The following is a 72,089-nucleotide window of genomic DNA, read 5'->3' as shown; positions in this document are numbered from 1 at the left end:
GTACTCATGGTCCTGCCAACTCATTTTTTTCTATGTCTCCCAATATACGGAAGACTCTATCCTCTGCCTCTGCTGGTAGCACCATAGTTCACCCTGTTTGCCACTGAATCCTGTTTTAACCTACCTGTCTCTTAGCCATCTTTCCTGTCTTAATTTAAATGGCCTGTGCTCTAAGCAAATTCCCTGGCTCATGCTGGGTGAATGAAGCACTTTGTGTTTCCTCTTTCAGATCACTTGCTACTCCTTCAGATAATTTTTTTCTTTAAAAACTGCTCCCTGACCTCACCACCACCCCCGCCTCCACCCATTGTAACCTCTGCGAGTTTAAGACATATTTTAGAAGTAAACACAGAGTTTATTTCAGTGCCTCATATATAGAATAGTGTCTGGCACAAGGATGAAGAACAATAAATATCTGTTGCAACGAGCATACTTGTCAGCCTCTCAAGGCTCCACAGAATGACAGTATACAACTGCAAAACGTCAGCCAGGAAGATGTGAAGGAGATTCATTAAGGAAATACAAAATCTCGATATATGTCTGGAAGAAAGCAAGCAAATAAAAGTGTGTCCTCTGATGAAATAAACAGGAGGAAATTGCATCCCAGAATATGCTGTGAGGGGCTGCATCTGAGATGAGAGTACAGGTCTATTGGAACCCAGGAGAAGATCCCACCTCAGAGTCAGCTGATATAACAGAGGAATATAGAGGGTGGGATTAGCTGAACATACAAGGAATTAGTGGATAAGTCCCATTTCATTCTCAGAGCAGCAAGCAAAGCAGCGTTTACGCCCAGGCCAAAAAGCAAATATCTTTTCTATAAATTATATTTTTTAAACATGAGGAAAGCCCTGGCTTTTAGGTTTGGTATTGGTACCCCGGGTTTATACATGGGGCCCACACCTGAAAGCTAACATCCCATCCTTTCACCCTAAATAGAACCTGAAGGTGGACTTAATTCACCAAGGAGCACGAGGTTCCTCATTAACATTTCCTCGTACTTGAGTGTCCGTCCTATCAGGAAACAGAGAGCAGAGGAATTCCAGAACAACCTAGAAAAATCAATCTGGTTCTTCAGCTTTCAATATAAATGGACAATTAGGATTTGTAAGTGCGGGGACAGATTGAAAAAGGAAGTCAAAATAAACAGAAAAAATGGTCTCAGGAGAATCAAAATAATTCAGGGAACAAAAGAAAACGTTTTAAAATTCCTTAATGGATTTTCTTATAGAGATACAAGAAAAACTTGCATTTGTGAAGCAAGATTGAGAAGTTATAAAACAAGGAATGAAAAGAAAACAAGAAAAATCTCTTGGAAATTAAAATATATTAATATAACTGCTAAAATAAACAACTCAATAGAAAGTCTATGATGTAAATTGCAGAAAATGTCTCAAAATATATCACAAAAGACAAGATGAGAAACATGAGAGAAAAAATATGATGTAGAGGTTCAATCTAAAAGGTTCAATACCTAACAATAAATCCATAAAAAAGAATTAGAGAGGAAGAAATTATAAAAATTCATATAAAAACATGAAACGTAGTACTAAAAGAGCCCACTCACAAAGTGCCATATGGCTAAATTAATAAAATATCTAGACCTAGATACAGCCTTGTGAAATTTTAGAATGTTAAGGGAAAAAAAAGATCCTAAAAGTTTCCAGAGAAAGAAAATATACCACATACAAAGGAACAAAAATAAAACTAGTGTAACCAGGTCAAAATTTGCATAGTAAAAATCAAATGTAGAAAAAAAAGAGGAGCTTTGGATTCCCCTTGATGTAGACTGGATGGAGGACTCTAAAATCGGAAGACATACACATGCACTTAAAGGTCAAACTGCTTTAAATGAGTCATTTTGTGGGGAACATTAAGTAATTTTAGTTACAAATATCCTGTCAGGCTCTCTCTCAGTTCCCAAGAGTTTTTTCCACTCACCTGTTTTCTTCCTAATATATTATCTGAGGATGACTGGAATTACTGTGGGTCTCACACCAATAACCCCCTCCCACTGTGGAGCAGCCCTGGGTGTACTAGTTCAAGAAAACATGAGAAAATCTATACGATTCCCCTACCGGCTTATGGAAATCTATTGATTCAAAGATAGAATCAGAGATGAGCATGTAAAACTTTAGACACATAAAATTCAGAGGAAAATTCTCCAGAGATTCCTTATGAAAAGTAGTGTTGCCTTCAGGAGAGAAAAAAAAAGGTGGTCACTCCCTTTCTCTGGTCATTAGGCTACATGGATAGGAGGCCCAGTGTCTATAGCCATCTAGCTACTAACAGGGGGATGCAGTTAGTACACAAAGAACAGAACCAAGAGCATCATGTTCAGTGAAAGAGACAAGACACCACCCTGAAGCCCACCCTACCTGTAGACTTTAAGTAGTTTGTCAATAAATTTCTTTATTATTGTAAGGCAATTTAAGTTGAGTGTTTTCTAATTAGCAGCTGAGCTGTTGCAGGATTCTCAGCAGAGGAAGTGGGGGAAAGGTCTCCGTTCCATATGCTGCACTCTGGATCCTCTGGTCTCTACTGAGATATTTCTTCCCCCAGGCCATGAGCCTTCTTGCCTTGGTGTCTGTTAAGGCAGAGTTAGACTGGTCAGTCATTAAGGGCCCTATACTGGAGCTCCCATTCAAATTCATGGTCTCTCATTCTCTTCAGCCCCCTTATTATCACTCCAGGCTTTTTCAAAACAAGTAAAATCTCTCGACACTTCTTTACCTGTCTTCCCAAAGTGCGCCAAAATTTCTTTATACTGAACCAACTACATGGGGTCCCTGGATAACTTGGAGTAATACCTCAGGTCCTTCTACCTAGACATTTTTATTACTGAGGCTACTCTACTGTTTCCATGCGCTGTTGGAAAAAAGTATTGAGATAATTCAATATATAAAAATTCAATGCACAAACATGTTATCAAGACGATTTCTCTCCTCCTCTCCCCTTCTCTTTCATTTTATTTTTGCTCCAAATGGATCTATACTTCTAATGAGGATATAACTCTAAACACAGTATTTTTCATTATAGGTTATCCTTAACCTCTAAACTCTAAGATAGGCAAACCTTGCTCTGGTTATGTAAATAAAAACTTTTGGAATTTAGGAAGTAATTTGTTTTTCTCTTCAGCAAGTTCAGGCTTTCAAGATAATTTTCTTATCATGGATTGAAAAAGTGTAATTCAAGACCACAAACTGAGCAGAGATAATTATTTTCTAGACTGACTTGCCCTCCCATTGAATTGGATGCCACTGATCATGAAGGAATGGTACAAAAAGGAATAGGGATTATCCAAGTAGAAATACATTAGTTTAATAACTCAGAAATATTATTAAGTTGTATCAGCATCAATTTTCTCATTAGCAACACTGGATGCTAAACAACAATCAAGAAACAGTTTAATTTATAAAGGTTCAAATGATTTGAACCTAGAATTTTGTACCCAACAATTTGGTAATCAACTGGAAGACAGAAAAAAATTCATATATTAAACATTAAAAAGTTTATGATGGAGAGGAGCTTCAAGATGGCAGAAGAGTAGGACATGGAGATCACCTTCCTCCCCACAAATACATCAGAAATACATCTACATGTGGAACAACTCCTACAGAACACCCACTGAACGCTGGCAAAGGACCTGAGAACTCCCAAAAGGCAAGAAATTCCCCACGTACCTGGGTAGGACAAAAGAAAAAACAGGGACAAAAGAAAAAAGAAAAATCAGAGACAAAAGAATAGGGGTGGGACCTGCACCAGTGGGAGTGAGCTGTGAAGGAGGAAAGGTTTCCACACACTAGAAGCCCCTTCGCGGGCGGAGACTGCGGGTGGCCGAGGGGGAAGCTTCGGAGCCGCGGAGGAGAGCACAGCAACAGGGGTGCGGAGGGCAAAGCGGAGGATTCCCGCACAGAGGATCGGTGCTGACCAGAACTCACCAGCCCGAGAGGCTTGTCTGCTCACCCGCTGGGGCGGGCGGGGCTGGGAGCTGCGGCTCAGGCTTCGGTCGGATGCAGGGAGAGGACTGGCAGCGTGAACACAGCCTGAAGGGGCTAGTGCACCACAACTAACCGGGAGGGAGTTGGGAAAAGGTCTGGAGCTGCCGAAGAGACAAGAGACTTTTTTTTGCCTCTTTGTTTCCTGGTGCACGAAGAGAGGATTAAGAGCGCTGCCTGAAGGAGCTCCAGAGATGGGTGCGAGCCACAGCTAACAGGGTGGACCCCAGAGATGGGCATGAGATGCTAAGGCTGCTGCTGCCGCCACCAAGAAGCCTGTGTGCCACCACAGGTCACTATCCACACCTCCCCTCCCGGGAGCCTGTGCAGCCTGCCACTGCCAGGGTCCCGTGATCCAGGGACAACTTCCCCGGGAGAACGCACAATATGCCTCAGGCTGGTGAAATGTCATACAGGCCTCTGCCGCCGCAGGCTCGTCCCGCATCCGTACCTCTCCCTCCCCCCGGCCTGAGTGAGCCAGAGCCCCCAAATCAGCTGCTCCTTTAACCCCATTCTGTCTGAGCAGAAAAAGACACCCTCAGGAGACCCACATGCAGAGGCGGGCCAAATCCAAAGCTGAACACCAGAAGTTGTGCGAACAAAGAAGAGAAAGGGAAATCTCTCCCAGCAGTCTCAGGAGCAGGGGATTAAATCTCCACAATCAAACTGATGTACCCTGCATCTGTGGAATACATGAACAGACAACGAATCATCCCAAATTGAGGAGGTGGACTTTGGGAGCAATGACATATATATAGTTTTTGCCTTTTGCTCTTTTTGTGAGTGTGTATGTGTATGCTTCTGTATGTGATTTTGTCTGTAAAGCTTTGCTTTTACCATTTGTCCTAGGATTCTATCCATCCGTTTTTTTTGTTTTTTAGTATAGTTTTTAGTGCTTGTTGTCATTGGTGGATTTGTTTTTTGGTTTGGTTGCGCTCTTCTTTCTTTATTTTATTAATTAAACAAATTTTTTTAATAATTATTTTAATTATTTTATTTTATTTTACCATTTTCTTTCTTCTTTTTCTCCCTTTTGAGTCGTGTGGATGACAGGCTATTGGTGCTCCAGCCAGGGGTCAGGGCTGTGCCTCTGAGGTGGGAGAGCCAAGTTCAGGACCCTGGTCCACAAGAGACCTCCCAGCTCCACGTAATATCAAACAGTGAAAATCTCCCAGGTATCTCCATCTCAACGATAAGACCAAGTTCCACTCAATGACCAGCAAGCTAAAGTGCTGGAAACCCTATGCCAAACAACTAGCAAGACAGAAACACAACCCTATCCATTAGCAGAGAGGCTTCCTAAAATCATAATAAGGCCACAGACACCCCAAAACAAAACCACCAGACTGGGACCTGCCCACCAGAAAGACAAGATCCAGCCTCATCCACCAGAACACAGGCACTAGTCCCCTCCACCAGGAAGCCAACACAACCCACTGAACCAACCTTACCCAATGGGGGAAGACACCAAAAACAATGAGAACTACGAACCTGCAGCCTGTGAAAAGGAGACCCCAAACACAGTAAGTAAGCAAAATGAGAAGACAGAAAAACACACAGCAGATGAAGGAGCAAGGCAAAAACCCATCAGATCGAACGAATGAAGAAGATATAGGCAGTCTACCTGAAAAAGAATTCAGAATAATGATAGTAAAGGTGAGCCAAAATCTTGGAAATAGAGAGAAAATACAAGAAACGTTTAACAAGGACCGAGAAGAAATAAATAGCAAACAAACAGTGATGAACAACACAATAAACAAAATTTAAAATTCTCTAGAAGAGATCAATAGCAGAATAACTGAAGCAGAAGAACGGATAAGTGATCTGGAAGATAAAATAGTGGAAATAACTACTGCAGAGCAGAATAAAGAAAAAAGAATGAAAAGAAGTGAGAATGGTCTAAGAGACCTCTGGGACAACATTAAACGGACCAACATCTGAATTATAGGGGTCCCAGAAGAAGAAGAGAAAAAGAAAGGGACTGAGAAAATATTTGAAAAGATAATAGTTGAAAACTTCCCTAATATGGGAAGGGAAATAGTTAATCAAGTCCAGGAAGCACAGAGAGTCCCATATAGGAGAAATGCAAGGAGAAACACACCAAGACACATATTAATCAAACTACCAAAAATTAACTACAAAGTATTAAAAGTAGCAAGGGAAAAACAACAAATAACACACAAGGGAATCCCTATATGGTTTAACAGCTGATCTTTCAGTAGAAACTCTGTAAGACAGAAGAGAGGAGCAGGACATATTTAAAGTGATGAAGGAGAAAAACCTACAACCAAGATTACTCTACCTAGCAAAGATCTTATTCAGATTTGGTGGAGAAATTAAAACCTTTACAGACAAGCAAAAGCTAAGAGAATACAGGACCACCAAATCAACTTTACAACAAATGCTAAAGGACCTTCGATAGGCAGGAAACACAAGAGAAGGAAAAGACCTACAATAACAAACCCAAAGCAATTAAGAAAATGGGAATAGGAACATACATATCGATAATTATCTTAAATGTAAATGGATTAAATGCTCCAACCAAAAGACATAGACTGGTTGAATGGATACAAAAACAAGACCATATATACGCTGTCTACAAAAGACCCACTTGAGCCCTAGGGACACGTACAGATTGAAAGTGAGGGGATGGAAAAAGATATTCCATGCAAATGGAAATCAAAAGAAAGCTGAAGTAGCAATTCTCATATCAGACAAAATAGTCATTAAAGACTATTACAAGAGACAAAGAAGGACAGTACAGAAGGGATCAATCCAAGAAGAAGATATAACAACTGTAAATATTTATGCACCAACATAGGAGCACCTCAATACATAAGGCAAAGCAGAAAAAAAAAAAAAACAAAGAGCCACATACCAGGAAACCCCCATAAGGCTACCAGCTGATTTTTCATCAGAAACTTTGCAGGCCAGAAAGGAGTGGTGAGATATATTTAAAATGCTGAAAAAAAAAAAAACCCTACAACCTAGGATACTTTTTACTCAGCAAGGTCATCATTCAGAATTGAAGGAGAGCCAGGCAGCTTCCCAGACAAGCGAAAACTTAAAGAGTCCATCACTACTAAACTGACCTTACTAGTAAAGTTAAAGGGTCTCTTTAAGTGAAAAAGAAAAGGCAATAACAAGAAATAAGAAGATATAGGAATGGAAAAATCCCACCGGTAAAGGCAAATATATAGTAAAGGCAGTGGGCCAATCACTTACATAAGCTAGTATGAAGGTTAAAAGAAAATTGTAGGGGGGGACCTTGAAGATGGCGGAAGAGTAAGACGCAGAGATCGCCTTCCTCCCCACGGATACACCAGAAATACATCTACACGTGGAACAACTCCTACAGAACACCTACTGAATGCTGGCAGAAGACCTCAGACCTCCCAAAAGGCAAGAAACTCCCCACGTACCTGGGTAGGGCAAAAGGAAAAAACAGAGACAAAAGAATAAGGACGGAACCTGCACCAGTGGGAGGGAGCTGTGAAGGAGGAAAAGTTTCCACACACTAGGAAGCCCCTTCGCGGGCGGAGACTGCGGGAGGCGGAGGGGGGAGCTTCGGAACCGCGGAGTAGTGCACAGCGACGGGTGCGGAGGGCAAAGCGGGGAGATTCCCGCACAGAGGATCGGTGCCGACCGGCACTCACCAGCCCGAGAGGCTTGTCTGCTCACCCGCCGGGGCGGGCGGGGCTGCGAGCTGAGGCTCGGGCTTCGGTCGGATGCAGGGAGAGGACTGGGGTTGGCGGCGTGAACACAGCCTGAAGGGGTTAGTGCACCACGACTAGCCGGGAGGGAGTTCGGGGAAAAGCCTGCACCTGCCGAAGAGGCAAGAGACTTTTTCTTCCCTCTTTGTTTCCTGGTGCGCGAGGAGAGGGGTTTAAGAGCGCTGCTTAAAGGAACTCCAGAGACGGGCGTGAGCCGCGGCTACAAGCGCGAACCCCAGAGACGGGCGCGAGCCGCGGCTAAAAGCGCGGACCCCAGAGACGGGTGGGAGACGCTAAGGCTGCTGCTGCCGCCACCAAGGGGCCTGTGTGCGAGCACAGGTCACTCTCCACACCCCTCTTCCGCGGAGCCTGTGCAGCCCGCCACTGCCAGGTTCCCGGGAACCAGGGACAACTTCCCCGGGAGAACGCACGGCGGGCCTCAGGCTGGTGCAACGTCACGCCGGCCTCTGCCGCAACGTCACGCCACCTCTGACGCCGCAGGCCCGCCCCGCACGCAGTGCCCCTCCTTCCCCCCCCCACCCCCGGCCTGAGTGAGCCAGAGCCCCCGAATCAGCGGCTCCTTTAACCCTGCCCTGTCTGAGCAAAAAACAGACGCCCTCCAGCGACCTACACGCAGAGGCAGGGCCAAATCCAAAGCTGAGCTCCTGTGAGCTGTGAGAACAAAGAAGAGAAAGGGAAATCTCTCCCAGCAGCCTCAGAAGCAGCGGATTAAAGCTCCACAATCAACTTGATATACCCTGCATCTGTGGAATACCTGAATAGACAAGGAATGATCCCAAATTGAAGAGGTGGAATTTAGGAGCGAGATCTATGATTTTTTTCCCTTTTCCTCTTTTTGTGAATGGGTACGTGTATGCTTCTGTGTGAGATCTTGCCTGTATACTCTTGCTTCCACCATTTGTCCTAGGGCTCTATCTGTCCATGGTTTTTTAAAAAAATTTTTTTTTCTCAATAATTAATTTTAATTGTAATAACTTTATTATACTTTACCTTCGTTCTTTCTTTCTTTCCTTCCTTCCTTCCCTCCTTTAGACAACGAATCACCCCAAATTGAGGAGGTGGTCTCTGAGAGCAAGATTTATGATTTTTCCCCCTTTACCTCTTTTTGTGAAGGTGTATATGTATGCTTCTGTGTAAGATTTTCTCTGTATAGCTTTGCTTCCAACATTTGTCCAAAGGTTCTATCCGTCCCTTTTTTTTTTTCTAAATATTTTTTAATTCAATAACTATATTATACTTTATTTTATTTTTACTGTATCTTCTTTCTTTCTGTCTTTTTTCCTTCTTTCCCTCCTTACTTCCTTCCTTCCTCCCTCCCTCCCTCCCTCCTTTCTTTCCTTCTTTGCTTCTTTCTTCCTTCCTTCCTTTCCTCCTTTCCTTCTTTCTTGCCTCATACTTCTACTAATTCTCTCTACTTTTTCTCCCTTTTATTCTGAGCCGTGTGGATGAAAGGCTCTTGGTGCTCCAGCCAGGAGTCAGGGCTCTGCCTCTGAGGTAGGAGAGCCAACTTCAGGACACTGGTCAACAAGAGACCTCCCAGCTCCACATAATATTAAACGGCGGAAATCTCCCAGAGACCTCCATCATAACACCAGCACCCAGCTTCACTCAACGACCAGCAAGCCACAGTGCTAGACAACCAATGCCAAACAACTAGCAAGACAGGAACACAACCCCACCCATTAGCAGAGAGGCTGCCTAAAATCATAATAAGGCCACAGACACCCCAAAACACACCACCAGACGTGAACCTGCCCACTAAAGAGACAAGATCCAGCCTCATCCACTACAACACAGGCACTAGTCCCCTCCACCAGGAAGCCTACACAACCCACTGAAACAACCTTAGCCACTGGAGACAGACATCAAAAACAACGGGAACTACAAACGTGCAGCCTGCAAAAAGGAGACCCCAAACACAGTAAGATAAGCAAAATGAGAAGACAGAAAAACACACAGCAGATGAAGGAGCAAGATAAAAATGCACCAGACCTAACAAATGAAGAGGAAATAGGCAGTCTACCTGAAAAAGAATTCAGAATCATGATAGTACGGATGATCCGAAATCTTGGAAGTAGAATGGACAAAATGCAAGAAACAGTTAACAAGGACCTAGAAGAAATAAAGATGAAACAAGCAATGATGAACAATGCAATAAATGAAATTAAAAGTACTCTAGATGGGATCAATAACAGAATAACTGAGGCAGAAGAACGGATAAGTGACCTGGAAGATAAAATAGTGGAAATAACTACTGCAGAGCAGAATAAAGAAAAAAGAATGAAAAGAACTGAGGACAGTCTCAGAGACCTCTGGGACAACATTAAACGCACCAACATTCGAATTATAGGGGTCCCAGAAGAAGAAGAGAAAAAGAAAGGGACTGAGAAAATATTTGAAGAGATTATAGTTGAAAACTTCCCTAATATGGGAAAGGAAATAGTTAATCAAGTCCAGGAAGCACAGAGAGTCCCATACAGGATAAATACAAGGAGAAATACGCCAAGACACATATTAATCAAAATGTCAAAAATTAAATACAAAGAAAGCATATTAAAAGCAGCAAGGGAAAAACAACAAATAACACACAAGGGAATCCCCATAAGGTTAACAGCTGATCTCTCAGCAGAAACCCTACAAGCCAGAAGGGAGTGGCAGGACATACTGAAAGTGATGAAGGAGAAAAACCTGCAACCAAGACTACTCTACCCAGCAAGGATCTCATTCAGATTTGATGGAGAAATTAAAACCTTTACAGACAAGCAAAAGCTGAGAGAGTTCAGCACCACCAAACCAGCTTTACAACAAATACTAAAGGAACTTCTCTAGACAAGGAACACAAGAGAAGGAAAAGACCTATAATAACGAACCCAAAACAATATAGAAAATGGGAATAGGAACATACATGTCGATAATTACCTTAAATGTAAATGGACTAAATGCTCCCACCAAAAGACACAGATTGGCTGAATGGATACAAAAACAAGACCCTTATATATGCTGTCTACAAGAGGCCCACTTCAGACCTAGAGACACATACAGACTGAAAATAAGGGGATGGAAAAAGATATTCCATGCAAATGGAAACCAAAAGAAAGCTGGAGTAGCAATTCTCATATCAGACAAAATAGACTTTAAAATAAGGACTATTACAAGAGACAAAGAAGGACACTACATAATGATCAAGGGATCGATCCAAGAAGAAGATATAACAATTGTAAATATTTATGCACCCAACATAGGAGCACCTCAATACATAAGGCAAATACTAACAGCCATAAAAGGGGAGATCGACAGTAACACATTCATAGTAGGGGACTTTAACACCACACTTTCACCCAAGGACAGATCACCAAAATGAAAATAAATAAGGAAACACAAGCTTTAAATGATACATTAAACAAGATGGACTTAATTGATATTTATAGGACACTCCATCCAAAAACAACAGAATACACATTTTTCTCAAGTGCTCATGGAACATTCTCCAGGATAGATCATATCTTGGGTCACAAATCAAGCCTTGGTAAATTTAAGAAAATTGAAATTGTATCAAGTATCTTTTCTGACCACAATGCCATGAGACTAGATATCAATTACAGGAAAAGATCTGTAAAAAATACAAACACATGGAGGCTAAACAATACACTACTTAATAATGAAGTGATCACTGAAGAAATCAAAGAGGAAATAAAAAAATACCTAGAAACAAATGACAATGGAGACACAACGACCCAAAACCTATGGGATGCAGCAAAAGCAGTTCTAAGGGGGAAGTTTATAGCAATACAAGCCCACCTTAAGAAGCAGGAAACATCTCGAATAAACAACCTAACCTTGCACCTCAAGCAATTAGAGAAAGAAGAACAAAAAAACCCCAAAGCTAGCAGAAGGAAAGAAATCATAAAAATCAGACCAGAAATAAATGAAAAAGAAATGAAGGAAACGATAGCAAAGATCAATAAAACTAAAAGGTGGTTCTTTGAGAAGATAAACAAAATAGATAAACCATTAGCCAGACTCATCAAGAAAAAAAGGGAGAAGACTCAAATCAATAGAATTAGAAATGAAAAAGGAGAAGTAACAACTGACACCGCAGAAATAAAAAAATCATGAGAGATTACTACAAGCAACTCTATGCCAATAAAATGGACAATCTGGAAGAAATGGACAAATTCTTAGAAATGCACAACCTGCCAAGACTGAATCAGGAAGAAATAGAAAATATGAACAGACCAATCACAAGCACTGAAATTGAAACTGTGATTAAAAATCTTCCAACAATCAAAAGCCCAGGACCAGATGGCTTCACAGGTGAATTCTATCAAACGTTTAGAGAAGAGCTAACACCTATCCTTCTCAAACTCTTCCAAAATATAGCAGAGGGAGGAACACTCCCAAATTCCTTCTACGAGGCCACCATCACCTTGATACCAAAACCAGACAAGGATGTCACAAAGAAAGAAAACTACAGGCCAATATCACTGATGAACATAGATGCAAAAATCCTCAACAAAATACTAGCAAACAGAATCCAACAGCACATTAAAAGGATCATACAACATGATCAAGTGGGGTTTATTCCAGGAATGCAAGGATTCTTCAATATACGCAAATCTATCAATGTGATAAACCATATTAACAAATTGAAGGAGAAAAACCATATGATCATCTCAATAGATGCAGAGAAAGCTTTTGACAAAATTCAACACCGATTTATGATAAAAACCCTGCAGAAAGTAGGCATAGAGGGAACTTTCCTCAACATAATAAAGGCCATATATGACAAGCCCACAGCCAACATCATCCTCAATGGTGAAAAACTGAAAGCATTTCCACTAAGATCAGGAACAAGACAAGGTTGCCCACTCTCACCACTCTTATTCAACATAGTTTTGGAAGTTTTAGCCACAGCAATCAGAGAAGAAAAGGAAATAAAAGGAATCCAAATTGGAAAAGAAGAAGTAAAGCTGTCACTGTTTGCAGATGACATCATACTATACATAGAGAATCCTAAAGATGCTACCAGAAAACTACTAGAGCTAATCAATGAATTTGGTAAAGTAGCAGGATACAAAGTTAATGCACAGAAATCTCTGGCATTCCTATATACTAATGATGAAAAATCTGAAAGTGAAATCAAGAAAACACTCCCATTTACCATTGCAACAAAAAGAATAAAATATCTAAGAATAAACCTACCTAAGGAGACGAAAGACCTGTATGCAGAAAATTATAAGACACTGATGAAAGAAATTAAAGATGATACAAATAGATGGAGAGATATACCATGTTCTTGGATGGGAAGAATCAACATTGTGAAAATGACTCTACTACCCAAAGCAATCTACAGATTCAATGCAATCCCTATCAAACTACCACTGGCATTTTTCACAGAACTAGAACAAAAAATTTCGCAATTTGTATGGAAACACAAAAGACCCCGAATAGCCAAAGCAATCTTGAGAACAAAAAAAGGAGCTGGAGGAATCAGGCTCCCTGACTTCAGGCTACACTACAAAGCTACAGTAATCAAGACAGTATGGTACTGGCACAAAAACAGAAAGATAGATCAATGGAACAGGATAGAAAGCCCAGAGATAAACCCACGCACATATGGACACCTTATCTTTGATAAAGGTGGCAGGAAAGTACAGTGGAGAAAGGACAGCCTCTTCAATAAATGGTGCTGGGAAAACTGGACAGGTACATGTAAAAGTATGAGATTAGATCACTCCCTAACACCATACACAAAAATAAGCTCAAAATGGATTAAAGACCTAAATGTAAGGCCAGAAACTATCAAACTCTTAGAGGAAAACATAGGCAGAACACTCTATGACATAAATCACAGCAAGATCCTTTCTGACCCACCTCCTAGCGTAATGGAAATAAAAACAAAAATAAACAAATGGGACCTAATGAAACTTCAAAGCTTTTGCACAGCAAAGGAAATCATAATCAAGACCAAAAGACAACCCTCAGAATGGGAGAAAATATTTGCAAATGAAGCAAATGACAAAGGATTAATCTCCAAAATTTACAAGCAGCTCATGCAGCTCAATAACAAAAAAACAAACAACCCAATCCAAAAATGGGCAGAAGACCTAAATAGACATTTCTCCAAAGAAGATATACAGAATGCCAAGAAACACATGAAAGAATGCTCAACATCATTAATCATTAGAGAAATGCAAATCAAAACTACAATGAGATATCATCTCACACCAGTCAGAATGGCCATCATCAAAAAATCTAGAAACAATAAATGCTGGAGAAGGTGTGGAGAAAAGGGAACACTCTTGCACTGCTGGTGGGAATGTGAATTGGTTCAGCCACTATGGAGAACAGTATGGAGGTTCCTTAAAAAACTACAAATAGAATTACCATATGACCCAGCAATCCCACTACTGGGCATATACCCTGAGAAAACCAAAATTCAAAAAGAGTCATGTACCAAAATGTTCATTGCAGCTCTATTTACAATAGCCCGGAGATGGAAACAACCTAAGCGCCCATCATCGGATGAATGGATAAAGAAGATGTGGCACATATATACAATGGAATATTACTCAGCCTTAAAAAGAAATGAAATTGAGCTATTTGTAATGAGATGGATAGACCTAGAGCCTGTCATACAGAGTGAAGTAAGTCAGAAAGAAAAAGACAAATACCGTATGCTAACACATATATATGGAATTTAAGGGGAAAAAAATGTCATGAAGAACCTAGGGGTAAGACAGGAATAAAGACGCAGACCTACTGGAGAACGGACTTGAGGATATGGGGAGGCGGAAGGGTGAGCTTTGACAGGGCGAGAGAGAGGCATGGACATATACACACTAACAAACGTAGTAAGGTAGATAGCTAGGGGGAAGCAGCCGCAAGGCACAGGGATATTAGCTCGGTGCTTTGTGACAGCCTGGAGGGGTGGGATAGGGAGAGTGGGAGGGAGGGAGAGGCAAGAGGGAAGACATATGGGAACATATGTATATGTATAACTGATTCACTTTGTTATAAAGCAGAAACTAACACACCATTGTAAAGCAATTATACCCCAATAAAGATGTTTAAAAAAAAAAAAAAAAGACAATTGTAGAATCAACTATAACTACAATAAACAATTAAGGGGTAGACATGAGGATGCAAAATATGAAATAAAAAACACAAAACACTGGGGGAGTAATAAAAGATATAGATCTCTTAGAATGTGTTTGAACTTAAATTATTATAAGCTTAAAACAAGTAGATATAGTCATAAGTCAACATATATGAATTTCATGGTAACCACAAATTAAAAATTTACAATAGATACACAAAAATTAGAGAGAAAGGAACACAAACGTAATACAAAAGAAAATCATGAAATCATAAGGGAAGAGACTAAAAAGAACAGAGAAAAACTACAAAAACAATTAACAAGTAAACAAGGAGCAAAATGGCAATAAGTACATACTTAACAATAATCACTGTAAATGTCAATGGGCTAAATGTTCCAATCAAAAGACATAGGATGGCTGACTGAATAAAAAAAAGACCCATCTATATGCTACCTATAAAATATGCACTTCAGAACTAAAGACACATGCATACTGAAAATGAGGGGATGGAAAAAGATATTCCATGCAGACTGAAAAAAAAGAAGCTTGGGTAGCAATACTCACACGAGACAAAGTAGACTTTGAAACAAAGTTAGTAATAAAAAACAAAAAATGGTATTATATGATGAAAATGGGTCAATACAAGAGGATATAACTTTTATAAACAGGTATGCATCTAATATAGGAGCACCTAAATATGTAAAGCAAATATTAACAGATACAAAGGGAGATACTGAAATTGACAGTAATACAAAACCATTATGGGACTTTAATACACCACTTACATCAATGGATAGAACATCCAGACAGAAAATCAACAAGGAAATAGTGGCATCAGAAAGGGAAAGCAAGAAAATAAGCCTGTTTAAAAATCACTTCTAAAAGAGTAAAATACCTAGGAATAAACCTAACCAAGGAGGTGAAAGACCTCTATACTCTGAAAAGTATAAGAGACTGATGAAAGAAATTGAAGACAAGACCAATAAATGGAAAGATATCCCAGGTTCATGGATTGGAAGAATTAATACTCTTGAAATGTCCTTAGTACTCATAACAATCTACAGATTTAATGCAATTCCTATCAAAATAACCATGACATTTTTCACAGAACTAGAACAATACTAATTGTTTGGAACCAAAAGAAGACCTCAAATGGCCAAAGCAATCTTGAGAAGAAAAAATAAAAAATAAAAAAACCACAGCTGGAGGTATCATACACCCTGACTTCAGACAACACTCAAAGCTACACTAATCAAAACAGTATGGTACTGGTACAAAAACAGATACGTAGATCAATGAAACAGAATAAAGAGCCCAGAAATAAATCCACACACAGATGGTTAATTAGTCTATGACAAAGAAGGCAAGAATATACAATGGGCAAAAGACAGTCTCTGCAATGTGGTGCTGGGAAAACTGGACAGCTACATGTAAAAGAATGAAATTAGAACATTTTCTCACACTATATCTAAAAATAAACTCAAAATGGATTAAAGACATAAATGTAAAACCAGAAACAATAAAACATCTAGAAGAAAACATAGGGAGCACACTCTCTGCCATATGTCTTAGCAATATCTTTTTGGATCTGTTTCCTCAGGCAAGGAAAACAAAAGCAAAAAATAAACAAATGGGACCTAATCAAACTTCAAATCTTTTGCAATGTGAAGGAAACCATCAACAAAACGAAAGGGTACCTATTGAATGGGAGTGGAAATTTTGCCATTTGCAACAGCATCAGTGGAACTGGAGGGTATTATGCCCAGTGAAGCAAGTCAGACAGAAAAAGACAAATACGGTATGTTTTCACTTATGTATGGAATGTGAAAAGTAAAACAAATGATCAAATATAACAAAACAGAAACAGCTTCACAAATACAGAGAATAAACTAGTGGTTACCAGTAGGGAGGGATGAGGGAAGATGCAAGTTAGGGAAAGGGGATTAGAGGTACAAACTACTGGGTAGAAAATAAATAAGGTACAATGATGTAATATACCATATGGGAAATATAGTCAATATTTTATAATTTTATATGAAGTATAACCTATAAAAATATCAAATCACTTTGTACACCTGAAAACTATATAATATTGTAAGGCAACTATACTTCAATTAAAAGGAAAGAATTTCATCAGATATATTTTCCTATTCATTAGTCCTATGTCTAATATGCTGCTCAATGCCTCCATTTAATTCTTTTCAATTGTTCAATTATAATTTTCATTTTTAAATTCCATTTTTTCTGATTGCTTACTTCTGTGACTTCATCCTTTATTTATTTAAATATGTCATGTATAGGCTTTCTATATTCTGATTCTAACAGATCCAGTATGTGAAGTATTTGTGAATCTAAATCTGTTGTTAATTGTTTCTGCTGACTCTCATTCATAGAGGCTTGTCTCCTCCTGTGCTTAGTGCTCTTTGTGAGTTCTTTGAGCTTGAAAATCTGTGGAAATCCCAAAAGTGTCAGTGGGATGCTTTTCCTACTCCTCCTTGTAGCCAGGAGGTACCACAAACTTGGCATACTTTCAATTGACCTCTGAAGTGGACATGGTAGTTCCAAGCTCAGATATACCACCCATAGTGGGCTCAAAACACTTATCTGGACACCAGTGGTTCTTTGAATATCTGCCTGGAAGCATCTCTGACTCCCATCTCCCAGTACATACTTTTCTGAGCTCTGGACCTGTACACTTTGGTTTGTTAGTTTGGAAGGTAATGGTAGAGGATGGTCCTTGAAGAGGAAAAAGGTGTGATTTATGCAGAATCTAGTTGTTCTAAAGCAGGAGAATGCCCCAGATCTTCTAGTCCATCACACTGCAAGCAGCAAACATTTATTCAACTCGATTCTTAAATTATGTTCTGCTTCTCACATCCTAGAAGTACTGTCCCTTGTCCATACCATATCATCCTTCTGAATGGAGTCCTGTCCCTTCTCCTTAGCACCACCAACTCAAGACCAAAAACAAGAAGAGGTAATAAGACTTTACATCACAAGGTAAGATCATTAACAACCTAAAATGTAATGTTATAAAGCCTCAGCTGCTGATGAATTATGCCTGTCTCTCTTCAGCTTGGACTACCTTATACTTATCTGGCTTGCCACACCTACAAATAACCTTGTTCTTTCTAGTGCAAATCAATTTAGCTTCTCTTTTGCCAACCATGTACAGAGGTCTAAATCTTTCTGACAAAATAGTATAAAATCATGCATATATGGAACTAAGACAGTTTTTCCCAAAAAGAGATTCTCTCACTCCTCCTTTTTTCCTTTCTTCTCACCCTTTACCTGTAGATAAATAGATGTCCCCTTTACCTGTAGATAACATATGTATAGTCACATGTGAGAGACAGGTGTGCTGTTACATTTTATCAAGTGGCAACAAAAAAAAAATCCTTATCGTTTTAAAAGTTGACCACAAACTGGTCAAAGATTATCCTTGAGATCACTTTCATCTTTAAATGGCTATTATTTATGAAATGGAAACTTCCCTGAGGTTAAGAGGCAAGTCACTTCATATATTTGTCATTAAAAAGAAAAATAATGATCTTGTAGATTTTGAATTCCTTTTTATAAGCGTATTAACCAAATAACATGTGATGAAGAAAAAAAACAGAACCAAAGAAATCTGAGAAAGAGATTCTAGTGCCATCTGGGAAGTCAAGGCGATGCTTAAGTCATCTCATGTGGTGGTAGATAGGCATAGATTACATGCCAAGGGTGCAGGGATTTACAAAGTAAAAGTTTTACGCTTACATCAAGTACCTTTTCGGTTACTTCCTCTTCAAACACTAATAATTTGGGCATAGCCTCCTCCTAAATAATCCACTCCTTTCCAAGTATGATCATATTCTTCCACAAAGATTTAAAAGTCTTGGGACTCAAACTTCAGATTTGTTTCTATTGCAATACAATACAATATTCCTTTGTGTCACAAGTTAACATACAAATAAATATTAATGGGTAACAATAAACTTTTTTAAAAAGACCTTGATATCAACCAATTAGATACAAATTATTACAACAGAGACATAGAAGGATTTGTAGAGCTGTATAAGACAACTGTGTGAATAATGTTCATGATTAAAGCCAATGTATTTTTTCCAGACCTCCTACAGCATTGCTTTTGATAAAAGTATACCACAAACTTACTAAGATTATGTCTATGTTACAAAGCCTGACAAGTTTTAGGGTATGGGTTATGTATACAGTGATGATGGGAAGGAATCAATGAGATTCAGCAGCACTAAGGCAAATGGATTTATTTCAGAAGGAGTGAGAGGGCAGGGATCAGTCACTATGAGGTAGGAGACAGATGGCCCCCTGGGCCAGACAGCCTGGGTCTGTCAAGAAGAGTAAAACCATGAAGCTTTGTTCTCACCCAGACACTCCAAGGACAAAGCTAATGGCAGAAGCTGAGCTCTGCTGAAGTAAAGAGATAAGATGACCACTCCTGAGGTCAAGGAAAACTTCCCTGTCTGGACATGAGCAGGAAGACTCTCTGGGGGTCAAAAAGGGAGGGGGCACTACCCCATAATAAGTGTGGACATGCACCCACTGGTCTCTGTGGTGGGATCTGTCTTAGCATAAAGATGCGCATGCATGTTGCGGAGTGTCCTAGAACAGGTCAGATGTGGGAAAAGAAACAAGATAACTGGCAAAGGTAAACAAAGACCCGGAAGGACTGTCCTATATAAGTGATTTAAATCACCTCTTTACTGAGCTCCTCATTCAGGACGCCTGCACGTCCCTCCGGGTGTGTATTTCTGCCCAGCTTCAGTCTTAAATAACCAACCTGTTTCTCTGTGTGCTCTCCCACTTGTGCTGTGTCTCTAATAATAAACTTTGTACCTGTTTTCACAGTTTTTGCCTCTTTGAAACATTCTTGCTTTCAAACGGGGGAAAGAGCCAGGGCCACTTTCCTTCTAGCTTCTAGTCCCTGGTGGTCTAATGGCTAGGATTCCTGGTTTTCATCCAGGCTACCGAGGTTCAATTCCTGGGCAGGGAACTAAGATCACTGCTGTCTCTCCGAGATCAACTGGAGAGTTAAAGGGTTTAGTCTATACATAGCTTCCAGGAAAAGTCACAGTATGTGGCTTCATTTCCTTTTAGTGTACAATAGTTTGAGGTTGCAAAGCACTTGCACCAAAACTGTTTCACTGAATAAATGCAAGTTAGTGGTTTTTGTTTTCCTTCACTCCTTGTGTGACAGCAATGAGCTTTGAGACTTTCTTCTGAACCTGAACTTAGCTAATACATATCCATCTAATTTTTGTGAATTAAATTATAACTGAATACACTAGGAAGCCAGGCTACTGAAATTAATTGTATTACAAAACGAAAAGTTATTGTAATACTGCTGTTGACTCCTAGTGCACTGTTCCCCAAACTTTCATGCTTAACTGATCTTTACCATTTTGTCATGGCTTCACACAGTGTACTATCATTTACTTAGCATTTTTCTTTTTAAGATATCAATCCTTTTAAGATACCCTTCTAACTCTCATGAAATTTAGATTTGCATGTACTTACATTTTACTAAGGAGCATACAATAAATAAGTAGCAACTAAACTTAAAAAGAAGATTGTTCATATGCCTCCTCCTAATATTTTCAAATTCTACCACTTGTATGTTATCCTACCTTGGAAAATGCTAATTTAACTATATTTTTGTATGCTGTACATTTTTTAATATTGTATTTTCTCTTAAACAATGTGTGCTTATCAGTACTTATTAAAGAGAAGTCATGAATGAATACAAAAATATAGGTAGAGGGCATGGGTCAACAACATATTTTGTCTTTAGGTATAGTTACATAGAAATATCTGTCCAAGATTTACGAGATATCCAAGAAAATAAGAAAAATGAAATAACAATATTATCCTTTTTTTTCAGCCTTATGCTGAATATTTGATGCTGTACAACTTTCAGACTGATAAACTATGCGTCCCTTCCAGTTCAGAATGGGTCTATTCATGTATCTTTCAATGAAGATACAGTTTCAAAGTTCAGATTATTCTTGAAGAAAAATGACATTCTTTTAAGTTCCATTAGTTTATAAGACCTTCTAACTTGATAAATCAAAAGATAAAAGACCACTATATAAACATTTATGACATAAGGAATTTCTGAGACTCTTATTTATTGGCTACAACATTTTGCTAACAAAACTGAGTAAATTCCATATGTTCATTGTGTTTCAAAAACCTATAAACATACCATGAAGAAAAGCTATGTGCATAGATTACAGATGGTCCTAATGGTTACAGTAGCTAGATTATTTAATAGTTTAAGCAAAGGATACTTATGAATGCTTCAAAAGATAAGCAAAAGAGAAATGCTAAAATCATCAAATATATTATAGGTAAAAGCTCTTAGAAAATGTACTTAAAAGAATAGTTAAACTGTACAAACATACAGCAATGAGATTACTGTATTTTATATTATAAATTGTTTCACAATTGGTTGAACTTTCCCACAATAAAATCTTTCAATGAAAGCTTTCAAAAAATAAAACAGAAACTTGATTACTTAACATGATTTAAGATTAGTTAAATTAAAATGTATGTTAAATTTCATTGGGCCAAGATTGGAAGAATATTCCTATTATCTTTCAAGAAGAAACTGAAATACAGAGAAATAGTGAAGATAAAATACCTGCAAAAAAAAGGAGAAATGAAAGATATAAAGATGTGAAAAATTAATTTTAGAAATAATAAATATTATACTGGAAAATTAGCCCAATATCAAATATTACATACAGTCTAAAAATAAAAAACACTCTTATCTAGAAATACAACTAATATTATTAAGTATCACTCCTATTTCCAGTAATTATAACTTGTTAATTTTTGTAGACTGTTGGATCTTAATTTTTTTATAAATGGGGAAAGGATATTGCTACTTCAGGTTTCCAGTCTGGCATGTAAGGAGCTTAGAAGTCATCACTCCATGCTAACAACAATTAAAAAGTTAAACAAATTGAAAAAAAAGATCTCTTCTTAGATCCAGCCAAAAAGTGAGGTCACAAGGCAAAATGCTGCCTCCTAAATTGGAGAGACAGGTAGATACAGTGAATCAGAAATTACCAAAGCAGAAGCCTACTAGCAGAAACCTCCATGGGAACCAGTCCAGGGTAGGAAAATCTAACTTGTAATTGACAAATTGCTCGAGGCTCAGTGTGGACAAGGCTGCAAGTTAAAAACTCCAAGGGGACATAGTCATAGGAGAACTCACACACTTGTGAGTTTTACCTCTAGGAGCTCTACCAGGTTTTCAGTGAATATCAAAGAAAAATCCCCTTATTCTTCTAGCAGGAGGAGCATTTTGAAATACACCAGAGCATTCTGCTCTTCTTAACAAGGCCTGACCTCAAAAGAAACTATTTTTACCAAAAACCTAATAGGGTTTTACAGAACCTATCCTACCCAGGGAAAGGGAAATACCCACCTCCAGCCTACACTAGCTATCCTGTCCCACCTACAGGGGTAATAAAACACCTTAGAGGCACTGGTGAAATTCACAGCCCAGGAATACCAGCTCAACGAAAGACTGAGGCTTAATCATAATACTAGACATGGTTCAGCACCCCCCTGCCAACACATTACTAAAGATCTATTTACCATAGTCCCTTTAACCCAGTACATCATGTCCACCTGTCAACAAAAAATTACAAAACATACTAAAGGGCAAAAAATAAATAAATAAATAAACTGAGCAAATGTCAGAATCAGAACAGCAGGAGTACTGCAAATAAACTATGATTAATATGCTAAGCGCTTTAATGAGAAGAGTAGACAAATTGGAAGAGTAGACAAGATGGATAATGTAAGTCAAGAGATTAAAATACTAAAAATAAAGAAGAAACACTAGAGATCAAAGACAGTGTATCAGCAATGAAGAATGCCTTTGATAGGCACATAAATAGACTGGACATGGCTGAGGAAAGGATTTCTGAGCTTGAGGATATGACAAAACTTCCAAAACTATTTTTGAAAAAGTAGAAAAAAACTACATAAAAAATACAGAACATATACAAACTGTGGAACAACTGCAAGATGTGTAACATATGCTTTATGTAAATATCAGAAGGAGAAGAAAGAAAAAGAAGAAATAGTCAAAGAAATAATGATTGAGAATTTCCCCAAATTAATGTCAGATACCACACCACTTTTCCAGGAAACTCGGAGCACACCAAGCAGGACAATACAAAAACAAAAATAAAAACAAAAACAAAAAAAATTATTCCTAGGCACATGATATTCAAACTACAGAAAATCAAAGATAAAGAAAAAATCCTGAAAGAAGCCAAATGGGGAAAAAATATGTAACTATAGAGGAGCAAAGATAAGAATTACATCTGATTTCTCTGAAACTATGCAAGCAAGGTGAGTAAACTGAAATACTTTAGGTGTTAAGAGAGGAAAAAAAAACAACAACCCACCAACCTATAATTCTGTCCCTCTGAAACTGTTCTTCAAAAGTGAAGGGACTTTCTCAGACAAACAAAAATTGAGGAAACTTGTTGTCAGTAGACCTGTCTTGGAAGAAATGTTAAAAGAAGTTCTTCAGTGGGAAGGAACTTTATATAGGTAAGAAATGCAGATCTACATAAAGAAAGGAGGAGCAGGAAGAAGATATAAGTGAAGTAAAATAAAACCTTTTACTTTACTTATTCTTAATTGATCTAACAAGTAACACTTTTTTCAAAATAATAATAGAAACTATTATGCATGCTCATGTATAAATATGTGTATGAATGCTTCTGTATAAGTGAAATAAATGACAGTAATGATACAAGAAACAGGAAAGAAAAATTAGCAATTATTGTTACTATAAGGTACCTGCAGTACCCATAAAGCAGTATAGTGTTATTTGAAAATGGACTTGGATTAGTTGTAAATATATATTGCAAACTCTTGAGCAACCACTAAAAAAAGTAAAAAAAAAAAAAGAGAAACAGAGAAAAAAGAAGTACAATTGGTATACTAAGGAGAGAAAATGTAATCATATAAAATGCTCATACAAAACCATGAAAGTCAGATAAAGCGTGAAAGATAAAATTAGGAACAAAGAACAGGGGCAACAAATAGAAAACAGTAACAAATAGCACAGATATTAATCCAACTATATCAATAATTACTTTAAACATAAATGTCCTAAAAACACCAATTAAAAAAAAGATTGTCAAAGAGGATTCCACCCCTCAAAAGGAGAAAAGACCTAACTGTATGCTGTCTAGAAGAAACCCACTTTATATTAAAAGGGATGGAGAAATATACCACATTAACACTAATTAAAAGAAAGTAGAAGCAGCTATATGAATTTCAGATAGAGCAGTCTTCAGAGCAAGGAAAGTTATCAGGGATAAAGAGGGAAATTACATAATGATAAAAGGGTCAATATTATAAGAATACAATAATCCTTAATAAGTATATGCCACTCTACACCTATTAGAATGGTCAACATCCGAAACACTGATGCCAAATACTGGTGAGTATGTGAAACAACAGGAACTCTCATTCACTGCAGGTAGAAATGCAAAACGGTGCAGCCACTTTGGAAAACAGATTGGCAGTTTCTTACAAACCTAAACACATTCATCATATAATCCAGCAATCTTGCTCCTTGGTACTTGCCCAAATAAATTGAAAACTATCCATAATCGATAAAACTTGGGAGCAACCAAGATGTACTTAGTAGGCAAATGGATAAACAAACTGTAGGACATCCAGATAATGAAATATTACTCAGTGCTAAAAAGAAATGAGCTATCAAACCATGAAAAGAAATGGAGGAAATTTAAATGCATACACTATGTGAAAGAAGCCAATTTGAGAAGATTACATACTGTATAACCCCAACCATATTATATTCTGGAAAGGCAAAACTATGGAAACAGTAAAAAGTTCAATAGTTGCAAGAGTTAGGGGTGAGGCAGGGATGCATAGGCAGATCACAGAGGATTTTTAGGGCAGTGAAACTATTCTGTATTATGTTACAGTGGTGGGCACAGATCATTATACATTTGTCAAAAACCCACAGAATGTACAAAACCAAGAGAGAAACCTCACATAAACTATGGATTTTGGGTGATAATGATGTATCCACGTAGGTTCATTGATCGTAACAAATGTACCACCATAGTGTGCAATGTCAAAAGCTGGGGAGATTGTATGGGTGTGGAAGTGTGAGAATATAGGAACTCTCTGTATTTTCAGCTCCATTTTGCTAATGAACCTAAAACTGCTCTAAAAATAAAGTTTATTAAATTTTTTAAAAGATTATTCCCAATGCTATGCAAATTAAGCAGGCCCTGCCCATGTGCATATCATTCTCTAATAAAGTTAGGCAGTGAGGAAAATGAACTATTTGTTAAGGAAAAATTAAATAATTATTGGTAAAGCACAGCATTTTCCAAGGCACTCTTCAAAAGAAATTTTCCTTTCGGAAGTAATTTTGAGAAATTTGTCCATTATATTCTCTCTTGGCAAGCAACAATGCATACTTTCTAATAAGTCCTAAAGTAAAGAAAGTTACTAGGGCTTCCCTGGTGGTGCAGTGGTTAAGAATCCGCCTGCCAATGCAGGGGCATGGGTTCGAGCCCTGGTCCGGGAAGATCCCACATGCCACGGAGCAACTAAGCCTGTGAGCCACAACTACTGAGCCCGCGTGCCCTTGTGCCTAGATCCCGTGCTCCACAACAAGGGAAGCCACCACATTGAGAAGCCCGCGCACCGCAACTAAGAGTAGCCCGCGCTCTCTGCAACTAGAGAAAGCCGTGAGCAGCAACGAAGACCCAAAACAGGCAAAAATAAATAAATAAATAAATTTATTTTAAAAAAGAAAGTTATTTAATGCAGTTATTTAATGCAGTGCTTATTTATTCAGCAAACACTTATATAGCACTTCCTTTGCAGGAGGTACTCTTCTAAGCATTTTTTCAAATATTAACTCTTTATTAAACTTCTCATAAGAATGAACTCAGAATTCTCCTAAGAACTTTTTGAGGGAGTCATTATTATTATTCCCATTTTACAAATGAGGAAAAGTGTCACAAAGATATTAAGTTACCCAAGTCAACAGCTAGTAAATTGTGGAGCTGGGATTCAAATAAACATGTGTAAGCATGGAGCCACATTTCAATGTAAAACTATGGAAATAAAATGGAATTAGTACTCTGATATACTTTGATAATTAATGGTAGTATATCACATTATAGTTTTCAAAAATGTTTCCTTTGGTTTTCTCATTTGGAAGTACAATCACCCTAGGGATATGAGTCACAGAGACGTTTTATAAATATTAAATGATTTTTCCAAGATTTCAGAGCTAATAAGTGATGAAGTTGAAATTTCAGTTTTGATTTACTGAATTCTGAAGTCTGTTCTCTTTGCAATGTGCTCTGCTAGGAACAACAGGACTTTCTGCTATGCAGTGAGGATAGGCAAAGGCGGGGTGAGGGAATGATGGGCTTTAAGAGTGGAAACGGATTTGAAGGCCAATTGTAAAAATTGGAAGGAGTGTTACTTCCAGGCTAAGGTGTTTGGACATGATTGAATAGAAGAAAACGGTGGTTTAATGAGAGGGTTTCTTTCACTGCTCAGGGGGACAACTGAAGCAGTTCGCTGTAAACGTGAATCTAAATAATATGAACAATGTTTGGAATAAAGAATGAATGGAAGCTGGAAGAACCGCAAAATTATTAAATTAGCATTGTGGTCTAAAATAAAATGTTGTCTGATCAAAATAACCGATATTTTTATGCCCCCTAATTATATGAAAGAAGGTTTACATATGTAACATTAGAGTTAAAAATAAACACATTTACACAAAAATTGAGTCATTTTCTATTTACCATTTTTATACATCTCTATTATCCTATTTCATCTATAGGAAGAGTGAAGTTCCTTCTTGGCTTCTCTTCAGGAAGAGAATACTAATTGCTCCTTTGGACCAGAGAGATTATGGCTCCCCTATTGCACACAATAGGGGAGCATGTGCTGTAAATCTATAAGGACTCATTTGTTAATGATATGTCCTTTATCTGCATTTTACAATAAGGAGTACGTTTTCTTAAAAGCATTTGGGCTCTTTTCAACTTATTTTAAAGCCAACAAATACAAAAGAACAGGTCTTGACACAATTATATAGTGCTGTTTTCACATGATTAGGGCAACTTGACAAATACTCAGCACTGAAACAGAACTCCAAACCATGCTGTTCACAAGGACATACTCATAGCCTCAATAGACTTTTCAAAGTTGTGACAAGAACATAATGCAAGAATCCCTCGGAAAAAAAAAAAAGCAGCAGCAAAGCTGAGGAATGGAAAATCAATTGTGACCATGAAATATATATGCATAGAGTTTTTAATATGATTTTTTAATATTGGATAACCAACCCAAAACAGCTACATATGTTCCCATCTTTGGGTATGAGTTCAGCCTTCGATAAAATGATCTCATAGGCCAACACACTCACCGCATACTTGCAGAACACTAGGGCTGTTTTCAGGCAGGCTATTGTGCAAACAGGGTCAAGGCACTACAAGGATCCCTAGCCTGGCCTGTGGGTAGAGTGCACATTTTGAGCCCATTTCTGCCGGCACTGTCAGTTTATTAAGCTGCCGGCTGCCTGCAGTTTCTATTCTCATTTCCATTCTCTTGCTTTCAGTGTTTTTGGAATCAGTTGAAGTTGAAACATCTTGGAAGAAAAGTTTGGTTTTTTGAACCCCCTGGTTTCAATTATTTTTAAATCTGACGCACAAACACTGCTTTTAAAGATATGTGACTGAAGTGCCAAATAAGGCTCTTTTGATTTTTTGAAATACATGTGGTTGAAATTTGAGACCTGGCTGCTGCCAAGCTGCAGTTCAGGGAATAGAATACTGGCACAAGAAAACGAGCTGTTGTTCGGAGGATAATGTCAGAAGGAACTGTCCTACAGAAGGAAAATGTAAATTTTCATGATTTAGCTTATGCTTGTGGGACAATTCCATAATCCTTTGTTAAACATGTAAAAGTTGAAATGCTGACTCTCCTGTTGTTTATTCAGGTTCTCAGCTGTAAGTTTCTCATCTATAATAAGTCAGACTTACATTGAATTTTTATAATGGTAATTTTAAAAATTACATTCACAAGATACCATGACACGAATTCAAACAGGTCCATTTTGTTTTTTAAGTGTAACGTGAAGGCAATAGGTATAGATTTCTCAGACAGAAAAGTTACAGTACTTTACAGTAGTACAAACTCCTCCGGTACAACTGGAATTGTGGTAAAAATCATTCAGGCTAACATGTAACTCAGGGAGAAAGTATCAAAGTATAATTTACCTATTTGTGGCAGGTACTCTAAGTGGGTGCCTCCAATAAATATATTAGAGCATTCATTGTGTAAGTCACTATAATTGGTCATCTAGTATTTTAGCCAATGTTACACATAAAAAGAAAAATCAACAGTACTATCGTTTTTTGACTAGCTAATGATAGATGCCACATCTAGCAAAATATGCCAGGAATTCATATCAATTGGAAAGATATAAAAGTTGAAACTAGATTGTGCTGCTGAAGAAAACAATGAAGAAATAGCAAAACCATACAGGAAAACTAACATGCAATAAAATCAAATAGGGGCAAATTTGAAGAATCAAAACAGGAATAGAAAAAGAACTATTTATTTATTTATTTTAACATCTTTATTGGAGTATAATTGCTTTACAATGGTGTGTTAGTTTCTGCTTTATAACCAAGTGAATCAGCTATACGTATACATATATCCCCATATCCCCTCCCTCTTGCATCTCCCTCCCACCCTCCCTATCCCACCCCTCTAGGTGGACACAACGCACCCAGCTGATCTCCCTGTGCTGTGCGGCTACTTCCCACTAGCTATCTATTTTACATGGCATGGACATATATACACTACCAAAAAGAACTCTTAAACATTTCCAGTATATTACCAAATCCTTAGAATTGGTTACCTCAGGCAATTAGGAGCAGTGGAGCAAAGCAATACTATTGGTTTGACCAAAAAGTTTGGTCAGGTTTTTCCATAACAGCGTATGGAAAAACCTGAGAGAAATTTTTGGCTAACCCAATATTATTATTTTTTGCACATTCTGTATTGTTTGAATTACTTGTGCAATAACTGAACATATATTACTTTAAAAATAAATGGTTATTAAAGTTGGCTTTTCTTAATTCGATATAAATTTCCAGAATCACCGTACTCTTCCAAAAGTATTTACTATGCACTTGCCCTTTACAGTAACATAAAAAATCTGAAGATAACAGGTCTCTTTGGAAGCTTATGCTAAAGCTGCAGTTATATGACATCAGATCTCCAGATTAAATGCAGCAATTTAAGTCAGCTAAGCATATGCTTGGCATTATAGAGCTGAATGTCCATATAAATTAACACAATGTTTACTATTTACCCAGATGCATGAATAGTAAACAAAGAGACTATCTACAAGTATGAAAGAAGGACAAAATAGATACATATGATATGACTTAAATTCATAAAATGTATCAATATAGTATCATATGGGAAATAATTTGAGAAAATAGTTGAGGGTGATAAGAGCATTTTATGAATACTATGTGTTCATGGGAGAGTCTAGAGTAGAAAGTTTTATTTTTTCCCTAATTTACCTTAAAAGTCTTCCAGAAAAAAAATTAAGATTTCAAAAATGGTTTTTGGAAAATATCAATACATAATATTTTGGTAAGCTTAAGAGGATGACAGATTTGAATTCAAGGTTTGAAAAGAAACACGAAAGCAGACACTGATTAGTGGCAAAAAGGAATTATGATACAAGGACTGAAAACACCATGGTTAACATCTAGAGTATTCGCCCTGTAGGAAAGCCCACTCTCCTCCAGAAGCCATATTTGGCACTTTTATGAATACCTACAGTTGTATAAATCATGTTGAAAGTGTTTAAGTACCCCTTATTTTGACCTATTTTTACTCTCTCCCTAAACAGACAAGTGGACCTGAAAGAATATTGACTTAAGAAGTTTAAAGGGAAAGAGGACCATCATAAATGCCTTAATTTACCTTCTAAAGTTTAAGGATTTGATGGACTAGTATAATTTGTGACATCAATCTTGTTAAATCAGCACTCTGTTAAGAGAAGCCACTATCATTTCACTATAAGAAACAGAACATCTTTTTTGTTGTTGTTTTTTAAGTTGGCTAGTTTTATTATCTAAGTAATGCATTCATGTTATGTTGTTCACCACCAGATTGAGCCACATATTATGCAGATCCACACGCAGGTCACTTCCAAGCACTGAGGACCATTGACTATGACTGAAGATTTCAAAGACTTCCTGCCTAAAGAAGTTCATGGTTCAGGTTTAAAGCACTTAATTTTCATAAACTATATTTAAGGTGATAGTTACTGCTCCTATTTATTACACAGATATATGCAAATTCTTGCATTTAAGCGGGTTGACTGTCTTTCACGCAAAGTATGAATTTATCTGTTATAGCTCCATGCTACCACCTAGAAAAGTATTTGTTTATTTTGGGGGCTGAAATAAGGGGATTTATAAATAATTCTGGATTTCATGGGCAAAAAAACATTATTTTCTGATTGAAGATAGAGGGTAAAACATACAAAAATTCTCTCTTCTATTCCCAAAATATAGAAATATATTATATAAATATAATTATAAAATAATAATTATATAAAATATAAGTAAATATATTAAATAATTTTATAATTATTAAATATAATTAATATATAAATATAAAATATAGATAATGGCTTCTTTTTTGTTTAAAATATAGAGACAAACTCATAAACTAAACAGGTATATAACCATGAAGTAGGAAAGGATAACTTAGAAGAAGTAAAAGGAAGAGAAAGAAAGGAACTAAAAATATAGTCATGTAGCCTATGAATAGAGCCAAATACAGGCTATGAGGTCACAGGCTAGACCTATATAAACGGAGCCAGATCTGCACCCTCTTCCCACAAAAAAGGAAAGAAAGAAACTACCAGACTATTGCCCAGCACAGATGAAAAGTTAGGTGTGTGTGGCATGAATATGAGGTATCACATAGACCAAGAGTTTTAAGCCAAACATTTACCATGCTCAAGCCACATACTTTATAAGCCCAGAGCAGAAATAAACAATTGCAATAAACAGTAAGCAATTATATAGACAGTCACAAACTCACATAGGGTAAGTTTACAGACAAGATTTTAAAAGAACAAAAGTACATGTATTATTGATGCAACAAATATTTATTAAGTACCTACTATGTGCCAGGAGCTCTGCCAAGTGCTGAAGAAACAACAGTTTCTTAAAAAGAAGTTAACAAATCAAAGCCTTCACGAAGCAAACATTATGCACCAGCAGGAGTAAAATCAAACACACAATAAACTGATTAAACATAAGAGGGTTCATTTTCTCCAACAGGAGAGAATTTGAACCCAGAAAATTAAGTTACTGAAGTAACTTAAGAAAATGTTAAGAGAACTATGTTTGAATATCTCAAAGAGATAAAAAGAGAAAAGCTCTTTAGGAAAGATAATATGTGGTTACAAAAGAGCAGACAGGAAAATGAACAAATTAGACATTTGGGAATGAAAAAAACATAGTCATTAGGGAAATTTAAAAATCCTTCAGACTACAGGCTAAATCTCGCTTAAAGAAACTTAAACACAAAATTAATAAGTTAGAAGACAAAACTAAGGAAATCTCCCAGAAGGAGGAAGGGGGAGGGGGAGAGAGAAAGAGAGATTAACAGACATGAGGAAAAATTTGAGGAGTTCATATATCTGCCTAATTCCAGAAAGAAAAGAAAAATAGAAAGACCACAAAGAGGTAATATTTGAAGATATAAGAGCTGAAATTTGCCCAGAACTAATGATGTGAATCTTCAGGCTAAAAAAAATCCACCAAATGCCTCATCTACACCTCTACACATCATAATGAACTTTGCTACTTTTGGCAGCAATGAAATTTTTTTTAATCTTCCAGTAAAAGACTAATTTTCTGTAAGGAAACTTCACCAATTAGATTGATGGCAGACTTCTTATTCCCAGAAAGACATGGCAGAAATCAGGCAATAAATATATTTAGATGGCTGTGGGAAAAGTACCTTGTCTTCATTATATGCCTTGTCAGACATATGCCTTGTCACTCTCAAGAGTTAAGGTGAATATAAATTTAGGACACAGAAATTTTAGTCATTTCCTCACCAAAAAAAACATATACATATAAAGGGCATATTTCAGCAAGGAGAAGTTAACTATGTAGTAAGCCACAGAAATAAAGCTTCCACAGATTCCAAGTAATTGATATTCTAAGACTGTCTTCTCTTATCACAGTCCTATGAAGTTAGAAGACAGAAATTAACAGAACTAAAACAAACCAAAAAAGGACAAAAATACCAAATATTTGAAAGCCATAGAAGTCACATCCAAGTAATCTAATAATCCATGAGTTAAGAAAAGAAAATCATATTACATTGACCAGGACCTCCAGTAATTAATGCTTTGAGCAGGAGGGGGGGGATAGTGGGCATCACTTTTTAAATGCTTCTGAAGTTAAAAATTAAGCACTATTGTTCACATTAAGTTTTGGTAGATACACACAAGCAGGTTAAGTAAAGTACTCTTAATACACACACACACAAACACACATAGACACCTGCATGTGTGTACAATATTGAATGGTGTTGAATGCCTTTTCTGTATCTACTGAGATGATCAAGAATTCTGCTAATAAAGTGATGAATCTAAAGTGATAAGGTAGTATAAAAAGTATTGTCGAATCTTCCTTGCATAAATATTATTAGTTCTGATGTATTTTTAAATACTTCACATATTTTTCTTAAACACAACCAAATTCAATTATGTCATCTCAATATGTCTGACATTAGTATTTGTAAAATGCCATTTGCTCTATTTACTAGATCTTTTATTTTATTGAGAAAATAAGTTGAAACTCATGTTAAATATTCAAACATTATAGTCAATGCAGTGAAAAGAATTTCTCTAATCCCCACTTTCTTGCCCATGAGAATCACTCTTAACTGTGTCCATGTGACCTATGAATTTATCATTTTAATATAAATTCACATACATTTTAATACTGTTCTGGGAATTGATTTTTCTACTTAAAATATATTTAAGAGATCTTTTTTATGTAAACACAAAGACCAACTCTTCTTTTTAATAGTTGCATAATATTCCCTGGTATAGGTATTGCATAATCAAATGCAAGACATTAAGGTAGCTGCCAGTTTTTGCTATCATAAACAGGGCAGCAGAAACCATCTTTGTAGATATGTCCTTGCACACATCTATAAGTACACCATGTGATAAATTCCTAGTAGCGAAGTTCCTGGGTCAAAGTAATATACATTTATATTTCTATAGGTATTGTCAAACTGCCATTAAAAGAGATGAAAATAATTTCAACTTCACCACCTTTGAATGAGAATTATTACTTCTCCATTCTGTACACTTAACATACCATATTTATTAATAGATATTTCAGTCTTTAAGAAAATAAGTGAAAATCAAGTTCTTATTATCTTAATTCTCTTTTCTTTAATTATGAGTCAGATTATGCAGTTCAGTGGAAAGGTAGTCCACTTGCATTTCTTTTGGGTGTTTTGGTTACCCAATATTAAAAATCACATGTAAAACTATATACATAACATATTTCATGGTCACAATTAATTTTCCATTCTTCAGATTTGTCCTTTTTTGGAGAGATTCTTGCATTATGTTCTTGTCACAACCTTGAAAGTCTTATCAAGGCTCTGCTATGTCCTTGTGAACAGCATGGTTAAGAGTTCTGTTTCAGTGTTAAGTATTTGTCAAGTTGAATCAATCGTGTAAAAACAACACTATGTAATTCTTAAGACTTATTATTTTGTATTTGTTGGCTTTAACTATTAAGTTGAAAAGAGTCCAGGTACCTTTAAGAAAAAGGAGGCCTTATTGTAAAATGCAGATAAAGGACATACAGCAGTTGGCAAATCTTCTTCCTCGCAGACTTACAGCACATGCTTCCACCATTGTGTGTAATAGGGCAGCCATGGTTCTCTCTTCCTGAAGAGAAGCCAGGAAGGAACTTCACTGGCCTGTTCATGTCTTTCACAAAAATTTCCAGGATGTTATCGACCTTTTTCTTATTGATTTGTTATTTGCATAACTCATAAATAAGACTATATATTGTAAAGGATACATATCCTTTATAATAATTCATTAAAATTAAAAGAAGATGAAAGAGAGGAAGAAGCAGGAAGAAAAGAGGTAACAGGAGCAGGAGGAAGAGAGAAGGGAAGGAAGTAACCACCTCTCATGGGGACTGATTTCTTTCCACTGACTTGAAACCAAGCAGGACCCTGCAAGGCCTTCCCAGGGACAGAGATCTCCATGCCCCTGGCTCTTGTTTGTAGAAAAGCTTTAGCTTAGAGGGCCTTTCCTGAGTCTCAAAGAGCGAATTTAATTAGAGAAGTGAGAAAATGCAGAAACAAAGAAAAACAGATAAGCAAAATAAAATAATAATAGTTTAGCCATAAAACAAAGTCAAGGACCTTTAGTTCCTCCTCATGGTCTGTAGATAATATCCTGAGCCGTATCCTAGAGTTGTTTTACTAATAGTAAACCCCCCATCAGGTGGAAAAAGTTAACCGCACGCTGACCACCAGCACACAGACGTCAGTCAGACAAGCTGGAACCAGAAGGCTTATGATTGACATTCCAGAAACATCAAACTTCTACCTCACCACCAACCAGTCAGAGAATTAAGCACAAGCTGATCACACACCTTGTGACCCTCTCCTTCACATTGTCTTTAAAAGCCCTTCCCCAAAAGCCTTCAGGGAGCTCAAATCTTTGAGTATGAGCTGCCCATTCTCCTGGCTTGGCCCCGCTATGGGGTATTTCCTATATGTTTTACTTTGCATGATACACACAAAATGGAGAAAAATCACTACACTAAAATAACCAGCATGATTGAAGGATAGTCAGTAGACCATGCTGTAAAATTTGTAGTCACTGCAGCATAAGTTCAGGAATATCTATGAATAATTACCCCAGAAAGAAGCAAAGACTATTCCATTTGGGTGTAGATCCTCAGAGAGACCAACAATATGGTTGTCTATATGGCTAAAGCAAATGATAGTACAAAAGGGATTTTGTTTACACATTCTATTTCTGGTCTGCTAAAATATGATAGGTTAATTTTTTTTAATGTACAGTAAGTTTTATGAGTTGCTATAAACAATATAATGCACTTTAAAGTCAAAGAAATTTAATTACATAATTAACAAGCATTTATTTGAATAAGGTTAGATAAAAGGGGAAAATTTATTTCAAAGACATTGCTTGCAGATATTTATGTAAAGACAGTTTTCCAGTCATTAAACTATTCTTAATAAAAATATAAGAGATAAACCTATATCAAGGTCAAGCTGCTTGAAGAAATATAATTCCTCAAAGGTTGTGATTTAAATCTGTAATTTGGCCTATCTCCCTAAAGAAGTAACAGAGGTTCAGCCACCTGAGACATACGTTCTCAACCACACTCAACCACATTTACTACTGAGAAAGTCAACACCTAAGATGCACAGCAACTGGGAAATGAAATGCCGTAGTCTATGTTTGCTTTTAATATAACCTAATAAGAGCAACACTCACATACACAACAGACTTTAGCCCCACTGTGTACGTACATGCTCAGAAATGGCACTTGAGCTTTTTCCTGTTCTCCCTCTCACTCTCCCCAAAACTGGTACAGTTAAGATGATGTGGGATTTGGCCCACAAGCTCTAGTTTGCAAATCTCTGCTCTATGTCCTTAACATTGCTTCTGTTACTGCTGAATTTTAATAAAATATATGTATGTTCCAAATTAGCATGTGTTTGTTATTTACCTTTAATAAAAATATTATTCTATGGGCAAGTTAATTTGGAAAACTCCGAGTTACCCAGTCAGCCCTGACACACAGACTCAGCTATCCCAGCCTCCCGCATGCATTTCAAGAGTAAATTCAATATAGTTTAAAATAATTGAGCGCAGTTTGGGCACAGTTCACAACTCTAATCACTATGGCTCAATATATTACTGCATCTGTAAATTCAAAATAAATAATGATAGCACAGTGACTATAAAGATGAAGAAAGAGTATTTGGCTTACTTTAATATTGTAATTCTATGCACAAATCACTCTCTGAATCTTGCAGAATTTATTTTATTGAAGGCATCCTTCATGTATTTCTTCCCTATTTTTCAAAAAAATACTTTAAGAAGTAATAATCCATTACTTCTTTGTTTTCTAATATTTTTACTAGCATAGTTATATATACAAAATTTAACACAAAAAATTTCTCTGTATTTCTTTTTCTGTTATTATTACTGTTAGTATCTGTTTCATTTCATGATTATTACTAAAAAATAAGGAATATTACAAGATGATCCACTTTGGGGATAACTTACAATATATACAGCACTGTTCCATGGGTTTATTAAGCAAGTATATGCATTTTAAGCATTTATTTACTTGGTAAAAAGTTTAAATGTTTTCAAGGGTAAAAAAGAATTAAGATAAAATTAATCTCAGAAATCAACAAAGTGCCAATAATACATTAGACAAAGTTCAGAGAATACAAAGATTGAAATTTCACAGGACTAATCATATAAAATAACTAATCAGAAATTTCACAGGACTAATAAGATGTAAATAATAAGCAAGCTGCAATCACACAGTAAAAGGGCATAGTTTAGGAAATGTGCATTGTATCTATAAGGACATGGTGAGCTTGAATACTGGCCTCATCACTAATTACATCTGATATAAAAGTGCCTTTCCTCAAAAGAAGCTGGCTTTCATGTACATCTAGTCTTTTCAAACATATCAGAAAGTCAGAGGAGGGACTTTTGTCAAAATCTTATAATTTTATTATCTATTCTGTTAGTCTTTCAAGAGATGAATCACTGGACTCATTAAGTATTATATATCTAAGAACAGGATTACTCATTTGTTTGAAATGAAACATAATAATGAACAACTTAAATTCCTTTAGTATCATCACCTTCTTTAGCATTTAAACATCTTATATGTCTTTAGAGATGTTAATAACATATAGTTTACTTAATTCAACAAACCTATACTGAGAATTGACTAGGCCTGAGAAAGAAATACCAACACAAGGTTTTCCAAGTCCATTCTTCAACGAAAAGTAAAAAGAGGTCTGGAGACAAAATGATAGAGTGAGGAGAAAAGAGAACAGAATATTAGATTACCTCACAGGATCTCAACCACAAAATATGTGGTATGTAGAACTTAACTAAATTCCATTGTTTTACTGTCAGAGCAAAATGCCTCATTGTTTTAGAAAACTTTGGCTTTGCAAGTGTGGTAATCTTAGCAATAAATATCTATATTGTTTCTGATTATTCCTTAATTGATTATTCCTTAATAAGATTTATGAATCTCTTCCTGCGTTACACGACAGCTGTCTTATATGTGCCATTCACTGGTTAAACACAAATCCAAAGAATTGTCATACCAAGAGGTTTGGGTGTCACCAGGCTAGGCTAAAATGTTAAGATAAAATTCCAGAGTTCCTTCATCATTGAGAAAAAAATAAATGTACAACCTATATATTTCCCCCAAATATTTTAAAATTATGGGTTTTGAATGATTTTGAAAAATCTCTGCAATTATGAATTCCTGGTGCAGTGAAAGAACAGTGAACTAACCAGAAAACCTGGGCTGAAATTCCATTACGCCACCTAACCTTATTAAACCACAATTTCTTAAAATAAGCAAATGATACCTGCACTCACAGACGGTTATGAGAAAATAAATCGACAAAGAGAGGTTGGGCAGGAAGAAATTGCTTTTTAAAGATAAAATCTCAGTATAGATTAATTAGGTTAGTGCATCTCTAAACATAATTTAGGAAAATAAAAGTATCTTCCATCTATGGCTGCTTAGATTGTGCTTAAATATTCACCAGTGGCCAATTTTCTTCCCACCAAATTATTACAAATTAAATAAAAAATTATAAAATGATTTAGATGAGTCTCTTTAGAAAGAGATTTCATATATAAACCATATTCTAAATATGAAATTACGTGATTGTAAATCTGAACCCTCACAAAATATATCTGATTCATGAGATGGTATTTCAGGAAATTTTTTGGAAGAGTGTTTAAGTGAAAGGCAAAAAAGCCTCAAAATCTTGCAACTAGGATTAAATATGTGAAACACATACAATTAGTGGAGAATTCAACAATGATGCATTCACTCCATTTTTGGGTTTGTTTTTAACACTGAACATAATATATTCTGTACTTTGTTTTACTTTTAACAATTAATACATGTATATGTTACCTTATAAAATTTGTAATGAAAAGCAACAGTGTCTTCCCTATCCCCTTCCCCACCTCAACACAAGGCCCGGTCCCACTGGCCAGAGGCAATAATTTTGGAATATCTCCTGCTTTTGACGTTTACTTCCACAACCCTGAGTACTATGTTCCTCTCTAGTTCTGCTATTCAGGGAATATATACCAGTTACCTGCTAATTAGTTACTTGGTGGCTTTCCTATGCAATTGCTTCTCTCACTGTTTTGCTTTTTAACTTCATGTTCTCAAAGTTATTCTGCAATTTCTGTTTTAGATTTTCTAAATCAAAGAATGTTGTTTTTTCCTTTAATTGTTCTTCTTTCCCTCACTGACTTTTGTGGGGGTTTTTTGAATTTTTGAATTGTATTTTATTTACTTTTTATACAGTAGGTTCTTATTAGTTATTCATTTTATACATAATAGTGTATATATGTCAATTCCAATCTCCCAATTCATCCCACCACCACCCCCCTCCTGCCACTTTCCCCCCTTGGTGTCCATACGTTTGTTCTCTACATCTGTGTCTCTATTTCTACCCTGCAAAACGGTTCACCTGTACCATTTTTCTAGGTTCCACATATATGTGATAATATACGATATTTGTTTTTCTCTTTCTGACTTACTTCACTCTGTATGACAGTCTCTGTATCCATCCACGTCTCTACAAATCAAACATTCAGAGAATAGCTAGCACCCATCCTTCTCAAACTCTTCCAAAAATTGCAGAGGAAGGAACACTCCCAAACTCACTTTATGAGGCCACCATCACCCTGATACCTAAACCAGACAAAGATACTACGAAAAGAGAAAATTACAGACCAATATCACTGATGAATATAGAGGCAAAAATCCTCAACAAAATATTAGCAAACAGAATCCAACAATACATTAAAAGGATCATACACCATGGTCAAGTGGGATTTATCCCAGGGATGCAAGGATTCTTCAATATATGCAAATCAATCAATGTGATACACCATATTAACAAATTGAACAATATGATCAACTAAATAGATGCAGAAAAAGCTTTTAACAAAATTCAACACCCATTTATGATAAAAACTCTCCAGAAAGTGGGCATAGAGGGAACCTACTTCAAGATCATAAAGGCCATATATGACAAACTCACAGCAAACATCATTCTCAATGGTGAACAACTGAAAGCATTTCCTATAAGATCAGGAACAAGACAAGGATGTCCACTCTCACCACTATTATTCAACATAGTTTTGGAAGTCTTACCCATGGCAATCAGAGAAGAAAAAGAAATAAAAGGAATACAAATTGGAAAAGAAGAAGTAAAACTGTCACTGTTTGAAGATGACACGATACTATACATAGAGGATCCTAAAGATGTCACCAGAAAACTACTAGAGCTAATCAATAAATTTAGTAAAGTTACAGGATACAACATTAATGCACAGAAATCTCTTGCATTTCTATACACTAATGATGAAAAATCTGAAAGAGAAATTATGGAAACACTCCCACTTACCACTGCAATAAAAAGAATAAAATACCTAGGAATAAATCTACCTGGGGAGACAAAAGACCTGTATGCAGAAAACTATAAGACACTGATGAAAGAAATTAAAGATGATACCAACAGATGGAGAGATATACCATGTCCTTGGACTGGAAGAATCAATATTGTGAAAATTACTATACTACCCAATGCAATCTACAGATTCAGTGCAATCCCTATCAAATTACCAATGGCACTTTTTACAGAACTAGAACTAAAAATCTTAAAATTTGTATGGAGACACAAAAGACCCCGAATAGCCAAAGTAGTCTTCAGGAAAAAAAGTGGAGCTGGAGGAATCAGACTCCCTGACTTCAGACTATACTACAAAGCTACAGTAATCAAGACAATATGGTACTGACACAAAAACAGAAATATAGATCAATGGAACAGGATAGAAAGCCCAGAGATAAACCCACGCACCTATGGTCAACTAATCCATGACAAAGGAGGCAAGGATATACAATGGAGAAAAGACAGCCTCTTCAATAAGTTGTGCTGGGAAAACTGGACAGCTACATTTAAAAGAATGCAATTAGAACACTTCCTAACACCATACACAAAAATAAACTCAAAATGGATTTGAGACTTAAATGTAAGACTGGACACTATAAAACTCTTAGAGGAAAATATAGGAAGAACACTCTTTGACATAAATCACAGCAAGATCTTTTTTGATCCATCTCCTAGAGTAATGGAAATAAAAACAAAAATAAACAAATTGGACCTAACGAAACTTAAAAGCTTTTGCAAAGCAAAGGAAACTACAAAAAGATGAAAAGACAACCCTCAGAATGGGAGAAAATATTTGCAAACAAATCAACGGACAAAGGATTAATCTCCAAAATATAGAAACAGCTCATGCAGCTCAATATGAAAAAACAAACAACCCAATCCAAAAATGGGCAGAAGACCTAAACAGACATTTCTCCAAAGAAGACATAAAGATGGCCAAGAAGCACATGAAAACCTGCTCAACACTAATTATTAGAGAAATGCAAATCTAAACTACAATGAGGTATCACCTCACACCAGTTGGAATGGGCACTATCAGAAAATCTACAAACAACAAATGCTGGAGAGGGTGTGGAGAAAAGGGGACCCTCTTGCACTGTTGGGAATGTAAATTGATAGAGCCACTATACAGAACAGTAGGGAGGTTCCTTAAAAAACTAAAAATAGAATTACCATATGACCCAGCAATCCCACTACTGGGCATATACCCAGAGAAAACCATAATTCAAAAAGACACATGCACCCCAATGTTCATTGAAACACTATTTACAATAACCAGGTCATGGAAGCAACCTAAATGCCCATCGACAGACGAATGGATAAAGAGGATGTGGTACATATACACAACAAAATTGGCTTCCTTTCTTTATGGACACAATTCTTCTTGTACTTTTGAAGTTATTAACAAAAAATTGTTAAGCTATCTTCTCATTCCTGAATTGCCTGTTTCCTACAATCATTTGTTATTGTTATTTTTGTGGGTCTTGGTCTTTCTCACTCCTGCTGCCAATTTTCCTTACAGGGCTAGAGACTGATTCCCTTTTTCCTGTTGGAGGAAAGGATTATGTTGATTCTGGGGTATCTGGTAGACAGTCATCTCCATCAGGCCTCTCTCTCAGCTGAGGAGTTTCCGGGGAGCTCTGTGTACACAACTTAGGGGTACAGACTGACCTTTTTGGGGGTGCATGTATTGTAGAGGTCCCACAGTTGTCAGGATGTAGATGACTATTGTGGAGTGCCAATGTCCACTTTAGCAACCTCAGCTCTGCACCTGAATATTAGTCATTCTCTTCATAGAAGCGTCCTCTGATTTTCTTGCCTGGGTATAAACACCAAAGAGTTGTTCTGTGCTTGAGGTACAAAGGGCTAGAGAATATAGGGATAGCACCTGGCACAAGGAGTCCATGACAAGTCTTTAATTACCTCCCTATTTCAGCTGCTCTTCTCACATCTACTCTTGGTACCTGCCTCGCTGGTGTTCCACCTGAGAGTCACCAGCTAATACCTCTAACAGCTTCATAGCGGCAGACTCCTCTTAAATAGTGTTTTTTGTACCGTGTTGAATCCAATCTCCAGCTCATATTCACTTTCTAACTTCTAGAGACTTGTTGAAAGCTCTCCACTTATGATGCTTCACCTTCAGTTTGCTTCACTGCCATGGATTTATTTCCATTTGCAGGGTGTTTCTGTTCACTTAATGCTGTCCCCCTGAGCACCATTATTGAATAACTTTATCCATGCGCATTAATAGCCATCCAAATCATCGTGTGTGTGCTTAACCTCTACCTCTCTAGAGCATGTTTTTCTTTGAATCTCTATTCATCCTTCAAGTCTCTCTTCAACTTTCACCCTTTTGGGGAATCTTCTCTGATCTCTATGTTGTGTCCCGTCAATAAGCTCCCACAGCACCTTGTTTTCCATGACAGACTCTATCACAGTGGGTCTGACTAATCTCTTTCCCACTTGAGGGCAGGAGGTCCTTGATAACACAGACGGAAATGTTTCCAAATCACATATTATTGCGCTTAATTCCTTATCTAAAATGTTTTTCGAATTAATGTAAAAAGTGACCCAGGAACATTTTTTTTTTAGCATTTATTTCCTAGAGAATATACTCTAGAATGAATTCCAACCTCAAAAACTGTTAGCATGGAGCTTGTTGGTCAAAAAAGTCTGGGAAATACTGCTATATATCCTTTTTATAAATATACAGTTCACACCTTAGCATATTAAAGGTTCTAAACAAAGTAAAGGAAAATATCATTAAATTGTATTAACTTGGTGTTTCCTAAAGTTACTTAACTATATAATTCTTTTGTGAAATAATGATGAACATCCCACAGTTCTAGTGCATTAGGAATAATAGAGAACTCTATGACATCTAGGATAAAATGTGATGATTCTGGAAAAGCAGGTGGCTTTTGATCAAAGAGGACTTGAAGACAAGGGCTGGCCTTGGATTCTTATATGAGGACTAAAAAATGGACATCAGAGAAGTTCTTTACACCTCTCCTTGGGAGAGAAGTTTAGAGCTTCCCTAGGAGTCAAATGTGTACTTGTTATGCCAGAGTATCCTGCAGAGATTTCACCCTTTGTGGGCCAAGGCCAGCCCAAAAAACGTTGTTAGGCAGATCTTCAGTCTTAACCAAAAGAAAAAGAATTCACTCAAACACAGTTTAAGTTAGTCTAAGCCTAAAGTGATTTTCTTAAAAAAAGTAATCACTTTTAACCTTTTCTAAGGATAAATGCATAGGTAGGTTATATCAAATCAGCTACTGTCATGGTGCTCTGGCACCAATTCCAATCAGTTGAGGCTGCTGGATGGATTTAAAGCATGTATTTGAAACATTTTAGGACATTTGTATGCTTATACCATTGTACATTATTTTCAGTGGGTAACCCAGAACAGAGCCATATGCAATCAGAGAAGTCAACATAGAATATATTATGGGTCTTTTTAATAGATACTATTTATTAATAATTGTGTAAGTGTGAATTTTGAAACACTATCCCATGATCAGTGACTTCTTCAAATTTTGAACCATGACCTGAGTTTAGGCTGAACTTTGTTTGAATGTGATATTTTGTCTCTCATTTTTGGCTTAGAAATTTAAAATATCACTTTCTCTGAATGAGAAAATAAGTAAATCAACACGTTGTAATGCAAAGAACACAAGTCTAGGAGAAAAGAAATTGGTCCCAGACTAAGTTTACCATCAATTAGTTATATGACTATGCACATACTCTGTCACCTCTTTGATCCTTAGTTCTGTCCAGCTGTAATGTTGGAGGGGGGTGAATTAAACAGGAGTAGTACATTAAATTAAATGCTTACAAGGCCACAAAAGGACAGATATTGTATGATTCTACTTATATGAAACATATAGAGTAGTCAAGTCTGTAGAGACAGAGAGTAGAATGGTGGTTGCCAAGGGCTGGTGGGAAGGGGCAATGGGGAATTATTGCTTAATAGGTGTGGATCTTCAGTTTGGGAAGATAAAAAAGTTCTGGCAATGGATGGTGGCGATGGTTGCACAGCAATGTGAATATACCTAATGCCACTGAACTATATTCTTAAAAATGCTTAAAATGATAAATTTTATGCTATACATATTTTACCCCAATTTTTAAAAAACAATGAAATGTTTTAAGTTTCTAGGGGAGCCAGCAAGATAACATAAATAAAAAGGCAGTTTGAGTATAATGCAGTTAAGAATTGGTGGGTGTCATACTGGAGAATCAATGCTCTGTTAATCCAACAAATGTTTACTAAGTAAAATTGTACCTAAAGGTAAGGAGAATAATGCTGGAATATCACAAAAATCTCTTCCCACACCTATATTTCTGGAGCAACATAGCAAGCTGCTTTCTGACAGAAAAATGACCAAGACCACTCCAGAAATGCATTATATAACCCTAAGCTGTTTGTTCAGAGGAGAAACAGAACAAAATAATTTATGAGCTTCACTTTAGCTCATATCAATATATTTCAAGCACCAGAACACTTGTTCATTTTGCAGGTGGTGTCTTAAAGCTTGTATTACAGATTTTAAAAACTCATTCATAAGAATCCTAAGCCCCTAAGACCTATTAATTAACCCTGTATTATGAAACATTTTAAAACCAATCATTTACCTCTCGTGCAAGCTGAAGCAAATGCTAACAAGAACTTTCACTTTAATAAATTAAGAGTTCTTTCAAAAGTTAAGTGTATGCTCAAACTGTGTTATGTATGTTGTCAGGTGATTTGAGTTATAAGAAATTATTTATTGTATGTTTTAAAAAATTACCTTTCTGAGGGGAGTCCATTAGTTTATTTCTGTCATCCTCTTCTCCTCCCCTCCAAGCTACCCACTAATCTAAGCATTCTTGAACACAAACCTTTTAAGAAGTCTTTCTTCATGCATGTGTAGTACATTGGGTAACTAAATGAAATGCAGCTGGGAAATATGAAGTAGATATTGAAATGACTCATTAGGCAGTTGTATAGAATAGACAGAAGAAAGCAGCAGGAAAAGCTACCATGAAGATGCCTAGGATCATACATACCATTTCCTGTGGATGACTAGAAGCAACATAAAATAAAGCTCAACATAAAATAAAGCTCTGGGGAAGATGACTAGAAGCAACATAAAATAAAGCTCTGGAGTTTTAAGATTCCAATGCTAGATAACAATAAGAAATAAAACTTACTAAAAATATAGATTTTCAGATAAAATTGATACCAGAAATCACTGAATCCAAGACTGTGATTAGTAGAAACAAAGCTGGGGGTATGAATGATTAAAAAAAAAAAAAAAAAAACCAGTAATATTTTAGAGAAGTCACTGATTAACAGGGAGCTTAAGGCCCCAAATTATTTATATTTTACTTTGTTTCTTAATCCTAAATTTGATAAGGAAGTTAGTACAACATGCAGGTCATGAAATTTGGAGCAGGAAACCCTAAGTTGAATCTCAGCTTAGCCATTTTCTATCTGGATAAATGAGTCTGTTCCCTAGTCTAAAAATAAATGGGAATAATAAAGACTACGTAAAGCTATATCTGCAAGGATTCAGGTATATTAATTGATGAAAAAGTAGCATTATTTGAAACCAGGCTAATTTGGGTACTTCCTCTATCACTTATTATCTGCCTGACATATGAAAAGTATTTAATGTCTCTAAACCTCAATTTATTCTTTTAAGAAATGGGTAAGATAACATACAAATCACAGGATTACAACTATCACATAGGATAATATATGTAATATGTTAGCACAATAACAGCTTATTATATACTACAAAAGTTAATTATCACTAGTAAAAGAAATTACTTGGAGAATAATTCATGTTCTAAAAGTCTTAGTCGAATCTAAGTATGATAAATAGAAAGATAATTTATCTTAAGGGTAGTTATAATGCTTTTTACCTTTGCCAGTTATGACCTACATATATTTGGAATTTTTAATGATAACTAGAATGAACAGCAATAGCAGCCAATGCTATACACACACACACACACACACACACGTATGATCTTAACTAATGCAGTATTTTGAGAAGCTCACTATAGCTAAATCTCCTACATAAGAAAGAGAGTAAAGGTACTATGATATAGATTTAAGAGAGCATTAGCTAAAAAAAGCTAAGAGGAAAAGTGTTCTAAAGTTGCCAGTAAACATTGGAAGGCTTGCCTATGAGAATTCAGAAAATAAAAATAATAATAATTTGAGAAACATAGCCCAAACTATAGCCAAATGGCCTGTTTTGCCTCTTAGCCATACCACTTCCAGCAACCTCTTTTTTTTCAGGCCTACAGGTCACTAAGTAAACTACCATCCAAATACTTCCTAACACCATGTCACCTCTGCAATCAAAACATTTCCAAGATGTGTTCATTTCCCAAGCATTTAAGTACAAATATAGTCTAGGTCAAAATCTCTCCAAAATGAGAGGTCAACTCACTCCTTCAGCTTTAGTTATCATTCCTCCCTAAGCACAGAACACTAAGCTCCAAGTACATGGGACCATGTACTGTGTGCCCAAGCACTTCCTGAGCTTTCTCATTTCCCTACTCTTCTACATTCAGTTCTTTCTCCGTGAAAGACCTCTTTTCTGTCTTTACTTGTTTGAATCCTCACCTAATTGAAAGAAACTTGAGAACAAGTAATATTTATATACCTTTATATATAACTTATTTCAGCTAACAAAATGCTTCCATCTGTTCACTCATTTCCAAATACTGTCAATCGACTACCAATCATGCAATAGGCATAATGAGAGATGCTGTAGGTAAAGTGCTAAAAAAAAATTTGCTGAATTTAATTAAAACTTCAGCTGTAAAGATAATATACTTTAGCTAATATGCATTTTAAAAAGCAATATATGGATTTTGGAGATTGGGAGAGCACATGTGCTTGCTTTACATGTACTGAAAACCCCTTTGTGAAAGTGTCTAAAAATAAAGAATTGTTCCATCCTAAAAAAAAAAAATTTAGACTTTTCTAAAGAATCTATGATATAGTCAGTAATTTCCCTCTAAGAACAATTTCTACTTTGAAAAAAAATATTTTAAAATTAGTTTGTAAAGTGACAATAAAATGTGTACATTATTACTACATTGGCCTTCATTTCACAAAACAAGAGAAAATTATTCATTATTCAAAATACACCAAAAAAATATAAAATCAAGGTGACACACACAGTGCTGTGTATACAGAATGGAGTCAGGATAAATTCAGTAAAACTTCACTTTTCAAGAGGTAAAACATCACTTTTCAAGAGGTAAAACAATCTTTATGGCTTCATGTAATTTTTCCATACATTTTATAATAAATCAAGCATATGAAATCATCTTGATTTTTGACATCATGCTTAATCAGTTTCTTTGCAATGAATGTAATTTTTTCCATTCCTCCATTAAAATTTTTCCAGGTCTAACTTGGAACTCCTGTATTATTAATAAGACACAGTGACTTAATATACCTAAATTTGCCTCACTGGCAGCTATCTATCATTTGCTTGATATAGGATTCATAAATTTTTATATATAACAAAAAGCAAGAAAACTTGTGTAATAAATATAACAAATACAATACAGAGCATCTACAAATATGGAAAAACAGGAAACAGTGTATTTTTGTACTTTTCTTAGGTTGACATTTGGACCCATTGCTTAAAACTTAGAGATACTTCATCTAAAAAAGTGCCTTGAGGATAAACAAAAACACATATTGAGCATATTATTGGAAATGTAACAAGTACACTTAAAAATAAGTTTATGCAATGTTTTCAAATCAATTGTACAGTCTTTAAGTATAGACAAGATCCAAGCAAGGAAAAACACCCACAAATAACGAGATTGTTTTTAAATTCTTGAGTTAGATTGATTGTTCTTCATATCTCATTTATCTTAGCTCCAGAGAACACTGTCACCATAAGTAGCAACAAAGTATGCTAATGGTCATGTGTTCCACACTCCTTTGAAAGATGACCTATTTTGACATAGCATGCAAATATTTAACATCCTGGCCTGCATCTTTCTTCCCTCCTGGCTATAAAATAAGCAAAAATTTCAAAGACTATCTGGTAAAAAAAAGGCCTGTAGATTTTTTAAATATTTAGCACTGACAGTTTGAAAACATTATTATGTGGTAAATAAATGGAAAAATCATTTTTCCCATTTTCCATTATTACTATTAAAATAATTTTTATTATTTAAAAAATACTATTATTATATTTTTATACATTACTATTTTTAAAATCAATTTTTCCATTATTGTGAACTACACAAATAGAAAAATCCCAAAAAAATTATTTTCATTTTATAAAAGCTACATATCTTTACCTAGGAGACAATAAAGAGTCACTAAAATAAAGATACATTTAACTTAAAAGTTTGATGTGGGCTTATTTAAATGAAGTCAAAAATAAATAAATGGGACCTAATCAAACTTACAAGCTTTTGCACAGCAAAGAAAACCATAAAAAAAAAACCAAACTAGAAGGCAACCTGCAGAATGGGAGAAAATATTTGCAAATAATGTGACAGACAAGGGCTTAATCTGCAAAACATAAAAACAGCTCATACAACTCAACAAAAAAACCAAACAACCCAATCGAAAAATGGGCTTAGAAGACCTTAACAGACATTTCTCAAAAGAAGACATACAGATGGCCAAAAAGCACAAGACGCTCAACATCACTAATTATTAGAGATATGCAAATCAAAACTACAATAAGGTATCAACTCACACCAGTCAGAATGGCCATCAGCAAAAAATCTACAGACAATAAATGCTGGACAGGGTGTGGAGAAAAGGGAACAACCCTCCTACACTGTTGGTGGGAATGTAAATTAGTGCAGCCATTATGGAAAACAGTGTGAAGGTTCCTCAGAAAACTAAAAATAGAATTACTGTATGATCCAGCAATCCCACTCCTGGGCATAGACCCAGATAAAACTATAATTCAAAAAGACCCATGCACACCTGTGTTCATAGCAGCCCTATTCACAATAGCCAAAACATGGAAGCAACCTAAACGTCCATTGAGAGATGAATGGATAAAGAAGATGTGGCACATATATACAATGGAATATTACTCAGCCATAAAAAAGAATGAAATAATGCCATTTGCAGCAACATGGATGCAACTAGAGATTATCATACTAAATATGATACTTACTTCTGAAGTAAGTCAGAAGGAGAAAGACAAATACCATATGATATCACTTATATGTGGAATCTAAAATATGGCACAAATGAAGCTATCTATAAAACAGAAACAGACCCACAGACATAGAGAACAGACTTGTGGTTGCCAAGCGGGAGTGGGGGAGGGAAGGACCAGGAGCTTGGGATTAGTGGATGTAAACTATTATATATAGGATGGATAAACAACAAGATACTACTGTATAGCACAGGAACTTTATTCAATATCCTGTGATAAAAACCATAATGGAAAAGAATATTAAAAAAATAATGTCAATATGTGTATAACTGAGTCGCTTTGCTGCACAGCAGAGATTGGCACAGCATTGTATATCAACTATACTTAATAAAAATAAAATAAATTTACAAAAGAAAAAAATTGATGTTTAAATAAAATTTCAGTATGTACAACTGACTTCATTTGCTTGACTCATCAACAACTAGAAACTACAAGTAGTATCTTTGTGACATCAAATCAGCAAGCTGATGAGAAAATTAAAGAAGTTAGTTTGGTTTTCTGATTATTTAGTCCACAGAGAATCAAATTTATCATCTTTTTTTTTCCCATGGAGGCTTTCAATCTTATCAAAGTTAGAAGCTATTTGGCTGTACTGGCTACTGTAGGGCACTGAACCCATTCACATTTTTAAGACAGTTGTCAAAATATTCATAACATTTTGGGGTCAGTAAGTTTTAAAAATTACCGTTTCCCAAGAGCAGGAGACAAGGCAAGAGAAAACTCATAGAAAACCTTTCTTATCTCCTAGCCCCAAGAGACACAGTAATATATGAAATGGCCCCTTTGAGTAATGGTCCCTGTACATATACGAAGCTAGTAATGGGCTAAGGAGAAAGGCCACTGCAGCGATTCATTCAGATGCAATCTGTTTCTTTCGTACTCTCCCTAAGGCAATCTACTTATATCTCCTCTATGCCTATACTTAGAAACTTGAATCTTCCTCTTCCAGGTTTTGCAAAACCATTTCTCACTTGTACAGGTAACTTTGTTTTTTGTTTTTGTTTTCTGGGTTTTTTTAAATTTATTTTTGGCTGCGTTGGGTCTTCGTTGCTGCACGCGAGCTTTCTCTAGTTGCGGTGAGCGGGGGCTACTCTTCTTTGCAGTGTGCGGGCTTCTCATTGTGGTGGCTTATCTTGTTGTGGAGCACGGGCTCTAGGCGCACGGGCTTCAGTAGTTGTGGCTCGTGGGCTCTAGAGCACAGGCTCAGTAGTTGCGGGCACGGGCTTAGTTGCTACGCAGCATGTGGGATCTTCCTGGACCAGGGCTCAAACCCACATCCCCTGCATTGGCAGGCAGATTCTTAACCACTGTGACACCAGGGAAGCCCTGTACAGGTAAGTCTGAAGAATAAGCGAGCAACAGAAATTATTCTGGAAAGCTTTTCTATCTGCATTCAGTAATGAGAACGACTCGGAGGAAAGGTAGGAAGCAATGGTACTACGATTTCCTAGACACTAGTTCCTCTGGATACTGTGTAGAAAAAGGAATTCTACGGTTGAACATCTCTGGAAAATAGTGCCTACAATATACCCCACTCTACTGAAGTTATACTGTGCATATAAGAGCCAAAATCCTGCTATAAAAATAGCAACATTTAAAATCCTTATTTAGTTAACTCAACATTTCCAGAACCGATTCGACCGTGGGGATTGCTATGAGCTGAACGTTTGTGTCCCCACTGCAAAAGTCACATGTTGAAGTCCTAACCCCCAATGTGATGGTATTAGGAGGCGGTGCCTTTGGGAAGTAATTAGGTTTAGATGAGGTCATGAGAGCTGAGCTCCCACAACAGGATCAGTGCCATTGGGAGAGGAAGAAGAGACACCAAGGCTTCCTCTCTCTGCCATGTAAGCACATCCCGTAGTAAGAACGCATCAGTCTGCAAGCCAGGAAGAGGGCCTTCACCAGAAAGAACCCAGCCATACAGGCACACTGATCTCACACTTCCCAGCCTCCAGAACTGTGAAAAATAAATGTCGGTTGTTTAAGCCATCCAGTCTGTGGTGTTTTATTGAGCAGACTAATACAGGGCCTTTTTTTTTTTTTTTTACATTATATCAATTATATAGTTACAGAGACCACACTTTGGGAATATTGCAATAGGCTGAAAAGGCTTTACACAGGAGGGGGAATAAACATGTTCACTTTGGAAATCCATCACTTCATGTATATTTGTGGAAAACAGGAGGGAGGAAATACTGGAAGCAGTGGGAATAGAAGATACTAATAGAATAGATGAGGGAACAGGAGGAATCAAAGACAGTGGAAGGCTTTCTGGGTTGAACACCTCAGGAGGTACCAGCTGTCACTGACTGAGATGGGAAGGACTTCAGGAGGAAAGGGTTGTAGGGTAAAATCAAGGCACAGCCCCAAAATAGTAAGACTACACTCTATGTTATGTGTACATATTATTAAAGCAAAGTATCAAACCCATCTCATCATTTTACTTACCTTGGGATATTTTTTTAAGAGGTAAAGTCCTGAGACATTCACACATAGATTTTTGTTCCAGCAGGTCTGATGTAGGGCCAGAGAATTTATATTCCTACACAACTTCTCAAGTACTTCTGACGACCAAACTAGCTTGAGTGTCACAGCTAGATCTTTTGCCTAGCCATATTGCTTGCACTTAGCAAGTGCTTAATTACTATTAACTGAAAGAAGGACAATGTAATCCCAGGGCAGAACAGGACACTGAAATCCCAGGTTAGAACGTTGCATTTGGGGAACTGGGAAGTAGTGAAACTGTAGAGAGGAAAGGAAAGCAAACATAAGCAGTCAGGATACCTGAGGCCAAGTATCTGCTCAAACACTAACTGGGCTGATCTTCATTTGCTTCACTTATAAAATAACCTGTAATGACGCTTCGGACTCCACAATTCAGTGTTTGCAAGATATCACGTGGTGAGTGTTTGCAATGGGTAATTAGGAGGGCAATGACCACTTATTTTATCAGTGCAGTCAGCACATAAAAAGTGAATTCGTCTTTAGTACTATAGGAACAATATAGTTGAGGGGCCATAACTGCTAAGATGAATTCTACAGATCACTGATGCATAGAGTTCAAGAGATTGCCCGTGCAAGAGTACTGTTGTTATTTTGCTCCCGTAATGTTCCAAATGATCCACTATCATTGCAAAACATTTTTTATGTCAAGAGCTTATACCTTTTATGAGAGAAGTAATTTTTTTGAAGAGTTTGCTGGATCCACATTGAAAAGTACTTATACCACTTGGAAACCTCCTGAGTAAATGCAGGAGCCCAGCTGCTTTTATTTTCAAGTTTCTGTGAAGAGTATCAAAGGGGATCGGGGAAGGAGAAGAGGATTTCAGCCCTCAGAGCACTCTTTCTGCAAGAAAGGCCAAGGAAGGGCATACTAAAGCTGAATCCGAATCAGACTATGGTGGTGGTGTTCGCATTGCCACCATAGCCCTGCCTCAAGCAGCAGTTATCTTTCAAGTTTTCGTCCTTCATTCAATATTTTGTGAACTTCCCATATCAACAATACTAGGTTAGGTGTCTCTTATATTTTCCTTCATCATGGAAACCAACACGCTACCCTCTAAATAGCTATAAACTTTCCAAACAGAACAACAAAACAAACTACTGAGCTGGGAGGATATGGTATATTACTCACCACTCCATTTTTAATTCTGCGTTCAAAGCACTTTTTTTTTTTCTTCTTAATTTGCTTTGGATAAACTATGCTTAAGCTTTTTCTCCCTCCTGCAGAATGGAAATATTTACAACAATGTATCCAGTCACTACAAAGCAATTTAGTCGTCTCATGGAATCCATCATGATGGGATTTTTACCTGCTCTTGATTAGTCCATGACCACTCCCCCACTTCCCCAAACTGTTTTTTCACCAATTGTCTGATGAATCCAACATGAGGTGCCTGCTACACAGCTGTGTATTGATTTATGCATAACTGTATATCTCATCTGGCTCCTTCTGGTGGAATTATTTTCTCTTACCTCCAATATCAGAGGAGACCCTATCCCAGATTCTCTTTCTGCTCTTTCTACCAGTACATTCCTAATACTCACAGAGCTAGAGTTTGTCATATTTCCAAATTGGCCTACCCATTCCTAATTATTTAAAAATACTCTGTACTTTGAAACATGACATTTTACTGAATTATGAACCTTACGAAACAGATGCTAAGAAAACATCTGATATTAAAATACATATTTTTCAATACAGTATTATGATCTTCTGGGAAACAAATTTATAAGGATCATCTGGTTGCAAAATGTGATTTTTAGGATTGGAACACTGAAAGCATTTAGCATATTTTTGGTATATGCACTATAAAAATTAACATCAAGAGAGTTCTCAGGACATGCTGAATGTCATAAAATCAATCAGGGCTATATGGTGCCTAAAAAGCTACACTAAAAATGCCCAAATTGTTCCTGATACTAAAAGTGACACTGTGGAAACAATAATTTTAAAATAGCATTCATTATTATAAACCAATACTAATCATTGGCACATTCACTACTGCTCTTCAACTCCTAGAATCTTACAAATTACTCAAACTGTTAAAACTCTACCAGTTTCTGAGTTATCTCTTCCATGTAGTGTTGCACTTTACAGGTGTTAACTCCTTTTGATTCATTTATTAAATACCCTTAAACACCTTAAAAGGGATTATCCAATGAACTTGGATGCCACTAAGTTAACTTTAACATCATTATAACCAAGAGAAGCAAAATTCATCTGGGCATTTTACAACTATAAAATAAATGAAAAAAGTGTTGTTCAAGTCCCTGTGGTGAGGATGAGGTACTGTCTGGCAGAGAGGAATACAACTAAAGCCAGTCAGTAATAAGAAGAAACAAGTGGCAATCCTAGTCAAAATCTTCTTAGATCATAGAGCCATGATAAACTTTACAAGACCAAGCCAAAAGGCCACTATTCATACCTATTTTGTTATTGCTTTCTTTAAATAAAATCAGTGTCACTATTGGTCAAAAGCCAATTCACTGAAACAATCAGTGAAAATCCAAAGTAGATACCATTTATAATTTTGTGAAAGAAAGGAAACTGATGCAAATATATTAAAAGTCATATACATTTCTATCAGCTTTTAAAAAATCAATTGTTCAAAGAAAAAAGAAAAGGGAAGAAGGGAGGGAGGGAGGGAAGAAGGAAGGAAGGAAAGAAGGGAGGGAGGGAGGAAGGAAAACATTTAGCAATCAAATCTTTCTATAACACATATTCATACAGACACATTTTGAGATTTATCCACAAAGGCCAGTTTAATACTTGACCTTCTGCAGTGCTAAACATCTCTAAACCTCAGACTTCTTTGCTATAAAATAGCCAAAATAGCCAAAAATAATATCTCCAGCTTATAAACTATATATATCTGATATATCTTTATATAGCGTACCAAGAAGTCTCTAAATGTGAAAAACAATGATAAAAAGAAAAAGTTATCATTTTTTTCTTTACTGAGGAAAAATATGTATCCACTTCTGCAGTGTATGTACAACCTTCATATAGAAACAAGTAACAAAATTATATAAATAAACCAGCTGAATACTTTTCAGGATTACTGGTCCTTTGGTCTATTTTTAATATTAAAAACTATAGTTTTGTGTTCTGGTTGACATTTAATACACATTCAGTTCTTAAACCAAACATGAAATTTGTCATTTAAAAATGTGTCTGTTGACAAGTTATGCCTTTTTGAAAATTAATTGAGTTAATTAAACAGCTTGTGACACTTAAGTGGGAAAATAAGAGATTCTGCCTACATATAATCTGATCTTTGTAATGAAATATTTAATAGTATATGATATAAAATAATTTTTCCTGTATCACACATAATTATACATTATTATTAACATTCCAAAGCAGAGTTTGCCAGACATTTACCCAGACTGCACGAACACTGGTAGATGCTGTCTGAGACAGTCACTGTTTTTCATGTGGTACATAACTAACTTTGAGAATTAGACTACTGAACTCATATATTAACTATCCCCAACCAATGGAAAGGAAAAAGAATTATCTGACCTACCCTGCATGTGTATTCTGACAATAGCAATGCTATTTCTGCTGTGGCCCTGCCACCTCGGGTTCTCTTCCTAAGCACACAAGCAATTTTACCTTTTTTTTTTTTTTTAAGTACAGCGAGACATGTTATGACAGCTCATGTGTGAAAGATTTGAGATATTTTGCTTTAATAAAAAGAAAACTCAAATTCACCTCTTGCCTTTGGCTGCATCTCTGTATGCACAAAGAAGTGGAAATTTAATGCAAGTGTCAAGACCTACATAATCCTGTTATTGAGGGGGAAAATTAAAGATGAAATGATCTGGATTTGCTGTGCATACTGGGCACATTTTTTGGATAATTCTTCAACTCTCTACTTTTACTGGCTCCCATTATTTTACTGTGTAGTCTTTACAAAGTGCCTAGAAACTCAGGAGATAAGTTAACTCAACACTCTTAAGATCTCTGACTCCAGACAATGTACTTTGGTGGAAAGCCAGGTTTTAAGTCCTTCGGGGAGGCTTTAGGGATAAAATGATAGAAGATGAGACAGAAAAAAGAGCATTATAATCACTCATACAAAAAAGAGAGAGAGAGATTAGGAGAAGGAGGAATATTGGCTCTGACGAAAAAAGGTGGATTCAATCAAATGTGTTCATAACCACAGTGAGAGAAAATGAGCTCAATTAGAGAGAATACAATTGGTCCTATAAATGACAAGTGTTGATTTGAAGAAAACATTCTTAACATATATCATTTATTAATAAATAGTATATTGAAAAATTGATAAAAAGAAGAGAATTCCATCAGGCAGTTTTATAACCACCTGTTAGAGATAAATTCCAAAAATTTAATGTAGCTATAAAAAAGATCAATTGATTTTTAAATATATAATTGATGTTGGAAGAGTCAGTGTTCACTGATCTAAAACATATCCACATACATCTCTACAACATAACTATAAACCTTGATAGCAAATACAAATACTTTAACTGTCACATACAATTTAATCTCAGCAAAATAAACATATTATTAACTCGGAAGAACTGTATCTCTCTACAAGAGAATCTGCAAACTAGCTAAATGCCAAACTTAGATTAAAAACATATTTTTGTACCTTGTTGGTAAACCAGAGTAAATATGTTTCCCATAACCCATCAGTATTTAATTAACATATGATAACTGTCCTATTAAACCTAAATTAAATCCTTAATGGAAAGGTAGTTTAGAATGCAACTGCAGCTTCTTTTCATGTAAATTATAACTACTCACAAAGACCAAAAACAAATCTCAAATGCAAACTATCTGAAGTGATTATATATATAGCTCGATTTAGGAGAATGGAATCTCGGAAACCAAAAGAAAGCAAAGCTTGGAAGGAGGGAGTTTGACAGGCATCAATAATTTCCTTTTTCTTTTTAACATTTTTCTTCTTTTATTTTAAAATGTTGCTATGAATTCAACTGTATTCATTCAGCTATCCAAATATAATTTGGGGTCTAAAACTGTTTATATGCTTTCCTCCTGCCTAGCAACCCAACTGCTTTTGACTGCCTCCCAGAAAATGTGCCATTTTTCCTTCTGTTTATTTCTCCAGTATACCAGCATTCATCTGTTAAGCCTGCTTTAATGGAAGTCTTTCAGTATGCCATGCAACGTTTTGCTGGGGGAAGGAAGGTTTCTGCCTGACAATCATGTGTGTAGTAGACCAAGGCTGAGGGCTTGCAGGAAGAACCAAACATTAGGACCGTCTCTTGTCTGGGAACACTGAGAATGTTTATAGAATATTCTGTGTTAGGAAATGTCTGCATGAAGGAAAGTCCCCAATAAAGTTTGTTTGGAATTAGTTGTAACCTCCCTGTTTGAGGATATTGCACGATTTGAGGATGACATCAGGTAGGAATAAAAGACAGAAATAAGACCAAGAATGTGTTTTACTTTCTTTTTAGGCAGCCAAGAATAACTTGCTTTGCATGATCATGGAACCACTTCAGTAAAATGTTTAAATCTCAGGATTCTATGCATAATAAACCCACAGGAGCATTTAAGCCCTGAACAACCTCCTTTTCTTAATCCAACCACATAAATCACTACTCTACAAAGCATAGATTATGTGTACCTGAAAAATACGTTCAAACAAGTATTAACAGGTATGATACACTACATACCATTTACTTTGAATGGTTTTGATAAGAATAACCTGGGTCCTAGAAACCCTCATATAATATCAGAACCCTATCATTGCCATCATCCTGTACCACAGAATCAAATAAGCAGAACTGAATGGTTTGCCCAGTATGTCTTCTTTGATATTGTTGTGGGAAACGGCTTTAAACCAGTAAAGTGACAAGAAAATCAACAGGAATTAACAAACGATTTCAAAACTAGTTAATTCATTGTTTATAAGGCCACCACTTGATAGAGAATGAAACCAATTATTTGACCAGTGTAATGTGACACAGGTGGTTAAGACGGTCCTACAACAGTAACATTTGTACTTCTACATCCTCATTACTCAAAGGATCTCATCAGGTCTATTGAAGAAATGTACCAGGCCAACATATACTACGAGAATTAGACAGAATGCAACAAACACTTTAGTTGAAGCCAATTCTTACCTTTCAGACAACTAAACCAGAGTACAGCAAGCTGAAGTATGATTTCAGGTAAAATCAGCTGATTTCTTGCCATAATGTAGCCCAAGGCCACTATACACAGAACGTAATGATACTAGGGTACCGAAAATTTCACAGGACTCATGCCTCCTTCATGAGAAGGCATTGTTTAGAAGAAGGTTACACCTTATTCATCCAGTCAAACACTGAGTTTCAGAGAAATGGGAGACCAAGGTCAGGAAAGATCATAAATTTCTCAAACACAGTGAATTAGCCATAAGGAACCACACAAAAATCCTTGGCCATCTAAGAGACTGCAAGAGAACTCTGATTGCCTTGTAGGAAGAAATATTGAAAGCGCAGAGGGAACTATGGAAAGGACAAAGGTAGCCCAAAGAAAGCTTGCTCCCTCCTAATTTGGGCTAGGCCCACCCTATTCCAGACCAATCTAGTTTTAGGTTATTCCTTACCTCTTCCATTACTCTTTAAATTATTTTTGCCAAAATTGCCTCAATCTTGCCCTGTCTCTTATAAAGATGAAGGATGAAATGAATAGATGTCAAAGTATTTTCAGCTGTTTGGAATGAAGACTCTCAATAAAGACCATTATTTTTGGTGTTGCTGTAATAATTCTACTGATTCTTTTAAGATTATCTTGAACGTATTCATCTAATTATAGATCACAGAGGGAAAAAAGTGTCATGGGTTGGATAGCTTCTTCATGCTCAAGTCAATCTTTGTAACTTTCAAAATCAATATTAGCCTTTCAGAGAGATATATATATATGTATAGCTGATTCACTTTGTTATAAAGCAGAAACTAACACACCATTGTATAGCAATTATACTCCAATAAAGATGTTAAAAAAAAAGAAGTCCTTAAGCCAGCCACGATATCCTGGCTGGAAAGTCACATACTAAGCCTGATTTCTGTTTCTTTTTTTTAAATACTAGAATGCCAATTTATTAATAAAAATACAACTGTTAGACAATCCAGTTAGCCTAACTACTGCATTCTCCTTTCTCCCTGCAGTTTTGAGACTAAGCCTAATTTCTGGAGCTTACTCCATGCTTTGCCCCTGAAGGTGTGACCCATACATAATTTTCCCCTCTGATTATAGCTTAACACAAAGATTTCCAGGTCTACTCTGTGTTTGGGAACCATCATATTTCTCTGAGCAAATATATGTGTTTGTATCCCCATTGTTCCCATAACCATAGACTAGAAAAACACTAAAATGTAAGAAAGACTTCAATCCAGATGACTACACTGAAAACCAGGACAGTCCACCTCTCCATTCATACAGCCCCAGCTGCTCACTCTGCCACGTCTTGGAGAGAATTTCCACACAGTAAGGAGCCAGTCCCCCCATCCCCTCACACCCACCCAAACCAGCACAGACTTCACAGAGCAATACTTAAAAGACTTATTCCATCCTTAGATTACTCCATTGTCTAAAATGCCCTCTCCCCAATCCACAAAACAAAACAAAAAACTTACAGTAAGAAATAGAAAAAAGAATCAGACTACATTCATCCACTTCACTCTAATTTTGCTCCTGAGAATACAGGGGGTCCTAGAGGAGAACATTCATGTCGTTAACCATTACTCAAGCACATTCACAACTTCCCCTTTACTCTTTCTGCAGTTCACAGGCTTGGTTTCTTAAACATGGCATTAGAAAACCTTTACAACTAAAAGCGAATTTCTTTACCAAGCTGTATGCTCCATCCATAAAAATTTTATGGCTTCCTAAAGAGCAGCCACAGTAACTCCCAAGAAGGACAGAGACCAACCCCATTTCTTGAGTGTGGTGGTGGTTCTCTTAATTACTTGTTATCTGGTTGAGATGTTTGTTGTTGTTTTTAGATGAAGAGTCTGTATTATGCCTGTAGACAAAAATCTTGATTCTTTATCCATTAAATATGCCCAGACGTATATCTTTTAAAAAGTGAAGAGATTCTAAGCTAAAGAGACATTAAAGCTTTATTTGTTTTCACTTTTAGAGAAGATGAGAAATGGCTAGAATCTAAGGATTACAAGAAAAGAAGGAAAAATATGAGGGTAGAATGAAAAGGAAGACAGAACTAGAGATATTTTTTGGAAAGAAATGTTAGGAGACCTCACACAAAAGTGGTAAAATAATTTTAAAAAAGAAAAGGCATTTTCTCCCATTCTCATCCATCCAAGCATTGTGTCTAGGTAAAAATTGTTCATCATTATAACCAAAATATAGCAAGGTCTGAAACACAGTCTATTAAACCATTGAAAATGAAGCAGATGCAATTCTACTCTCAATACAAAATACATTTCCAAATAATCACCTAACACCCTATCTAATATCTCACTGCCCTCTTTGGTAGCCGAAAACACCAGTCATAGAATAGAGACATTATATCTTGAATAAAGGAATTCTATGCACTTCAAAAGTGAAACCAATAATTTATATTCAGTTTGATTGTTCCTCTAGCTTACAATATGACCCCAGCAAATACTCCTTTAAAAAAGAAACTCTTTTACAAGATTACACCCAAGACTTTCATGTTATTTGATTTTAAAAGAACTTTCTTCTATTATTTAAACAACACATGAGGAAAGAATTCAATGTGACGGAAAGACATTTGGCTTGACTATTCACAGTCACAGTGAAAATTTTTTTAGCTTCTTCATGATTCTATGTCAGTGGTACTCAGAGAACCTGTAACATGAGGAGAGAGTCCCATCAGACCAAGAGATTTCTAGCTAAACACCAGCTACATTATACTCATCCAAAAAGAAGAAGGTGGGAAATAATTTTAATCATTATGGCACTAGCACTTACCCAAATGCCTGGAATTAGTTAGCTGCTCAATAAATATGGAAAGAAGAAAAGAAAGAAAGGAGGAGGGAGAGAGAAAGAAAGAAAAGGAGGGTAAGAAATGGAATAATTTGACCCAACGAAGAATTCAGCAACTCATTTATTTCAAGCTGCTTGAAGCATAAACACACTATAGGATAAAGATAATTGACAGAATAAAGTACTTTGCTTTTTGCTTCACAATAAAACATTCATATTTGCTCAAATAAAATTGTGCTCTACTTCTTTCTTTACATCTTGGTCATTAGCCGTTGAATGGACATTAACTGTACTAAAAAATAAAACCTATGCAATTAACTTAAATTTTGTCTGTGGCAGATCCTTATTGTGGGAATTCCAATCTACCATTTTCTCCCCTAAGCTTTTTTATACTATTACTAAAAGTCAGAATATACTATTTGAGTATGGTTTCTATTTGTTAGGATAATTTAAATTTTTATCCTGTGATTATGATTTCTACATGTATCCAAACCAAGGAAGTAATGTGCATGCATCGGCAGCACCTAGAAATTGCAAGTAAATACAGGATTTGCATAGTAAGTTCGTTTCCTTGTGATTCTGCTCTACATTCTATTTTTGTGTGCTGTATTGAAAATAGATGCTGGTATCTAAAATGTGGGTTCTTTCCTTTTTCACCAAATCTTAAATTTACTCACCTGAATAATGTGAATAAGTATAAAAGAACACTTTATGTGATACCAGTCTTCTAACCATTAGTCTTCTTTAGAGCCCCAGAGATAAATTTAAATTATATTTTCAGGAAATCAATCCCATAGGTTTTGGATTTCCTCCTACTCATTGCTCTTACTACAACCATGTCCAAATTCTAACAGATTCTTTTTTTCACAATAGACAATTCTCCTTTTGTGAGACTGACCAGCAATAGCAAATCACCAAGTCACTTTCCCACAGTCACTTGGAGCTCCTTGCTTTTCACTGACAGACTAATTAACATGAGCCAGTATGTTACGTGCATCGTATTTAATGATGATACTTTGGGCTATCCAATCTTCTTTCATGTTAACACTAAACACTATTCCATAATTGCAACTTATTCTTTCAGAGAGAGCTTCGCCCAAAGCAGTTTGACGCAATGAGAAAAAACTCACTCTCCTAATCCTAAAGGCACCAGTGAAATGTGAGGATCAATATTTCTCGGCCTTCAAAAAGTATCCGTCAATGAATGAAACCAAAAGTATACTGAATATTTTTATTCAACTCTTACACTTATCAAATAAGGCCCTTATCATCTAAATAACCAGGATCTTGAGTTTCCTTGTGTTTTAGGGGGTTGCTATCAAATGCTGAATTCATGCCAAATTTCCCTCTGGTCTCTCTTGTTCACAACTTCAATACAGGCAAAGAAGCAACCACATTTGTTCTGCTTTATCATAGATGGTAGCCCAACCAAAAAAATAATTGAATATATCTGTTTCCTGTTTCACAAAGCTGGCATTTTGCTTTCAGCACTCTTCACTGCATTAACGCCTCTCTCAATTAGGCAGTGAGAGGAGAGGGGAAGATGCACATACTGCACTCTGGCATTTCGACAGCAGTGTCTCTAGTCAATTCCAGCAGAGCATCTTGCCTTCTGATTTAATCCCTCTTGTCAGTTGCTCATCATAAACTGTATAAGTATGTTGCATATATTTTACAATTCACAATTCTGCAGCGGGAAAGAGGATGTGTCTACTGATGCATAATGCATGAGCAAAGCTTGAAAACAATCTGCATGCCTTTAAAATTTTATTTGAAATCAGATGATTTATGTTCACTCTAATTGTCAAGATAATAATAACTGATAAATTATATATATATATATATAAATAAATGGAGAGAGAGAGGAAGAAAATAAAAGAGAGGGAGAAAGAGAGAGAGATAGGGAGAAAGAGAGAGGGGGGAAGGGAGAGAGAGAAGAGAAAAAGGTTAGTCATCTCTAAGTTTACCTAATGATAACTAAGCTCATCATAAAATGAAAACATGAGCAACAGATTTGTAAATCCCACACTTAGGATTCCCCACTGTATCTGAGAAAAATCAATCTTGCATGAGCAAATATAACTCAGTACTACAGAGCTGAGGATGAAAAATGGCATTCCTTTCTTTACATGAAATCATTTCTCCATCAGAGTAGCAATGAGACTAAAGACTTGAGATAACTGCCCTTTAATATGAAATCTATTTTGAGTCTACTACTCGTCTTTCTGTTACAAAAATTAAAGGTGAACAGAAACCTAGGATTCTCTGCACAAACTCATGTTGAGGGCCTATACTTCCTGACATTTAATCTCCATTCTCACTTTTTGCATCTCTCAGCATGCCCCTTACCTCTAACTTTTATCATGAGCTTTAACCCATTGTTCTTTCACTTCCCATTAAAACTTTGTCTTTCCCTTCCCACTTAAGCTTCTGTTTTATTTCCAATCCTCCCCATTTTCATTTTTATCTGCCTTTCTACACAGAATAATGAAAAAAATTTTAGTTCACGGCATTCTGCATTAGAAGACAACATTAACTGTACTAAAAAATAAAACCTATGCAATTAACTTAAATTTTGTCTGTGGCAGAATCCTAGTTGTCCTCTTCCTTCATATATTTCCTTAGGTGTTATGTGAGGATTTATACCAAAAAGTTACTTCTTAACCCTACAGTGTGTCATTTGTAAAAATAGATTCTTTATGAAATAAACTCAAATTTAACTAACCTCACATCTTCTAGCTGTGAGAAGCCAAAATTCAAAAGCAAGAAAAACTTTGCTGTATTAATGAGAAAGGATATCTTCTTAGCAAAAACTCACCACCCAGCACATGAGGCAATGGAAGTAAAGAGATGTTTTGCATACTGCAACTCCAGGCATTTTCATGTGCCTTAGTGGAAATGAAGCAACTTGAATACAAAAACAAAAGATATGACATTGTCTCTGTTATCTAGAAGCCAACAATTCAGTGAGGAGATAAAATACATAGTCAATATAAATAGAGACAATAATTATGAAAAGAGACTTAGAATGAGAGATTGCAAGATGGAGATGGAGAGAAAATAACCCTGCGCTGTGACTGTACTGATAGGTAAAAGAAATAAGAAGAAAATACATCAAATCTCCCTTTATCTTCCACCAGGAAAAAGGTGTCAGGCAGAACTGGAGCCCTATCAAACCCAGAAAATGGAAAACTTCATAAGTGTTCTCCTTGTTTGAAGCTTAGTTAAGCACTATAGTGGGTATTGGCTTCTTCATTAATTCCACAGGTGTCTGTGTCTAGGCAGGCGCTGTCCTAGGAACCGGAAACCTACATAGCATTTGCCTCAAGTTGTTTTCAGACTCTTAGGGAAGATGAACACCTAAAGAGACAATTATAATATAAATGTTCAGTTTGATATATGCAGAAACTGTGTGGGAGAATGTAAGAGGCCCCGTAAACCTCCATGAAGTTTAGGGAAGTCTTCTCTGAAGAGGAAGGGAGAGGAAACTGAGGGACAGCATGGACAAAACAAAGACCTTCCAAAGGATCTGGGGCACTAGAACAGTTATGAACTGATGTCCGAAGTGCCATCCCTTTTGCCTGCCTTCTCTCCCTTCTCTTCTCCTCTCCTCTCTTCTCCTCCTCCCCCCACTTCCTTCTCTCTCTCTCCCTACCCTCCACACACTACTCAACCCCTCTCTCTCAGCCCATTTTATTCTCTTTCTGATTACAAAACACCAAAGTAGGTGGCAAGGATCCCAGCTTTGGCCGTAATGCTGCCCTGTGGTGGTATTCAAGTGTGTCTTGGCTGGTATGATGGTCTGGGGAGGACACCTTCCAGGAGATTATTTCTGTGATAGTTTTGGAATGAGTAAAGGAAAACTTGGGGAAAGACAAAATTTTGTGCGTCATGGATATTGGTTACCTCACCAAGTCTCTTGGACCCCTATCTGAGCCCAAGAGAGGGAAAAACTGTAAGTCAAAACTCAAGGAGCATTTTCCAGAAAACCTCTGACACTCAGAAGCACACAAGTAGTACCACTCTGGTGCCCACCTAACAACCAGAAGACACTTCAGTTACTCAAGAACAAGGATATTAATCAATACATACATTGTAGCTTCTTCAAAAACGAATAACATTTTAAAGGGTTATTTATATTATTGTATTCTGGCAGAATTTTGCAAAACAAGGGCCTTTTCCACCTGATGGATACTCTCTTTCCTGTGACATTTGTACAGCAAGGTTTCTCAACCTCTGCATTACTGGACCAGATAATTCTTTGTTGTGGGTGCTGTGCTGTGCATTGTAGGATGCTACTAAACATTCTACAGAGACTGCCCCCACTAAGATGTCAGTAGCACCTAGCCATGACAATCAAAAATGTCTCCAGACATTGACTCTGGAGGACAAAATCATCCCAACTGAGAACCACTGTTCTACAGTAATGTGTAGTCATTTGGTACTTTGACGCCTGCTGTCCTGTGTCACTGACTTATTTTCCATGTATCTCTCTCTCTGATAAGCTACCAGTGAAGATCACATACTAGGCACTAAATAAATACTCATTGATTGAAATGAATAAACCTTCACAGCAATGCAAGTTTCTCCTTTTCCTAAATTCTTTAAAGTTGAGGCAACCGCACACTTTCCCACCTGGACCTCCTTGTGTGAGCAAACAGAACAAGCTAACAACCAAAGGCAGAATTTGGTTCCAAGAAAGAAAATGTGTAGAACGGAGTATTTATTAAGAACAATCCAATCTGAGAAACATCCTTAAAGATAATTTATCTTCCCTTCAGTTGCATCCATTTTCCTCTAGGGAAGCTTTAAAACTGTGTATAAATGTTTGTAAACTCTTGCTTTCTCCATGGTTACAAACTATGAGATCCTATTTATTTATACAGAGAGGTCAAGACTGAGGCTATTACCAACCAGAGACACACTAAGATAATGGTACTCTACCGATATTATTTTGGGCAAATATTTGTCAAAAGTATAAATTGAAGCTCCCTTAAATGAGTCAGACCTTATGTTTCCTTCCTACAACTCTAAAATCTAAAAAATGTCTTAAAGGAGGAGAAAAAACCACAGGCAAAATAACTATGACAATATGAAGCTGGGCAGAATAGGAAGTGAATCATGGGCAAAAAGGAATACAGACATCAGGGAATGAGATACTCTGAATGGTATGTAGCATCTGAGAAGAAAAGTCAAGCTTTGAAACCTGCTACTCTACAAATCAAGGTCTGACAAATGACACAATAAAGGAAGCTGGTATCATGTCCCTTGACTAAGTCTATTGCCCAAATGTTTTGCATTTGAAGGTCTTGAGGCATTTATGAGAAGCTGAATGAACTTTCATGGTTGGCTCAGAAATGTCAGTGTCTTGAGGCCAGAATGCTTTCAGCCGCATCATTTCCTAACTTGAAGACAGGAAACTGGAAAAGGTTCATGAAGTGTAGGGGAGACAGATTTCATGTTTAAATGTAACAGTATGTTTCTCAAAATATTTAAACGAGCTAGGGAATAAATCTCTTAACTAGAAAGTTAATAAACCAAATGCATGTGTTTTAGCCATCTTGAAATCTACTGTAGTATTTTCCTTAAATACTTTATGGCTTTAAAAGGCGAGAAAACCAAAAAATAAAAGAATTTTCTCTTTTTTTCTCTCTCACTCACACATGGTAGAAATTTCCAGAGGGAGAGAAAAAAGAAAGGGGACCTTACATTTACTGAGCATTTATTGAGTCCTTCAAAAGTACCATTTCATTTAATCAGAATAATCCTGTGAAATAAGTACTGATAATCACATTATACAGATGAAGAAAGTGATGCTCAATCTATACAGCTAGCAAGTACCAGAATTTGAACCCAAAAAGTCTATGCTATATCCCTATTCTAACCACTAAGCTACTTTTAAATAAATGCAAAAAAAATTTTCCTGATTTTTTTCTCAGAGAAGCCCAAAGTAGAAAACAAACAGAAACAAAAAAACCACCACTGTGTTAGAATTCAAAGATGACAGAATTTCGTTTTCTTTTTACGTGTGGCCTAAAAAAACAACACTTTGTCAATATATTACATTCCTTCTCATATTCTACTCAATTTAACTCAGGTTAAGGTAACAAATATATATATAATTTTATATTAGAATTATCATTTAACAGTGAAATAGAAAATAAAACACATAACTGATCTCACATGTAACTAAATGTAATAACTTCTGGCAAAAGTATGCATAGAATTTACTACAGTTTCAAAGGGTTTATTTTTAGCCTAATAACCACAGTTTAGGGAATGTTTCTGAAGTACAAATCAAGATATATTTTTCCCATTTTGCCTAATTATTTTTTGACTTTGAGGCTATCATGATGATACTAGAAAAGAAAAAAAGATTGTTCAAACTCTTCTGTGTTGAAATTCAAAGTGTTGTACACAATTTTCCTATTAGATATCCCATGACTATTCATATTGATGGGTTGATAGGTCTATATAATTGATGTGAAGTATACCTGACATGTGTGGAGAAAAGAAAAAGGAAAGTTGTCCTATTCCAGTAGGAAAAGGAGTCATCCAATATCATTACTTCAAAAACATTGGCCCATACCCAGAATCTCCTTTCATATTCCAAGGTCTAAAAGAAAAATCTCAAAGATGCTCTTTCCCATTCACTGAATGCCACTGCAGAAGGCTCCACTGGTTGGTGCTCTGCAGTGCTGAAACTCTCATTTGCTTTGGGAAAGAAAAAAAGAGAAGAGGTGAAATATTTGCTACTGGAAGATTTTACTTAAAGTAAAATCATATGTTTCCCCCCACTGCTCATATTAATGTATGGTACATTAAAATTTAGTCCCGTAAGTCTTCATTATTCAGGCATTTAATCATATGGAAAAAGTGGTAATTTAATTAAAACAAGAACATAGGTTAGATATCCCTTGGGATACAAACCTAGGAAAATGATCTAATCCATCGGGTTTCCATTGTGAAAATGTATTAATATTAGACCACAAGACCTCAGCAGAAAAAATGCTACTCATTTGTGAAGCAGTAATCTGATGCAGAAACAACTTGAGTTTAAGAAGCCAAAGCTACACCATTATTTCTGGGATGAGTGGAGAGTTTGTAAGAGACTGCTGCCCTGCTCTCACAGAGGTTAGGAAAATGCTGCAGAAGATGCATTTTCAGAGATAAGAACTTTGCTTTGTTTAGAATATAATTGCTGACCGTTCACATTATGATAGTCTATTGAATGGACTACCAAGATGCAATCGTCTTTTCAGAGCATGATATTTCATCTTTTAAAGCATGTTACTATCTTTGTTTATGAGAAACAATATTTACCAGTGCTATATGAAAACAAAATTAATCTCATTTACACCTGAGTATCTCATTACCAAGACTATTACTGCTAATGTGGAGGTTCCCCTTTTCTAATTCCAAAGTCAAGTTTATTTCCATAGACTAGACAAATGCCACAATACCCTTAGTTCTGGGAACCTAAAAAAAAAGTTAAAAAGATCAACTTTAGACTCACAAGGTCCCATAATAAAAAAATTTTTTAATTACCTCCTGTATCAATCTTGCTACAATGAATGAAATCCTCATATCATTCACTCCTTGCTGCTGAGTCCTGAAAGTATATGATACAATTTAAGACTATTGCCTAGTTGGGTTAATATAAATGTATTTTACCATCATCCAGACTATAATATCTTAGGCTGAACTATTTTAACAAACTGTATATCCCATGAAAGTTTGCAGTAGTGATGATAGCTTTTATTGAGTAAGAAGGACAAGAGAATTTTTCTGGCACATGGGGCACTGATTTGGATAAGAGTATCATAAAAGCCTAAGATACATTTCTTGGACCATATTCTATCGATCATGGACAGTTCTGGAGTAGAAATTTAGTAGGTTACCCCAAATTTCTCACGATTTCTGGATCTCACTTGATACTGTACTATTTCTACTATAACTAATACCAGTTAAACCAATATAAATGGGAGAAAGCACCCACGATATTAAAATAGCTCCTCAAAACTTCACTTACTTTCGTGCCTTCCCTCACCCATCCAACCTTACTCCATCAGAGTAATGCCTCCAGTATTAAGAAAGGGTCTATCTTGTCCCAGATGGACCTAATTTCAGCATCTTCTGCACTTGGCCCACTACACGCATACCCAAGGGATCAGAAGAAATTTTAGAAGGGTGGCCAAAAAAACAAAAAAATAGGTGGAAACTAGAAGAAATGGAATCCCAGAATCCAAAGAAAGAAAAAGTTTCAAGAAGGATAGGTTGAACGAGAATATCAAAGTTCAAAAAGATAAAAACCAAAATATAATCATGACCTTGATGTGCCTGAGGAGCAACAAGTAGTTCAGGAAGGTAGGAGCCAAGGATGCAAAAGAGACAGTAGTAGAAACCTTATCTTTAAGTGGTAGGAAAAGTGCTGATGAGGTAGGATTATGTACCCTTTCGAGGCAGAATAAGGAATAAGTGTGATGGGAATCCATTGTGAAGGGAAATCCATCCACATTTTTGAAAGCACTTTCTGACTTCTCTTTGGATAAAAGACTGTAAAGGAAGAGTGAAAACAGTAAAATATTTTAGGAGGCTATTACATGGGTCTATTGAAAGGTGGTACTGGTTTGTACTAGGGTGGTAGAAGAGAACGTAGTGAGAAATTATCAAATTTAAGGGAAATTTGTTTTTTAAAGTAAAGGCAGAAGAAGAGTAAGGGGAGAAGAGAAACTAAGGATAACTTGGTGATTTTGGGTCTTAGCAACTGGAAAAATAATAGCGTACTTTTATTATGGGGAATAATTTGGGAAATACCAGATTTAAGGAGGGTGATAGTGATAAAGAGTTATTTGTCAGAAATGTTATGCTTGAGATGTCTGTTAGACACTGAGGTAAGGGTGTCAAGTAGTAAACTATATACACAAGTCTGGAAGTTAGGGGAAAGGTTAGGACTAACTATAAATATGAGTGTATATCATAATATACATGATATTTAAACAGTGGGAATTAGTGAGATCATCTGTAGAGCAACAGCAGGTAGAAAAGAAGGTGAGGATTAAGCAAGCAGTTCTAGGGAACTCCAACAGATAGAGGTCAGGAGAGGAAAAAACCTGCAAAGGAGAATGGAAGGGTCCAGGCAATGAGGAAGAAGAAAGACAGGAGACTATATATCCATGAATCAAGGGAAAGAATTTTTTCAAGAGCCACGTCAAATACAGCTGGAAGGTTAATGAACACAGTGTTTAAGAAATTATTGAATTTTATGATATGAATTCACAGGTAAATGTAACAAGAACTTATTTAATGACACAATGGTAATAAAAAGTTGATATGAATGAATTAAAGCAATAATGGAGAGGAGGAAAGTTGATACAATAAGTGCTGTGGTGCTTTTGTACTGTGGTGACTTGAGTAATTTAGAACTAGGTTTTACAAAACCCATATTCTGTATGGTTCTGGATTAGAGACGGACAAAAGAGAAACTTGCATGCAGAATGAAGCAGTAACCATTACTCTCTGAAGGTTATCAGAGTTAGATATAATGAAAGACAGACACAGAATTTGGCAACCTGTACCAGCTTGTCCTCACTCTCTTTTTTTTTTTTTCCACAGGTAGTTCTTCCTTACTGCAAGCCCTGCTGACCAACAGCAATCCCAGATCCACCACCAGGTCCAGAGGCAACAGCCTTCCATGAACTTCTCCTTTAGCTCTGCTTCATGGCCCCACTCTGGCGGTTAGATGTGTCTGGCTTTCCAGAAGTCTCTGACTTGTTCACCCGCACAAGTGTTTCAGGAGAGTGATTAGTGACTTTTCTATGATCCTGCAACTCCCCTTTTTGTGGGCTTGTTTCCCAGCTTCTCCCCTCCCCATAATTCCTATAATTAATCCCTAGCATATAATACTCATTCTCTTCCTGAGTACAGGTATAAAATTGGTACAAGTATTAAACTTTTCAAGAAGTTTTGGTCTAAAGGGAAGGAAAGAAATATAAAACAGCTGGATATAGGTGTAAAGTCAAGCACAGGTTCCTTTAATTTTTTTTTTTTTTTTTTTTTTTGTGGTACGCGGGCCTCTCACTGTAGTGGCCTCTCCCGTTGCGGAGCACAGGCTCCGGATGCGCAGGCTCAGCAGCCATGGCTCACGGGCCCAGCCGCTCCGCGGCATGTGGAATCTTCCCGGACCGGAGCACGAACCTGTGTCCCCTGCATCGGCAGGCTGACTCTCAACCACTGCGCCACCTGGGAAGCCCCTTTTAATTTTTAAGATCAGAATTATTATGGCATATTGGTATACTAGTGGATTGATTCAGTAAAAAGGAGAAACTGATGATACAAGACATAGGGGAGGTAATTCAGAAGTAAAATCCTTAAATAAGCACATAGGGATACAACAAAGGAATGGTCTTAACTAGATTCTGAAGCAGTTCATAATAGAAGGCTGTGAATATGAACACAAATACAGGGAAACTGGTAAATTAAGGATAATAAATTAAGATGAGGTTTGTGGTCTGATTGTTTTATTAGCTGAGAGTGAAGAATAAGAAATAGATGTTGAAGGTCTGACAAGGAGAAACTGTAAAATAAATGTTGAAGCACAGGAGAAAAGTTGACTAGGGAAATGTAGTTGAACAACTGGAAAGAACTGAGGGAAAGCTTGAAATCTGTGAAAAATGAGAGTAGTCCACTGAGTTCTGTTTATTGGTTGGTTGAGTTTTTTTCAATATAACCATCTGTTGGTTACAGGTTTGGAGCAGAAGACTTGGGTTTATCCACAATAGGGGGTTGGTAAATTTAGGTGATGGAGAAATGTAGATGCATGCAAGGTAATGATTTTAGTAATTGGCTCTAAGCATGGAAAAGGGGAAAATGAACACAAGAGAAAGAGTATGATGGGGACAATAATATTAAATTTCTCATTTAGGCATAAGAATTCATCCAGTGAGGATACTAGAAAATATGAGTGAGCTCTAAAGTTACTAGAGTTAATAAAAAATGGGATGCTTGACATCTATGTTTTGGAAGTGTTGTACCCTTTGGTAGTAACAAGGTCTATGGTATGACCTTAAGCAAGTGAATGAAAAGAAAGATTACTGGAAGAGATGTCTGTCAAGTCAAGGAACTGAGATGCATTGATATAGGGTAAACCATACTTCGGGAAGTTAATCCTGCCAAATAGTGTAATAACAGAGAGGAAAACAACAGAGCTGGGACTGGGGTAAAGGAAGCAAGGCACCCAGGGCTCAAAATTCAAGGAGGCACGCAATTGTAGGTATCGATCCCACACTTGCATTATATCAGTAATATTATAATTAAGACATTAAGAAGCGTGAAGAGCAAGAGAAAATGAGTACCATCCATTGAAAACAGAATCATGTAAGTTTTCATAATTAAAATTTATATTCCATATTGGACATAATTTTATAAAATCAGTAAAGATGCTGCTCATAAAAGTCAATGCTATTCATATAAAGAATACTCAATAAATCAGAGTTACTCCAGCATAACATAACTACATTGTTCACATGTGGATCTGAAACACAGTCTCACTCCCTTTAACTATCTCTCATTGCTTACGGAGGGTTGAGTGGTTAACAGCTAAGTGTTAGGAGCTAAAGCCATTTTCTCTTTTACACCATATAGTA

Source organism: Delphinapterus leucas, chromosome 5, assembly GCF_059928025.1.
Source record: "Delphinapterus leucas isolate spDelLeu-1000000601 "Yukka" chromosome 5, BTC_Dleu_Yukka2, whole genome shotgun sequence".
Lineage (NCBI taxonomy): Eukaryota > Metazoa > Chordata > Mammalia > Artiodactyla > Monodontidae > Delphinapterus > Delphinapterus leucas.
This window is presented reverse-complemented; position numbering follows the sequence as displayed.